Genomic DNA, 71,939 nt, shown 5'->3' on the forward strand with positions numbered 1-71,939 from the left:
TCACGCATAAGTGGCGGATTCCTTGGGCCTCACGCGGTGAGTAACATATTAAAAGATGGGAAACATGCTAGGTAGCAACACTAAGAGCGAGGGTGGTTGTGGAGAAAGCTCTCAAGAGCTTACAAAAGTACGCAGGGTATTTGAGCAGGCCCAGTCAGGGAGCTCCCGAGAGGGGCCCGTCAAGGGGAACAAAGATGCTAAGGAGAAGGACGGGGCTCTAGCCTCGGAGTCGTCTGACTCCGAGGACGAGGGAAAGTTGAATGGCAAGGAGGCCAAAGAGACCAGCTGTCAGGAGCCTAAGTCGCTCGATAAGGAGTCGCAGGGTTCTTTCCCAGCGTTGCGCCGCGAATTGCGCTCCGCTCAACTTGGTCTGCGGAGGAGTGGAGAGCTCCTGAGCGCTCCCCGGCGCGAGAGGGAGGCGAAGCCTTCCGCCCCACCTTGGGGGCTGTTCCCGGAGGCGATCCCTCGCCGCGAGGCGGCCGCCCGGGAGCTCCCTTCCCCTTCGCCAGAACAGGAAGTGATGCACGGGCCCCCATTTTCCGCCCAATCATGGCCGCCGTCTTATGCTCCGCCGCCGGCGGGTCGGTATTTTTACAGGCGGCTTTGGCAGGGGGGACGTTTGTCTCATGAGGTACATCCACCACCTGGGATAGATAGTGGCCCCTACGGGATATTTCCTGTACAAGTAGCTATGGGCCAGGGACGTAATGCATGGGAGCCTTTTGAGATAAAGCAGATTAGAGAACTTAAAAATGCAGTTACAACCTTTGGGCCGACTGCGCCTTACACCATTGCCATGCTGGAGAACCTGTCTTCTGGGCCCCTCACCCCCGCGGACTGGATTCAGCTGGCAAAGGCGTGTCTGCCCTCGGGTAGTTACCTGGATTGGCGAGCCTGGTACGCAGAGTTCTCTGCAGAGCAGGCTGAGAGAAACGCCAGTCGGGGAAACCGGGGGTGGAACAAGGAAATGCTTATGGGAGAAGGTCGGCACGCTGATGATCAGACTCAGTTCCCCGGTGCTGTCTATGAACAAATCAATGCCATAGGGCTCCGCGCCTGGAAGCAGGTAAGTGGTGCCGGAACAGCCTCCTTGTGTCTTTCAAAAATAATTCAGGGTACCACAGAGCCATTTGTTGACTTTGTGGCCCGAATGCAAGATGCTGCCGATAAGATATTTTCTGATCCGGGAGTGGCTCGACCGCTGGTAAGGCAGCTGATTTTCGAGCAATGTACAAAGGAGTGCAAGGCAGCGATAGCTCCTCATAAGAACAAGGACCTCAACGCCTGGATTAGGATATGTAGAGAGATAGGGGGGCCGCTCTCCAACTCGGGAGTGGCTGCTCTCCTGGCCGCGGCTGTACAGCAGAGGGGACCTCGCGGGTTAGAAGGGGAATGTAAGGCTAAAGGGTGTTTTGCCTGCGGGGAGCCAGGACACATTAAACGTCATTGCCCAAACAATGCAGATGCTAGGCCTCGCCCTAGGAATGAAGAACCATATGTTTGTGGGCGATGCAAGAGGGGATCACACAAAGCTGAGGAGTGTAGGTCGGTCTTTGATGCTCAGGGCAACCGTATTTGTGGACGAGATGCTAGAGAGCCAAAAAACGGCCAGAGGGGGCCCCCTTCACAGGCGGGCCCCCGCCCCAGAGACAGGACAGCTCAGGATGGCAGCCTTCAACAAGGGCCACCCCTGGGTCAGCAGGTGTGGACCTCAGTGTCGCCTCCAGACTTATATTAGTGCCTGATATGGGTGTTCAAGTGGTTGAAACCACCTTTGAGGGACCGTTACCCGAAAATTCCGTGGGTCTGGTGATCGGGAGATCCTCCACGGCCCTTCGGGGTCTCATAGTAGTCCCGGGGGTCATAGACTCAGACTACACAGGACACATTAAAATTATGGTTCAATCTCTTGTGGGTACTATGGTAATCAATAAAGGAGACAAGATAGCGCAGCTCTTGCTGCTCCCCAGTCTCCACAAGAGATTCCCCTCAAAGCAGAAAATTAGAGAAAGTCAAGGTTTCGGTTCCTCAGGGGAAGTCTTCGAGGGACTCCATATAATACTTGATAAAAGGCCCATGCTCTCACTTAAGGTCAATGGCAAGAATATAACAGGGCTCCTAGACACAGGAGCTGACCGTTCCATTATCTCTAGAAAGGATTGGCCCTCCAACTGGCCCACCAACACTGCAGATAACACGCTGCAGGGCCTGGGGATGGTGTCAGCTCCTCAGGTTAGTGCTTCAACCCTGCTCTGGTGCGATGAGGAGGGTCATCAGGGCCATTTCCAACCATTTGTGTTGCAGTTGCCAGTGTCTCTATGGGGAAGGGACATCCTCACTCAGATGGATGTCACGCTTACATCAAACTGCTCCCCCCAGGCTAAGGATATACTCAGGAACCAGGGATATACCCCCGGCAAAGGCTTGGGCAATGCCCTACAGGGTCGGACATCCCCAATACCAGTAGAGAACAAAAAAGGTAGGCAAGGGCTGGGTTTTTCTTAGGGGCCGCTGAAGAAGCTCTCCTACCCACTTCGATCAAAATCACCTGGAGGTCAAATGATCCGGTTTGGGTACCTCAGTGGCCCCTGCCTAAGGAGAAGCTATTAGCCTTGTCAAAAATAGTCAGTACACAACTTAGATTAGGACACATTAAGCCGTCAACCTCCCCATGGAACACCCCCATTTTTATAATTAAGAAAAAGTCTGGCAAGTGGAGGCTGCTCCATGATCTAAGGGCGGTCAACGCGCAGATGCAGTCCCTGGGGGCGGTCCAGAGGGGGCTGCCAGCTCTCTCAGCCATCCCTCAGTCCTGGCCAGTTTATGTTATAGATCTTAGAGACTGTTTCTTCTCAATCCCCCTGCATCCAGAGGACACTCATAGGTTCGCCTTTACTTTACCCACCATTAACCAAGAAAGCCCTGATCTCAGATATGAGTGGATAACGCTGCCCCAAGGTATGGCCAACAGTCCCACTATGTGTCAGATTTACCTTGATTCCCTACTGGCCCCCCTACGGAAATCCTTTCCCAAGATAAGATGTGTGCATTACATGGACGACCTTTTGCTCAGCGGCAGGGACCCAGACATGCTAAATAATATGCTCGGCCAGTTGGTCGAGGCCCTGAGACAAGCTAATCTGCATGTTGCCCCCGACAAGATTCAGGGAGGAGAAATGGTGACCTACTTAGGCGCGAAAATCTCCCCTATGCTAGTCTCTCCACAGAAGGTCACCATTAGGACGGATGGCGTTAGGACCCTAAATGACATGCAAAAGCTATTGGGAGACATTAATTGGATTAGGCCATATTTACATATACCAAATTCAGATCTCAAACCCCTGTTCGACCTTCTAAAGGGAGACCCAGATATAGCCTCCCACAGGAGGCTCACTCCTGAGGCAAGAGCTGCCTTACAGAGAGTGGAAAAAGCCTTAGGTGGGGCTACCTTACACAGAATTGAACCAGGGTGACCCTTTGATGTCTGTTTGCTACAGACTAGTCTACAGCCCACAGCGGTGATTTGGCAAAAAGGACCATTACTGTGGATACACCCTAAGGTCTCACCTGCAAAAGTCATAGAGCATTACCCGGAGGCAGTCGCTTCATTGGCCCTTGAAGCGCATGATAGAGCTGTCCAACATTTTGGCTCAGGACCACAAGCCATCCGAGTACCCTATACTGCCAGCCAGATCAAGACCCTGGCTGCCTGCATAGATACATGGGCCATTCTGAGATGTGTTTTCCATGGGGATATAAACAATCAATACCCTAAAGACCCTATCTTGTCATTTGTCACTCAGCACCCTATAATTTTTCCAAAGGTTACTGCCTCTGAGCCATTAGTCCCAGCAACTACAATATACACAGATGGCTCCAAGACGGGGATAGGCGCCTATGTGATCCTAGGCAAGCCCCCGGTTACCATACAATTTGAACCTGATCAGCCTCAGGTGGTGGAACTGCAGATCGTTAAAATGATTCTTAAACGGTTCTCAGAAGCCATTAATATTGTCTCCAATTCTAGGTATGTGGTCAATGCTATGCAGGTGCTTGAGACTGCCGGTTTAATTAGATCCACTTCCACAGTGGCTGGGCTGTTCCTGTCTATCCAGACATTGCTTCAGAACAGACACCATAAGGTCTTCACCACCCACATAAGAGCACATACATCCCTGCCGGGGCCCATGGCACAGGGGAATGCGGCTGCTGATACTGCCACTCGCCCGTTATGGATTTTTACCTTACTAACACCAATCGAGCGAGCCCGTGCCTTCCATGATAAGTTTCATGTCAATGCCAGGACACTAGCAAACCATTTCCATGTTTCCAGAGCAGATGCACGAGATATCGTGCGACTATGTGACTCCTGTGCCACATACAAACCTGCCATACCGATGGGAGTAAACCCTCGAGGTTTGATCCCTGGTGATGTTTGGCAGATGGACATCACACATATACAGGAGTTTGGGACTCTTAAATATGTTCATGTTTCCACAGACACCTGTTCTCACGTCATATTTGCAACAGCAGAAACAGGTGAAAAAGTGTCTAATGTGATCAATCATTGCCTGGCGGCTTGGGCCGCATGGGGCAAACCAAAAATATTAAAAACTGATAATGGACCAGCCTATATAGGCAAAGCCTTCAATGAGTTCTGCAAAATGATGGAGGTTCAATTAAAACATGGTATCCCATACAATCCCCAAGGTCAAGGAATCATTGAGAGGGCTCATAGAAGCCTCAAAGAAATTTTACAAAAACAAAAAGGGGGAGTAGGCCAAGGCCTGGCCCCAAAGGCACGATTATCCATGGCACTATTCACACACAATTTTTTAAATTTAAATAATGATAATTGCTCCCCAGCCGTGGAGCACTGCAACCCTTCCCCCAACCATAAAGGGTGGGTGAAGTGGAAAGATGTCCTGACAGGACAATGGATGGGCCCGGATCCAGTGGTCAGCTGGAACCGAGGCGCGGTTTGTGTTTTCCCACAGGAATCGGGACGAGAACCACTGTGGGTACCGGAGAGACTGACACGGGCGACAAAGCCCTCGACTGAAGATCAGACCTGCCCTACCGGAGATCCATCACAGACCAACCAACAAGATGAATAGAAATAGCGGTAGCCCGAAATGGACAAGAAGATCCTCAGGCATATGCATGGCTCGCTCGCCTAGCCTACGACCGAGTCTAGGGACGGCGAGCTTCCCACACTCCTCCTCTAAAAAATTATGATATAGCTGGGTAGGAGAGTCAATGACGGGTAATAGCGTACTCCCCCGGTGCGACTCAACCTAAGCCAGGCCCTACCCCATTCTGCACGTAAGCCGCTGGACTGTTAGATGCTGCCCAGGTCTAAATTTCTCTCCGAGGGGATTTCTTTACGGAGAGGAAATGAGTGCAAGCTTGTGTGCATCCAGGTTCCGTCCAGTTTGTGCCTGGCCCTAGAAAAAGGACGAGGGCCTCAGGGCCTTGGCAGACCATGGGACGGCCGACCAGGGTCTAAGCCAAGGACCTACGGTGGGCCTACGCATAGGGCATAAGCCTCTGCACCCAGTCCAGGAAGGGCTACGATGCGCACATTTATAAAAAAAAAAAAATAATAAAAAAGGGGGAGATGTTGGGAGCCGCAGCCCCGAGCCCGGTCGCCTCACTTGGCGGACGTGAGGCCTGTAGTAAAGAGTAAAGCCTGAGATAGATTACCCCTCCCATCGAGCACGTTAGTTTCCTGCTTACCGCGTAAGCAACCCGCTCAACAATATAGTCTGCCTGGCAACTGATGATGTTAGCCAATCAGCTTGCCTTGCTTACTTTAACATGATTGGACACTGTATCCGTATATATACTGGTGCCACCCCTGGGGGGGAAGGAGAAGCCCGGAAGTAGAAGCCCAGAAGGAGCCGCGGGGAGCGGACCAAAGGAGGCTTCGGCTGGGAGCGATCCCAGGGCAGGCTGTACGGAGAAGGAAAATAAAAGAAAAGGTTGTCCACTGCCAGACTTTGTCGTGTGTCCTTCCTGCCGGCCAGGAGCGACATCGACAACTTGCTTTCCCATTTGTCCCTAATATAATCAGTTTTTTACCAGAACTATTAATCTTATTGGCTAACTATAGTTATGTCCCACCTTATGCCCATCTGCCTTGTGAGTTCCCAGTTTTTCCACCTTAAACCCAGCTCACCCCATGATTTTACTCTATAAAAGTCCCTGGAAAAGAAGTCTTTGGCAACCCGCTCAGGACCCCTTCTGTCTTTCTCTTGGAAAGCAGCTTTCTTTCAATAAATACATTCTACTCTTAACCTCCGTTGTTCCTAAAATTCATTCTTCGATTTTAGAGAACACGAACTTGCAGACAAAGTAGGTCAGGAGTTTCATTCCCCTATATCAATGTTACATAATTTGTCACATGCATGGGGAGATACATTGATTGTGGGCTAGTCTTGAACAGATCTGTTGAAACAAAGGAATTGTTTGTCATAATATAGAAACACTCTGGAAACAAAGGGAGGGGGCCCTTACAGGGTGATCAGAGTTGAAGATATCCTTGACTCACCCAGGGTGCCCTAAGTTGCAGACAATTACTCTGATTCAGAGTTTATCAGAAGTGTGCAGCTGGGCTTAGACACCATCAAGGTCAAATGAATTCAGGAGCAGAAACTTGGTCAGAGTCCTCTAATTTGTGTCATGAATACCCACATGTCTGCTATCCCATAAGTGTGTTCTTACATCATAATTGTGCCCCCACAATGTGAGGTTCTGCCTTTCCTGGAATGCAGGTGGTCACAGGCTTAGGAGAGTCTTAGGAGAGAACTTACAAATCACTTTTCTTGGTGTCTTCAGTCTTGCAGAGGGTGGCATTATATGAATTCAGAGCTGATCGACCTTGTTTTGCCAATTTTTAGACAAATACTCCCTAAATGATTAACATACCTGTCTGCTGAGCTAAGAAGAAATTTGACCCAAAGTTTTTGTGATAGTTCGGACCCCAGAATAAAACCCAAGGGGAAGTGAATCACATAGAAAGCAGGCATTCTTAGCAGTGATTCTTCCCTAGGGGAATGGGACAGTAACTCCTGACTTTCTCAGGGTGACGGGGGGGGGGGGGGGGATGGATTATTTAGAAAATCAATCCTCAGGATATGGGTGCATTTGTTTGTTCTTTTGTCTTGAGGCCTGGCCCACAGCAGGAGGTGTCTGTCTCCCCACAGTTGTAAGGTGTCCCTAAACCACTGGCTCCTTTGAGGACCTAGCCCTGTCTCACTGCCTATAATATTTCTAACTCAGCTGCCTGCAATATTAAGACCCAACCCAAGGCAGTTACTGATAGCAGAACTAATGGGGGTAGACTGCTTAGCTACGTTAACCTCTAAAGTTCGTGACAAAAGCCAGTAACAGCAGGGGACACATGAGGTTTTACTCGGTTATCTCTCGGTTTTGATATAGAGGAAATCTGTGATTCCTAACCTGCTAAATGTCAGATGCGCTGAGTTTTGTGTTCTCTGAAGTAAAAGAATGAATTTAAGGAACAATGCAGATTGAAAGTGGGAAAACTTATTGGAGAATAAGAATGGGGAAAAGGAACAGGGACCAGGAACAGCCCCTGAGAAACAGGAGAGGCCCCAATGGCTTGCCAAGGAGCTTACTCCTCTGAGGAAGTTTTGCAGAGCAAAATCACGGGGTGAGTACAACATGGGTCAAAACTATAATTGATTAGTAAGAGTTGAAGTGTAGTCACTGGGCTAACCTTGACCCAGTAGTGATACAGGGAAATGAAACTCCCCACCTACTATGTCCACAAGTTCATGTTCTCTAAAATCCAATGAATTTTAGGAACAACAGAGTAGAATATATTTATTAAGAGAAAGAAAGCTTCTGCCTGAAGAGAGACAGATGGGGTCCCAAGTGGGTTACCAAGGACTCTGCCTTTTCTAGGGACTTCTATAGAGTAAAACCATGGATTCAAGGTGGGGGGAAGACTGGGAATTCACAAAGCAGATGGGCATAAGGTGGGACATAACTATACTTAGCCAATCAGATCAATAGTTCAGGTAAAACTGATTACATTAGGAACAAATGGGAAAGCGAGTCATGTAGGAAGTGGGCATTCTCAGAGAGCAGTGACTCTTCCCTAGGGGGATGGGAACTATTTAGGGTAGCAATCCCAGGATATGGGTGCATTTGTGTGGTCTTCTGTCTTGAGGCCTGGCCCACAGCAGGAGGCGTCAGCTTCCCAGGCAGCTGCCAGGTATCTGCCCTGACTCCATTGAGGACCCAGCCCTATCTCACTGCCTATAATATTTTTAACTAACTCAGCTGCCTGCAACAATAGTAGGAAGGCTACTGCGTCATTAACCTTGGTCAATAATCTATATTCTTGGTCTTGTGTTTAGTCTTAGTCTTTGTAGACTTACAGTTAGTAGTTTTAGTCTTAGTTTTAGGGATGGCAAAGGATTGCTCACTCCTAATGATTACTTACCTATATGGAAAATCTCAGAAGGGTGGTACCCATAGTCTTGAGCTTCTATTTATCCCTTAGGGAAATATGCAAATCTGGTCACCAGCGACTTTACTCTTCAATTGCAGTTCCAGCCACAGCTCCCATCTTCTGCCTGGACTCCCACAAGGCCCAGCCTGTCTGACCGCCTAGGCTATTTCTACTTCACTGAGCTGTCTATAATAGTGTCACCAGGAATGACCTGGTGGCCAGGTGTTGATGAGATTTCTTTTTGCCTCATAATCAACCAACTATGGTTTAATGTCTGGATGTCTCCAAACTTAATATATTCTGTTACTGGATTTCTTCCAAGAAGTGCCTGTCTTTGTTTAGGATCCCCCAGGGTCAGGTCAATTGTTAGCAGTTTCTGACCCCAAACTGGGGCTGGAATTATTCCTTTTTGGAATTGTGGAACCAGTAATGAGACTTCGAGCTGACCTGGTGGGGAAGGAGTCTTATTCTTGGCCAAGGTCAGATGAAGTGGGGGAGAACCTCCAGATAGGTTAGAAAAAATAAAGATAGATGAAAGGAGATGAGAAAAATCATAATTTTAAAATTGTGCTTTTAATAAGAGCTACCTGTTCAAGACATAAACCCAGCCAAAAATTCTAAAGTTCCACAAAGTCTCAGTAAGCCTGGGCCTTTCCCTTTCACCCGGCAATGGGTTTGGCCATTCATTTCTACTGTAAATGGCCTTTCTCTTACCCCTGGGGCACTTCTCTTTCACCTCTGATGACTATCATCTAGGAATGGTCACCAGTTTTCATCTGTAAATTAATCTCCTCTTCCGACAGATTCACAAGACCTGCAGGCTTCCATACCCAATCCCTTGTAAGAACACTCATCTCCATGCCCAAGGCACATCTCTCCTGCCTGAGGGCCCACACTCTGTGTGTCTGTGTGTATGTAGTCTGTCCCTAAAACCTCTTCTTTCTCTTACTGACATGTTCTGATAATTCCTTTTCTGTGATGGAAGACAGTGAAAATGCAGGGTAAATTCAGGTTGCCTAACTCCACTTTGGGGCCCTGGTCCAGTAACAAACTCACCAATCATCTTCTCTACCGGGGGTGAGGTGGGATGGGGTGCGTGTCAGGCAGTTGTAACTAGGAGATAAAAGATGCGAGGGTTAGGGAGAATCTAGCTGAAAGGTTTCTGCCCTAGTATAAATTACTCAATATTATGGTAGTGGTCTAACATGGCCGAAGGCCAAAGCAAAAAAAAAAAAAAAAAAAACCAAAAAACAAACAAACAAACAAAAAAAACGACACTTACCCTTATGACCACTTCCTCCTCCCTCCCCTTCAGCTCTGATTACAACTTGCTCTTTCCTTTCTCAAGCACACAAAGAAAAACTCCAATCAGTTCCCCCCATGTCATCAGTGCCCAACCCAAGCGCTGCTTCCGACCAGAGGAAAAAGCCCAGCCTTCACCTAACTTTCAGCTCGCTCTGTATCCTGCAGAGGAAAAAACCCAACCCCACAAGCTGTGCGCTCCTGTCCACATCCTGGATAAAGGCATCCTTTTTCTTTCTTTTTGCTTCTCTATTGCACTGGAAAACCCTAACACTTATAACAGAAAAAGAGTTCATGTGTTTTCTGGGAACATGCAGAGATTTTCTGGGAATTCAAACCCCGCTTCTTTTTACTGCTTTTGGTGTTCTTTCCGGCGGTTGTCACTGCATTGTCAAATGTCTCGGTGCTAGCGAGTACGATTAGCACTTAGATGGAACCATACTGGAGTAGAGGTGATCTGGAAGTCGCTCTCCCAGTCATTCTAAATCTGAAAATTTTGGCTAGGCCACCTGGAGATGGACCTCTGACCTCCAGGCATCCTGTCCTTCAAAATGAGTTAGATCAAGGGCTGAGGATACAGCTCCGTCACAGGGCCTTCCACTAGCTCACCAGGTAGGACAGCATGGGGTAAAGCATCAGAATATGACTGGCACTAATACTATACAAAGATGTCTTCCTGCAAATCATTTATAACCTAGTCAGAGAGAGGTATATGTCTTATTTTTATTTTCAGGGCTCAGGATTGAAATTAGGGTTTTCTGTATGCTGGGTACAAGCTCTGCCTGGGGATCCACCACTGGTTTCCTATGTAATATCTTCAAGTGCTGTGCATTGAGGGAGATTTTGAGGTTCAGTAGGGTCAGTGGATCCAGAGGTGACTAAATGAACAGATAGTTTATTGCCACAAAGGAAGAACATTTTCTTATTGTTATGCTCTATGCTTATTGCCCTAGTAACCATGAATCTGGAGCACTGACCACATTGTTATAAATTAACTGACTGCATCATCATGCTCTTCTGTATGTGTTGATCCCCCCCACCTTAGTAACCTGTTTGCTGTGTCAACTTTTGTTCCCCTTGTAAGAGACAAATGATGCTGTGTCAACCATTGTTCCCTTTATGAGACACAAATGTTCCTGGAATTGGCAGACCAAGGGCTATGAATTGGCTAACCACCCACTGTGAAATGCCTCTGACCTCAAGCAAAAGGGAACAAAGGCCCACCTTGTTTCTGTTTCTCACCGCTATGTACTTAATGATCAATGAGCTAATCATAAATGAACTATAAAAAGTCAAAATTCTAGCTCAGTTGCGCAGCTTTGCAAATTCCATCTGCACTGTGTTGCTGGGCCACACTAAAATAAAAGCGCTTCTTTTAAAAAGACGTCATCTTGCCCTGTTTTTCATCTTGAGGGCCCTTTTTTTTTGGGTTGCAACAGTTAGCTAGTGCTGCTCCATCACCTAATTAGTGTAACACAGATTGAAAGGGGTTCACAAAGGACAAAGACATTCATCACTCTGGAAATGAGGTAGGGAAGTAGGGTTGGCAAAGCTGCCTGGGAAGCAGGTGTGATCTGTTCATTACCAAGATCCTGGAACACACACACAGATACTTCCCAGAACCCTGTTGGTTTTCATTGTCCCTTTGGTTAACAGCTTTAATAATGGCAGCTTTAAGACCTTTGCTAATCCTACTATTGGGCCTTGTATTATAAACAAATTGGTAAACTATGTCAAAGTTCGAGTTCAAGCTATAAAGCTTATGATTTTAAAGACACAAGGTTATAAACAGGTATCTATGTCTAAAAACCCCATGAGCCAATGATTTGGTTCACTGACTAAAATCAGTGGGGAATGTTATACACTAACAAAAAGAGCTTCATAATGTTTGTATTATGTTTACCAATGCCCGAGTTATATGACCAAATTACCTGTAGTGCTGTCATACTGTTCTGTGTGCACCATCTCCCTGGGTGACCTGATTGATATGTTCACCATTGTTCCCCTCTGCAAAGGACAGATGTTATCTAAAATTGAGTACTAAAGTTAATTGACAGAGGATTGTAAATTCCTGTGAGACCTCTCTCCTCTGCAAAGGGAAAAAAAGGTCTTCCTCATTCCTTAGCAGATCAAGGATTTTCTTATTTCCTGATCCACGCCCATAACCCCTTAGTTGTTAAATTGTGCTTTCTACAAAAAGTCTGGAAAGTTTTGAGCGAGTTACACAGCTTTTGCAAACTTCAACTGCACTGTGTCACTGGGCCCAGGATAAAATAAATCAGTGCTGCTTTTTGCTCCATTTTTGGGCACCAAGTTGGGGGGCTCATTTTTGGGCTACAAGACCACTGTTTCTCTCTCTCTGTCTCTCTGTCTCTCTGTCTCTCTGTCTCTCTCTCTCTCTCTCTCTCTCTCTCTCTCTCTCTCTCTCTCTCTCTTATTTTGGTCAATTCTTTGTTCAAGATGAAAAGAATCTGGAATATAACTCCAGATAGAGAGGTTAGCAGCCCAGAGCCAGGTAAAATTTAGTGGGAGAGCCACTATTACAAGCTGGTTTCCCAGTAACATTTTTTACAAACCAGCAAGGAGAAAAATTCAGGTGCTAGAGATGAAGTTAAGAGCCAAAGCTGGGCAAATTTTTGTTTCTCTCTGATATTTTGCTTCTTCTCCACTATCCTCTATCCCCTGGGCTGGGAATATAGGGGATTGTTCCCTGCTGCTTTTCTGGTCATGGGGAATGGGGGAAGGCAATACAGGCCTTTGTTTTCCTTTGTAGCCACTTGTATTCACCTTGCCTTGTGGTCTGTGTATTTATTGTGAACTTTGCTAAATTACCAAAGCAACAGAGTATCCTGGATGATCCATCCTGAGGTCCCCACTTGTCTCTTAGGGGGTGTGGCATTTCTCTCATCTGTGTGATGACTCTGGGAGGTCTCCTTGACCTCCCCACAGTCATTAAATCAAGTCCACTTCCTCCAGGAACCCAGTGCCCCGGGGAACCCATTCCCTTATTATGCATCTCAGACTTTAAGACTCACAGGTCAAGCCCAGAGGGATGCTCCTCACTGTTGTACTTCAGAATCTGTCCTGCCCCAGGAGAAATCCCAAGGGTGAGAGAAAACACTCAAGATCACACCCCTTTCCAGTTGCAGATGTGTGCTTCTGAGATGAAGTGGAAGCAAAGGCCGAAGTTTAATCCACACTACCACCTTCCAATAAAACCACCACACATTGACTAGATTCTGTCTCTGATGGGGCTCAGGACGTTACCCCCAAAGCCTCCAGCTTAGCCCAGGAAATAGCAGCAGAAGCTGAAATTCCCCTATCACCTTCTCTTCACTCTTCTGTCCTAAGGTGGGCACAAACCTTTTATTCCTTATCTGGAGGAAAAGAGCACAGGGACACAGAAAAATCTAAGCAGGCAAACGTTGCTAAATGTGCCCCGGGTGCTACCACTGTCTCAGCCCCTTGTCCAATCTCTCTTCTCTATGGGTTTCCACTCTTTGTCAATTTCAGAATCAAAACACTGTACTTCTTTTTCTGAGGTCTGTCACCTCTGCTCAACTATGGTCCAAAAATAATCAGTGAAAAATTCTAGGAAGAAACAATGTGAAAGTTTAAATTTTCATTTTGTTCCAAGTGGTGCAGTGGGATCTCTTGTCCAGGGCATTCACATGACGTGGCCAACACCCACTGGCCAATTAATTACTGGCTTAGTCACTTTCTCAGGGCTGGGATGCAATATCCAACACACACAGGGTTTATTTTTGGTTCAGGTCCTTAGCCTTCAGTTGGCCAGTTCCAAGGTAGGAAGTGTTATGGTTGATACACTGTGTCAATTTGAGAAGTTGAAGAGACTCAGCAGGGAACCAAGGCCTTTACTTTGTAAACATCCTAAGCCTGTGCAAGAGGAGGCCACAGAGATGATGTGACTCTCCCTGGGCTAGGGTGGTGGTGGTGGTGGTGGCCTCATACAGTATAAGGTAGGAGAAGAGGCTTGTTCTCCCCTCCTTTTTGCTCTTGCTACTTTTGCTGTCTTCTGCTGCCTTGAAATGTTGCCCCTCTGTCAAGCCACCCTGCCTTGGAGCCAGCTGATTATGGACTGAAACCTCCACAACTGTGAGCTAAATAAACCTTTCCTTCCTGCATTTTGAGTGTTGGGTATCTTGTCTCAGCAATGCTGTACTTCAGAATCTGTTGTACTTCAGAATCTGCTGCCCCAGGAGAAATCCCATGGGTGAGAGAAAACACTCAAGATCGGATCCCTTTTCAGTTGCAGATGACAGAAGGCATAGCAGGAGGGCCCGGCAGAGGAAAGCTACTATCCTCCTTCCTGGAAGCTAGGAAGCACAGAGTGAAGGGAGGAGCCAAAGAGGAGAGTCACCTCCTGTGACTTGCCCCTGTGGACCAGATCTTTCCTCCCAGCAGTAAGTCAGCTATAATTCCATCACCTTCCAAAAGCCCCACCTATGAGTGCTTGAGGCTTGTGGGGCACATTCAGAGGTGAACCACAGCAGCTGGCTATTAGCTCAGCTACGGTGATATCACATAGCAGAGTTCAGGGTGCCTCTACTGAGTTTAATCAACGGCCCCACATGACAGCAGAGTGAGCCTTCATTGCTATCATGCTCTATTTTGTTATCTTGATTATTTAGTTGTTATAATTGCTCAGTCTTGAAAGTTATACTTGTACTATTTCAGCATTAGTTATTATTGTTAATCTCTTACTGTGCTTCATTTAGAGATTAAACTTCATCCGAGGCATGTATGTATTTATGGAAAAGCACAGTACATCCAGGACTCGGTACTGTGGACAGGTTCAGGCAGCCATGGGAATACGTGCCCTGTAGCCCCTGTACATGTTTCCCTGTCCTGTTCCTTTGGATCTTTGTTTTGAAAGACTTCTGTGTTACCCCAAACTTACATAAGATAATTTTATATGGTAAAAACTTTTGGTCCAACTTTTGTTATAGGAATCTTAGCTAGAACCAGTTTTGAGAAGGAAAAGACACTGTTTTTTCTGACATCTCCAAGACTCTGGACGTTGGTCTCCACTTCTGTGACACTGAGAATCAGGTCTGATTCAGACTGACTAGTTAAGTCACGGACAAAAGGATGGATTTTGAGATGGAAGAAGTTGGTTTTGCTTTGCTGGTGTGGAAACATTTTTCTTGAGGACAGCAGGACACACCTTGGGGTACACTTGGAGGTTTTCTGCAGGTCTTACCAACTCCAAATATAGGAAGAAAAATCCTGTCTGCTCTTACCAAAGTCTGAGTGGGAGATGTCCATTGCACAAACCAGGACTTCTTGGTAAGGAAGAATACTCAAAAGTGCCTGGAGAAATAAGAACACCCCAAAGTACTCCTGTAAGCTATTAAAATACCCTCTGTGCACACCTGGCATAGTAGTGTGTGCCTAATACAGAAGGACCCCAAAGTTTGGGCCCAGCCTGGTAAATTAGTGAGAATTTATCTCAAAATTAACAAAAAAAAGATAAGCTGGTATAGAGAACTCCTTCTCATCCTCATTGTGGATCAGGAAGATTTATAATTGTAACCCCAAGGAGAAGTTATTGGAATTCTAGTAAGTTAATTCCAGTCTACCACTTCCAGTGCAACCCAAGCTATGAATAAAGACATTAAGACATCTGCACAGTTGTGGGGAGCCAAAGACTCCTAGGTCCAGCCAAGATGGTGGTTCACTGGAACAAAGACTACAATCCAGAGCCCAATCTGGAATTTATTGATTCTCCATGAGGGGAGTGGCTTGGGGATGAGTGACAGTGAGAGTGGCGGGCTAGAAATACTGTGAGCTGGGCTGGGTAGGAGGTCTGAGATCCCCTCTGCATATACAGAGGGCAAGAAATGCAGGGAGAGCAATCTGAATAATACAACTGAGGTAGACTCTAATAATCTGGGGTCAGTGCTTCAGCTCTGATGTACAACTTTTTTGCCCTGGGAAGTCACAGCTTTCAGCATAAAGCACTATCCCGCCCAGCTCAACCATTTGTTTGGGGAGTCACTGGGCGGGGTAACACTGACCTGTCACCTTGATTCAGAGATTACGCCTCAGCCAGCCCAATTTACATTGCTTAAGGCCAATTGAAGGGACAAAGAAATAACCCAGCCAGCTCTGTACTTATCAGTACATGGAGATAGGGCCAGGTTTATCCAAAATGGAGACAAATGCTCTTGTTTTCAAGGAGAGTCAGGGAAAGTTGTCTGGGTGGTTCCCCACAAGCTGGGTGTGGTAGTGTATTCCTGTTATCCTAGCACTGGGGAGACTGAGGAAGGAGGATCACAAGTTCAAGGCCAAATACCAAAAAGTACATTTTAAAAAATTGAAGAAGGGTTGAACTATAGTTCAGTGTAAAGCCCTGGGTTCAATATCTAAGACTGAAAAAAAAAAAAGATACAGAGAGATCGGGAGAGAGAAACAGAGAGAAGAGGAAGGAATAGGGAGAAGAGGAAGGAAGAAAGAAAGGAGGGAAGGGAAGAAACAGACAGATGAATTATCTTTATGGATGAAAGGGTTTTGGCCCAGACAGGACTCTCTAGCCAGGAAAGACTCAACTGGAAGCAGGAAGCCCCATCTCCCCTGCCCCTAGGAAGTTACGTGTGACGCCATCTTCCCGCCCCTGGAAATTTACATATGGCGCCAAACCTAGGACCAATGGGCTACCTGTGCATCCCTAATGCCCGCCTTAGGTTCCACCCCAAACCGAGGCTATTTACAGGCCCCCACGCCACGTGTCCACCGGAGAGATCGCCGGACGCCAGCGGTGGGGGTGCCGGTCATCTCTCTCCGTTTTCTCAGAATAAAGGCCGCTTTTTATTTTATATTTCTCATCTTTTGGAAATATTTTTCATCTTTTGGAAATAATCCTAGCAATGGAAAATAAGAGAAGAAGAAGGAGGAGGAGGAGGAGGAGGAGAAGAAAAGAAACCAAAAATCCAACATCAGCAAAGAACAAACTTCTCTCCCTTTCTCATAGAATCTCTCTCTGTAAATGTGTCTTCAGTGGGTATAAAAGCCTCTTTCAGCCTCTCAGAATTCTGGACTCTGTCTTTTGTGGTCTGTGACACTCATCTTTGAAATACCAACACCAGGAAGAGAAGGTCCTGGGTGGAGGCTGTGCACCCTTGTCCCGACTCCAAGTTGCAGGTGTTCCTGCTACAATGGGCTGAGGCACATGGCTGTACAGAGGGGCACCTTTCTCCCTGTCTTCGCAGTCCCTCCAGGAGATGGCCTGTGATGCAGTGCCTTCAGTTTAATGCCTACTCCATCATGGAGCTGGGTCTCACTGTGTTGCGAGGCTGGCCTCAAACGACCTTCCCGCCTCAGCCTCCTGAGGAGCTGGCACACAAAGACACAGCTCTGTCCAGTTTGAAAACTGTTTTCTTTCTTTTCTGCCTTCAAGAAGAGGTCATGGGGCTTGAGAAGAAATTCTGAGTTTAATTCTATTCTCCCAGCTCTGGTCCGGAGCAGCTCCCAGGTGCCCACAGTGGGTCTGACGCAGGAGGAGACCTCAGGCAGAGAGACCACAGGCACATTCAACACTGATAAACCTCCCCGGGTGGTTCCAGAGTGCAGTGTGGCCCAAGGATGTGCTAGCAGCTGTACTAAGCTCTGAGGAAGACCTTGTGCCTGGGGCATCAAGATGGGCCACTGTGGACGAGAGAGGAAGGGCTCACACGGTAAGACAGGAGGGTGGGGAGGGATCTGTCTGGATCTTTTATAACAACTCTCCCGAGAAGGAGCCGTGATCCTGGTCAGACATGGTAACACATGCTGACCGTCCCAGCACCCTGGGAGGCTGAGGCGGGAAGATCACAAGTTCGAAATCAGTCTGGACAAATTGACAATTTAATGAATGTTTGCCTTAATAACGTTAAAAGTAAGGGGTTGAGAATGTAATTTAGCACTAGGTCCTAGGTTCAATCCTCAGTTGAGAGAAAGACAGGAAGAGAACTGCCAAACATGATAGTACACAACTATTTTTTTTTTAATTTTATGTAAGGAGAAAAAAAGAAAAAAAAAAGGGTACAAGTTATACAGAATTTCAGAAAAAATAAACTAGGAAATCACTAGTTAATTGCATACTGTCATCTTAGAAATAGTTGTTAATTAAAGCATATAGAGGGGACTTTCAAACAGTGAGACTGCAAACAGTTTGTTCAATAATCCAACAAAACTCAGTAATATGGTTATCTATCTTATACACTTAAATATACATGCAGTTATATCTTTTAGAGAACTTTCTTTTCTTTTGTACAATGACAATTAAACATTTTGGGTTTTATTACTCCCACAGTTCTTATTACTTTTTTTTGAAGAAAGTAAAACCAAATGTGACATACCAGGACAGAGTCAGTCAAATCAAAAGGATGGACATAATACATAATGTAAAAACAAAATACAAGGTGATCAACAATGGTTACTATAATGCCTCGTTATCGTAAAAAGAATTGCCTATATCATCAGTTATAATAAAATTGAACAAAACAGTAAAGAATAAGACCAATAAAACCAAAACATTGGAGACATTAGAGGACTTCAAAAGAAGATATTAGTCAACCAGAATGGGCGTCACAATGAATCTTATTGTCTTCATAGTTGTTGCCTAGACTTTCAAACTTGGTGATAGTATACAACTGTAATTCCCACCCAGGAGGCTGAGGCCAGCCTGGAGTTATGTAGTGAGTTCAAGGCCAGCCTGAAATACAGTGAGTCCTTGTCTTAACAACAAACAAAAACCAAACAGCTCTAAGTTCCTGTGGGAAAAACCTGAACTCCTGGGGGCCGTGCCCTTGACCCTCAGTGATCAACTAAGGCCAGGGATATAACCTTGGTGCCTTGGTGGCTAAATGCCTATCTGGCAAGAGCAAGGCTCTGAGTTTGAGTCCCGGGATCAAAAATAAAAACAGAAAACAAACACCGAGATTCTCAGTCTCAGTGACCGACTACTTCTCCTGGGCCCTGCTTCTGGAAGGTTCTATACCATCTCACACTTCCACACTGAGGACCAGGCCCCCCACACCTGACCACATCCAAACCATAGCAGTGCCTTTACAAGTGAGTCTGGTGGACGTTCGAGGGCCATAGGCCTTACTCAGGAGGGTAAGGTAGGAGGATCACTTGAGCCCAGAAATGTAAGACCTGACAATGGGAAATAGAAAAATCCTGCTTCAAAAAGAGCTGCAGGTGTGGAGAGCCTGGGGAATCAATTCAGCTAGAATCACTCTACTCTTGGTATCTAATCATCCTTGACACCTGCTCAAGGTACTCATCTTCTACCCTAGCTGAAGCAGTCCTAAACTCTTGGCCTGCCATTTGAAAGAATGCTGTTGGGCCCATGTTGGTTTCCTGTTACTGTGATAAAATAACAGAGGCAATCAGCTTACAAAGAGGAAAGCTCTACTTCAGCTCATGGTTCAGCGCTTTCTGTTCATAGTCTCCTGGCGCTGGCCTTTGGGTTGATGGGGAAACCAGTATAGCCCAGGAAGCGCCTCCCCTCATGCCATCTTGGAAGCAGAAAGAGAGGGAGAAAGAAATGGGCTGGGGCCCCCAAATCCCTTTCAAAAGTACCTAAGCCAGTGACCTAACCCCCACACAGGCTCCACATCTGCCAGGAGCACCACAGGCAGAGGCAGAACCTATGCAAACTCCTCCTGTGACCCTGAGGAGAAAGCTGTCAGGTTCTTTGTTTCCTAAGTGGGCTGTGCACACATATACCCGTCGCTCTTGACTCCCTGGTCACACAGGAAGGAGCACAGACAGGGCCCACAGGAAAGTGTGAAGGGGAACAAGTTGAGGGTTTACCCTTCTTTGTCCTAAGAGTTCAAGGAGCTTGGCTGTGCAGGGGAGGGACTCAGAAGGTGGGGGAAGGCCTGGAGCGGCCTGCATAGCATGCCCCCAAGTCTGCATGGCAGGAATGCGGGTGCCATGGGGCCCTCCCCCACCTCAGCTGCTTTCACCTTTAGGACTTAATGCTCAAGGAAGAGTTTTCCATTTGCTCCCCATTTGAATTTCTTTCTATCTTCCCATCTTTCTTTTCTTTCTTTCTCTCTCTCTTTCTTTCTGTTAAGATTTTGGCGGGATAGACTGACAAAGAAAAGAGAAAAAAAGGCCTTTATTGCGGGCACAGAAGGGCTCCAGAAGAGAAAACACATACTCTTGGGTGAGAACAAAGAAGTGGGGCTACTTTGATCAGGTCTGGCTGGGGAGGAGTTTGGGAGCCGGGCAAAATGACAGTCAGCTGCTGATTCGGAGGAGCATCTGCCTGTGTAAAGCAGGAGACAGATTTACTGGGGGCTGCAGGGAGGCTTGGGATTGCAGAGGGCTCAACACGTGGGCAAAAAGGGAGCGGAAGGGTTATCTCTGAAGCTAGAAAGAGAACACAGAAGTTACTCGAGGAGAGATCAGTTGCTTTTCTGGGCCAGGTACCAAGTTGGGCAGGTGTGATGTTAGAGATAGCAAAGCCCCATGCTAGCAGAATCTGTCTGTCTGTCTTTCTTCTTGTCTTAGTCTTTGTCTTCATAAATCATTCACAAGGTGAAAAGGAGAAGGGCAAGAAAAGCTAGATGATTCCTGAACAAACACAAGTCAGGCATGACTATGTTGTGATACTGATGTAACTCACCATCTGAAATGTTGCCCAGGCCTGGGAACAACTCCATCAGGCAAGGTGGGGTGTATTTGTGCAACTCGTACAAATATTGACACACTGTTTTCACCCTCCACCTGTGCAGAGTCACTGAGTGCAGAGACTCAGTGCTTGTCATAAAAGGAAATCGATTGGCTAGATAAGCAAAAGGGGCCACTGAATGCTCCGGAGTGGTTCTTCCCTGGGAGGTTTCTGGCCCGCATATTTGACTTGCAGAATGTCCACCACTGGCAAAGAGTGGATAGAGTCACTTTATAAACACAGAGAGATCTTTGAAATGTAGATACCACCGGTGCTGTTTCGAAGGGAAGCAGCTGCAGCAGGGTTAGAGGAGCCAGGTGCAGACCCTCTCCACAGCTGGAAAACTAGAGATCCGGGAGAAAATACCTTCTAAGTATCAAATTCAATTTCTGGGGAAAGCAATTAATCCAAGTGGTCATCTATCCCAACAGCACTTGCACTATTGCTTTAAAAATTCTATATAAAACCCAGAGTGAGGTGGGCATAGCCCTTACCATGCATGTGCAAGGCCCTGGGTCTAGCACTTATGCCTGCAAAATAGCGGGTGAAGGCCAGGCTGAGTGGTGCATGCCTTGTGATGCCGAGGCAGGGGGGCCTGAGCTCGAGGCCAGTCTGGACTACACAGTGAGACCGTTGTGTCAAAAAGAAAAAAACGAGTGTAAAATGTTGCGTTAACTTGGGGGAAGGGCAGGGGTAGGCCCCACAGCCCTGCGTATGCGGGGCAAGCGCTGTGCCCTCTGACCTACACCTGTAGCCCCCCAACGGGCATTTTAAATCATCTCACCCTTGTGCAGTTTCTTCCTAACCTGGAGCCTTGGAGAAGAGAGACCAACAGTCAGCAGAAGGAGAAAGGGAAATGGTGGCAGCCCTGGTAGGACACGGACCTCCCTACAAACCACAGGCTCCTGAGGCAAAGACAGAGCTATAAATACCAGTCGGTGAAAAGCAGAACAGGGTGAGTTACCCATGGAGGTGGTTTCTCCTGCACGATATGTGTATGGGTAGTTGGTTATTTGGGAAAAACACCAAGGTCATCCGATTTTCTTCCTTTTGCCAAACAGGGATCTGAGTTCCCAAATTAGTGATACATATTTAGCTTTTCTGTTCCCAAGTGTTTCTTTTTGTTTTGTTTTGGCTGCGCTGAGGAGGGAACCCAGGACTGTGCACCTGCGTGCAGGGGCCAGTGATCTGCGCTGAGGCCACCCTGGCCTTCTGCCTAGGTTCCCATCACGGGCCGAGATGCCCTGCTGCAGGGCGTGTGTGCAGCCACCACAGCCAAACGAGGCTGCCCAAGGGTTCTTTCACTCCATGTCCATTGTACAAGGGATATGAGACAAGGCAAGGGACTCGTGTATCTCCCCGACAGCCGAGACCCCAGGGCTTCTTCTGTCATCTGCTCCTGGCACTGGGGCCCCAACCGGCTGCTGTCAGGCACTTGACTTTAGGAGACTGAGGAGCATCAGTCTGTGAGGGGTGTTGTTCTGTCCCCTCCTCTGTCAGGCACCGTCCCACCCCTTCCTCCTCGGACAAGCACTGGCTTGTCAGTCTTTGGAGCCTCTTGGCGGGGAAGGTTTCTGTTCCTCTTCCTACTGTGCCCTTCCTACTGTCTTCCAGGCAGTAGTGGCTTTGGAGGTGCCATTCTCACGTGGGTGTAAATTTTGTGGAGTTCCAGCATTCGACAAGTGCCTGTAGGAGACAGCTCAGCCAAGATTTCTGCAGGGGGCTGCCCAGAACCCCAAGGGGCAATGAGGGGTAAGCCTGCATCTAAAGAGCACTGAGTTCAGCAGAACACAGGGCAGCCAGCTCAAAACAATAGTACCAAACCAAAGCAAACCAAACCAAACAAAAAAGGCAGTAGCTTGTGCTCAGAGTGGGATTATGGAGGCAGCTGGGGGAGACCTGCAGTTTGATGCGCTGGTTGGACCTTTCTGCCTCTTGCCTGCCTTCCCTGTGGCCCAGGGTAGCTGTGGGAGCTGCGACCCCTCAGCCACAGGCAGGAGGAGGAGGAGGAGGGGTGCGGAGGCCGCCTCCGTTTACTGGAGGATCGGATTCTGTGTAATGAAGAGAGAAAGCAACAAGGGTGCTGCGCATCGGAGCAAACTCGGGGACCTGAGCTCCCTGCAGACTCCCAGTGAGTCAAGGCTGGGACTGGCTGGAAAGCTGAGGAGTCTTGGAGGGCCCTAGAGAAGTACGACCCAAGGCCACGGCAAAGGCTGGAGCTCCTCCGAAGGGGCAGAAGTGAGACTCTCTTCTTCTTTCTTTTAATTTTTTCCTCCAGGTGACAAGCCTGCTGGTCGCTGGCCCTGGGGCTGCATCCTCCCTCCCTCAAAGCCCACCATCTGGACTGACCCAGACCTGTGCTGAGCCCCTCAGCCAGGTCCACACGCAGTTAGCTCTGTCCCAGAGAGACGTCGTGCCTGGGTGTGCTTCCTCTTCAAGGCTCTTTGTGCGAAGTCAAACCAAAGGACTATGGTTCATACATCCTCTACTATCAGGCGCTACAAATACCTGCATCCAGTCAGGAGCCCTTTCCTTGTTTTTGGTCGTTCACTTTTCACACTGTGTTTCCCCAAAAACAAGATCTATCCAGAAAAAAGTCAGCTTTGAAAACTAGAGATCAAAGTGCCCTAGCCTCAGCTGCTGCTCTAAAGCAGATAAGGAAGGACGGCCAATTGGGGCTGGTGCTTTTGATCCCTAGTTCTTTGTTTTCTTTCTTTCTTTCTTTCTTTCTTTCTTTCTTTCTTTCTTTCTTTCAGGTAGTAAAATACAATAAAACAAGACAGAACAAAGCCAATTGAGATAATGCAGTGAAATTGAACTTCACTGCAAGAACTTCACTGCAAGAAACCGGGATAACAGTAATAGGTACCATAGTACATCTCGTTATCTTCACAATAGTTGTCCAGTCAATCAGGTATAGCTAAATCATACCAAAACCAGAACACTATAAAACCAATCGAAAGAGAATATTGAATAGAGCAAAAACAATTAGAGCAAAGCATAGCAGTGACATTTGCCTTCAAACAGAAGATAGAAGGAAGTTCCCCACATTTGCTATATTGCAAATGGTCATCCTTGCAAAAGATGCTCAGACCTCTGCCCCCAGGTGCTATGAGGGGGAGGGAAGACGGGATGTTTGATTTTTAGGCCGCTGGCCGGTAGGCTCAGGGCTGCTTACCAGAAAGGGAGGCCTATTGCTGTCTTGCTCAGTGTGCCAAATTCCAACATGGGTGGATCAACCCCTGGTTTTCAAGGCTGATTATTTTCCAGGTAGGTCTTAGTTTTGGGGAAACACAGTAGCAACTTGCATGTATGCATGTGTGCATGCATGTATGTTTTTATGTATGTAAGTATTTTTTTTGTACTGGAAATCAAACACAACCTTGTGCTTGCCAGGCAGATACTTGTACCACTGAACTAAATCCCTAGCCCCTCAGTATGATTTTTAATCTCTTGGATTTCTGATTGAAAGCTTTTTATGGACTCTAATTTTCTTGGTAAACTGGTCATTCATGTTTTATAATACTTTGTTTAGCTCGTCTAGCATTTTATTAGTGTCTTCTGAAAGTTTCAGCATCTTTTGTAGGGAGCCACGCGACAGCCCCATTGCTGCTTCCCTGCCTCGCTCTCTCCTATGGGCACAATGTGTCTGCCTACATTAACCATAATCCTCTCCTGCTTACGTCACATACCCAGATGTGACGATGACCCTGTTGTATTCATCCCCATAGCTTCTTCCTGTCCCACCAGCCCACCCTTGGCCTATAAAAGATGTAATCACTTCTGGAATAAAGGGGGCTTGATCAAATTCTCTCTCAACTTACTTCCATCTCTGTCTCCCCTATGTCTTTATTTAATCCCCGTTCCTCCTCCAGGTACACCCCATGGATTGATCCGCAGGCCAGATCAAGTGGCACCCAGCGTGGGGGCTCCTAGCACGGGGGAGTCAACGGAGTCAACGAGGGAGCCGTTCGAGATAGCTGGCTTAAAGTGAAAGCAAATTAAACCAGAGACCAAGGTGAGAACTGAGCAAACTAAATCAGGGATTAAAGCTAAAAGCAAAAGGACATTAAATCAAGTACCGAGGCCTGCGCAGACGACTACCCAATGTACCTGCCCGAGTCACGGTGAGTGAACGGCGACCCCATTCCCTTTCCCGGACATGGATCAAGCATTGAGCGAACACAAATTGTTCGTGGGAGACCTTATAAAGGCATTAAAGACAAGAGGAGTAAGGGTTAGAACAAAAGAATTATTGCAGTATTTTCAATTTATTCATAAGGTTTGCCCCTGGTTCCCCCTAGAGGTTCTATAGATACCAAGAGGTGGAAAAGAGTAAGAGATGCTTTAAAAGATTATTATAGGGTTTTTGGTCTGGAAAAGGTTCCAGTGACCACCTTTGCATATTGGAATTTAATCTCTGAGCTGCTTGCCCAGTGGCGTGCAGATCCTCAGATTGAGGAGATGGTCGCACAAGGCCCTCCGAGCTACACAGCCTTATAGTGCTCCTAAGATGGCGCCTGCCTCTGGCAAGCCTCATGGCACTCTTAAAATGGCGCTTGCCTCACTTCCGCCACATCAGCATGGGTCCCTCCCCGAAATGGTATTTCTGGTGACGGAAACAAACGTACTTCCCCAAGATGGCACCACACAGCCGCAAGACGGCGTGAGCACCACGCCGCTAGCTCCACAAGACATTAAGACTCATACGCCATTCACAGTGGCAACTTTAAAAGAATTAAAGACAGCGGTTGCCCAATATGGCCTTACAGCTGCTTTCATTCTTGCTGTTTTAAATTCTCTGGCTGATGGCTGGCTCACACCTACAGATTGACAAAGATTGGCTTGAGTGACTTTATTGGGTGGGGATAATCTTTTGTAAAAATCAGAATACACAAAAAATTGCAAAGAGACGGCCAGGCACAATACACAGGCTGGCAATAGGTGGGACCTTAATATGTTAATAGTGGAAGATGCCTATGCATACAGAAAGGCTCGTAAAGAGTTTAATCCAACACTTTTCGCTCAAATTCAAACAGCAGCTACTCAAGCATGGAGAAAGCTGCCTGCAAAAGATAATATAAGCTCCTCTCTCACTAGCAGTAAGTAAGGCCCAGATCAACCCTTTTCAGAGTTTGTTGATTGTTTGATTGTTGCTGTTAGCGGAGTCTTTGGCCGTGCTGATGCAGGCACTGATTTTGTTGAACAGCTGGCTTTTAAAGGCACCGGCACCGTCTGCTGGGCCACTATCAGACCTCATAAAAACAGAACAAGCCTAACAGGATATATACACCTTTGCTGTCACTGCTGGCTTGCAGGGGTTTACAGTTAAACAGTTCTTATCTCAAAAGCATAAACAAAACTGTTTTACCTGTAGAGAAACTGGTCATTTTACAAAAAGACTCCAGAGATAGAGATTACAATGTCAATTACTTTGACTCATTTAACTGATCAGAATGATATTGGTCTAGTCTCTTAAGTTTAATTTCAGCATATGTAAGGATGGGGACAGCTGCTAAAAGGAGAATGAGAGACACTGTGGTAGTTATTATTGTCTTCCCCAATGTCAGATCTTAAAACCCTGAGAAACCTTCATCATCCTGTAACGATTCGATTAGTTCTATAATATGCAGCGTGTATTTAATGTGCGTAAAGATGGGCACTGTTTGGAGGAAACTAGAGACAAGTAGATGAACAGTGAAGATCTCCAGTGCACTTGCTTTCAAATCTGTATTTCTTTAAATCTTTTTTTTAAACTGTTTTGTTCTGTTTTGGTATGTTTGTTCTTGCCCTCTTTGAGATAGAGGACAGGTGTGTGGGACTGATAAGCATGTTACGAAGTTTTTGTTGGATCATTGAGCAGAAGTGTTGGCAGTGTCACTGTTTGGATGTCACTTTATGTGCTTTGATTTTGTGACCTGGGTGACTATTTCTGAGATGACAATATGTAACTTATCAACTGTTGATTTCTTACCATTTATTTTTCTGTAATTCTGTATTAAGATCACTATAAAACAAGCCAGACAGATAGTAAAAAATTGCCTTTCTTGTGCCATGCACCTCCCAGTTCCACACTTTGGGGTTAATCTTATGAGGATTTATCCCTAGTGCATTATGGCAAATGGATGTCACCCACATTCCTGACTTTGGCAGTCTTAAATATGTTCATGTAACTATGGATGCCTTTGGTGGTTTTGTTTGTGCCTCTCCCCAGACTGGCAAAGCTACCAAGCATGTCATTAGCCATATGTTAACTACCTTATCAGTTCTGAGATGCCCACAACAATTAAAGACTGATAATGGTCCAGGCTATGCTAGTTCTGCCTTTGCTTGTTTATATCAACATCTTTTTTTTTTTTGTCTTTTTTGTTTTTTTATCGGTACCAGGGATTGAACTCACAACTGCCTGCTTGCAAGGCAGGCACTTATGCCACTGAGCTAAATCCCCAGCCCCTCTGTCAACATCTTAATATTGATCATATAAAAGGCATACCTTATAACCCTCAAGGTCAAGGCATAGTTAAAAGGACACATCTCTCCCTAAAACTCACTGTTGATAAAATAAAAAAGGGGAAATGGTACTCCACAAGGAGGACACCTAAAAATGTTCTATCTCATACCTTATTCATCCTTAATTTTTTAAATTTGGATGCTGCTGGACAGTCAGCAGCCATGCATTTTTGGCATTCTGAAACACAAAAGCAATTTGCTTCTGTACTATGGAGAGACCCCCTGACTAATTCATGCATGTCCCTGACCCCGTTCTCATCTGGGGACGAGGTTCAGTGTGTGTTTACTCTCAACAAGATAGAGAGGCTAGATGGCTACCTGAATGCCTCGTAAAACAAGTAGACAGTTCTTCAAAGACCCCATGCAACGCCCAGGAATAATGTCATTTCCGGAGGCACAATCCCCTGTGTTCTCTTACAGGTGACACAACTCTCCGGAGCCCTATGCTGCCTACTCAGCCTTCTCCTTGAGCCGTACCACACCCATGGTGGATTTAGACCCCTGCCAAACAGACTACAACTGCTGACAGCCATGCACAGAACCCCCTGTGACGGCGGAGGAGGCTCTTCTCGGTCTGGAGGAACATAAACCAGCCAAATAGACTGCGTCCGGTGTTATGCGAGGCAAGCTCCACAAAATTAAGAACGACTTCAACAGTGACAACAACAAATGGCTGCCAACCCCTTCTCCTCGATGTGTGTGTGTGTGTGTGTGTGTGTGTGTGTGTGAGCTTTTCCCTTACCTAGCGCCTCTTTTGGGTCCCCTAGCTGCCCTATTGCTTCTTCTTTCTGTGAGTCCTTGTATTTTTCAGAGGATTATGACGCTCATTAATAACCGGATAGACGCATTTATGGCAAAGCCCATTCAGGTACACTGTCATCAGCTGGAGATGGCAGATCAACAAACCTACCGGGAAGGAATTCCCATGAGTGGCCCATATGATGATGCAGCCTAACTGCCCTGGGGCAATGGACAGGCAGTCAGAGACGGGCAACTAGGACAGACAGGTTAATTCCATCAGCAACCTAAGACAGGCACAGGACCAACTGCTGTCCTGCAGCCCATGATGGGTAAGGCTTGGTTGGATTCATGTAATGAGGTCCTTGACCTAAGATAGACGCTGTCTGGCAGGGCCTGCCATACTCCTGATTAAATAATATAGAAAGGGAGGAGATGTAGGGAGCCGCGCAACAGCCCCATTGCTGCCTCCCTGCCTCGCTCTCTCCTATGAGCACAATGCATCTGCCTACATTAACCATAACCCTCTCCTGCTTACGTCACATACCCGGACATGATGATGACCCTGTTGTATTCATCCCCGTAGCTTCTTCCTGTCCCGCCAGCCCGCCCTTGGCCTATAAAAGATGTAATCACTTCTGGAATAAATGGGGCTTGATTGGACTCTCTCAACTTGCCTCAGTCTCTCTGTCTCCCCCATGTTTTTATTTTAATCCCCGTTCCTCTTCCAGGTACATCCCACAGATTGATCCACAGGCCGGATCAATCTTTTGTTATTACTTCCATTATCTGCTTCATTATAGCTTCTTTAACCCACTACATGCTTCTTTGAGCTACTTTTTCATCTCTGCCATCCTTTCAATAAATTCAGGTGTATATCTTATCCAATTCTGTCCTTCAGGGCCACCTGGATTGGAAATTGTGGGAGGCATTTTGTTGCTTTTTCTTCTGAGTTGTCTGTTTTATTTCATGCTAAGATTTGTGGTAGTAGTAGGCTAGAGTTTATTACCAGTACAGCGTCTCTTGCATTGCTCTTCAATGATGCACTCTGGGTATGTTTGACTATGATTGTTTGCCACAGCCCCAACCTGATGAGTTGGTCAGTTTTCGAGGCAAGGATGCAGCATCCATGTTCTCTGGGAATGTGCTCTGGAATTATTGTTATGAAGATACTGAGCTGTGGATTATAGAAAGCTAGCTACAAGTGCGTGACTGTTAATATCAAGCAAATCGCATGCACTATTGGGTCCTGATCTAGTTGCTCAACCTCCCAAATGAGTGTACAGAGGAGGTTAAATAAAAAGAGACAAACTGAATGAATTTTTAGGGCTCCAGGAGGGTCAAAACCTTTTAATTAAGCCCCAGACTCCGAGGGTTAAGACAAAGTCTCCTCTGGACCGCACACCTTATTTATTAGGTCCAACAACAAGGAGTGGGGGAACTGAGGAAAGTGCAGGCAGTGAGCAGGACTTTGAGAGTCACTTCAAGAAGGTCTCTAAGTAATAAATCAAGTCAATTCAGTAGCACTGTCTTATCATGAAGACATGATACAAGTGAGACTATAGGGGTAATTTCTGCAGCTGTAGTCTCTGTCTTGTTAATTGGGATTGGAGCCAAGTGTCTGCAAATGTGGCCTTATCTTGCCCTTTGAGGTATCTCTGGCCTCACAGGCCACTACAGGCCTCAGCCAGGACCAGTGATTCATAGAGGTTCACTTACTATGAATCAGTTCCCGTCACCAGGCAAGGGGCTGAGGCCTAGGACAGACTCACAGATAAACACAGAAAGCCAATTAATAAAGTTTAAATCATGCTCAGAGCCGCTTCGTAGTGATCTCCCAATAGCCCATAGTAATACTGCCTAAGACAACAGATATGAACATGCCAAAGCCAAATTATGTTTGCTTGTTTCTTTGTATTTGTGGTACTGAGGATTGAACTCAGAGCCTTGTGCATGCTAGGCAAGTACTCTACCACTGAGCTACAGCCCAGCCCCCAAAACTCAATTATGTTATCACTCTTAATCCTAGAGAACAAGTAAGTTTATGATGAAAATGTTAAGGCAAGCCAGGTATTAACTTACAACTAATTTTCACTAAATGTGGAAACTATATCTTTGCTAATGATAGAAATTCTTTTTTTTTTTTTTTTTTTTTTTTTGTCTTTTTGAGACAGGGTCTGACTATGCAGTTCAGGCTGGCCTTGAGCTCACTTTGTAGCCCAGGCTGGTCTCGAACTCCCAACAATCCTGCCTCAGCCTCCCGAGTGCTGGGATTACAGGCATGAGTCACCATGCCCGGCTCTAATGATAGAAATTCTAACAATGGTAATTTTAGAATTACATATGAAAAGGTTACTAAAGCTTTTAATTATACCCTTAAAGATATATGGGTAGGGAATGAGTGAGTGCAGCAGAGAAACTTTGAGACCTTATGACAGAAGGAGAGAAAAGTGACACAAGGGATCTTATATCTATGGAATTAGATAAAGGTATGACAAGAGACTAGCAAGAAAAAAGAAGAAAAGGGGGGCTAAAAGTGAAAGAAATTATGTAGAGACTAAAAATCCACATCAGAGGGAAAACGTTAAAAGGAAAGAGAGAAAAATAAAAAACAAACAGAAAAAGCCATTAGAAGCAAGGTAGGGGACAAAGAAAGGTTTTTCTTTCAGGAAACTGGTGATAAAGGAAGAAAAGAGGGAATGAAGATGGAAGAGAAAGTGAAAACAATGCTCACACTTAGAAACATAAACAACAAACAACAAAGGAAAGGATAAAAACCAACCAAATGAACAACAGCAACAAAAAAGGAGGTTCTTCTTTGTATGTATCCCACGACCCCACCTTTCCTACTAACTAAGAATGAGGTGTGAGTTTCTTTTTGGCTCAGTCCGTAGGACTTTGGTGCTGGGGTGTGGTGAGCTTATTACCCCAGACTTCCCAGCATGGTTACACAAGGGAGAAGAACTGATTAAAGCAGGTGTGACATCCTAGCTTAAGGCAGTATAATTAGCAATGACAGTAGCATCAAGCACAGTTTCGAGACTAACAAACTGTGGTAACTCTTTAATTTTGTACCTTTGACCATAGAAGCAAAATCTACAGTTATATAACAGAACCGGTCATGAACTGGGAGCTTGTATGTAAAGTGTCTCCCCTTGGTGGGATGTTTTACCTTGTAGTGAGGAAATTTAAGAAGGATGGTGGATAGAACGAGATAACTTTAAAGAAGTAAAGTAAAAGCCAGGCTGGAGGACCAAGGATTCAGGCTTTGGGAAATTAGAGAAGAGGGAAACAGAAACAAACAGAATGAAGGAGTAAGCAAGGAGTTATTGACATTGACAGAAAGATTAGAGAAACAATTCGCTCATATGAAAATGTAACAGTGTAGAGAATTAAATTGAGGAAAAGGGGGAAAAAGACGAATAGATTAGAACAAAGATATAGGTAAAAGATGGGGAAAGGGAAAAGAATGGGAAACCACAAACTGGCCAAAACAACAAACAAACAAACTAAAAACAAAAAAGAAGAAGAAAAGAAAAACCAAAATCCCCCTAGTGTGCACTGAGGGTCTAGAACTACAGGATAACATTTCCAGGCTTGCAGTGAGTGGAGTTCCTGCTGGGTTTGAGGATGCCCTTGGCCTCCAGGTGTGGGTGTCTGGGGCCGGAGTCTTCAGCCAGTCTTTTCTGTCTGTCCCTTAGTGGCCTCTCACTCCTTACTGTGTTTCTCCTGGTGGCATCTCTCTCTCGGTTGCTATTCTGTTTTCAGATAGAGATAAGGCACCGTTCCAGTCCCATGGTCCTTGCTGAGCCTTCTGTGTTCCTCTTCCACTGGCAGGCTCTGTCCTCTCTGGTCATCTTTTGCAGGATGGGGTGGGATGCTGTGATATGGTCTAGTCCTCTGTTCCTGTTCCTCCAGTCCAAGGCCACTCACCCCAATTCGAACTCCTCTCCTGAAGTGGGGTGCTAACTTCCCAGTCATTGCTTTACAAGTTCATGGCCACCATCAACCCACCTTACTGTAGTCTGTAACTCCCTTGGGCGAGATGGGGGTGTGATGGGGAATGCCTTTCTGCTCCTGCACCCAGAAGCATGGGGACAGCCCAGGAGTGCACAGTCCTGAGGTCCAAAGCTGTTTAATTCCCCAGGCCTCTCTAACCACAGGTCACGAGAAACATGATCTGCTCCATTTACCATGCATTAATCTTGTTCCTGGAAGTTTCAGTTGGCGCTCTGGTGCACAAAAGGAATGAGAAGAAAAGAAAAAAGAAAAGAAAAAACTGGCTGATGGTCACTCCTTTGTGTGAGCAGACTGTACTGCTGGACTGCAATGTGTTCTGTTTGGAGGAAGGTGGGAGAGGCAGGAGACCTTGCATTCCAAGTCTGTCCTGTGTGGCTGGATTTAGCTGCATTTTTTAGTGTGTCACTTATTTCAGATTCCAAGTGTAGCAAGCAGTTGTCCAGATCTGGCAACGCACCAGGAGTCAGGTTTGCTGGCTGAATGTTTTATTAAATCCTTTATCTATGTTTTGCTTGATCTGTGAGTCTCCTATTTCAGATCAATTTTAGTTTCACCTTGTTTGTCCCTCTCTTTTTTCCAATTATTTGTGTTTTAGTTGAATTTCTCTTAGTGGCTCTGAGTGAGACTTCCCCTGCCATTTTTTAAAAACTGTAGCTCTGCAGTAAAACTTGAAGTCCAGGATGTGATGCCCCTGCCCCTGTCCTTGCTGCAAAGAATTACTTTTGCTATTCTTGACCTTTCCTGATCCCATATGAATTTTACAATGTTATTCTCCAGTTTTGTGAGTAGTGCCATTGTTATTTTGATTGGAGTTGCTCTAGATTTGTGTAACAGTTTTGGAAGTAAGGTAATTTTAAATATATTTTTTCTACCTAACCAGGAACAGGGGATGTCTTTTCATTTTCTGATATCCTCTTCAATATCCTTTTTTAGAGTACTATAATTTTCATTGTAGAGGTCTTTCACTTTTTTGATTAGTTTGAATTACCTAGATGTTCATTATTCTTTATGCTATTGTGAAATTGTGGTTTCTCTAATTTCTCTGTCAGTGAGTTTATTATTATTTTACAGGAATGCTGTTGATTTTTGAATGTGAATTTGTGTTCTAAGATGCTAATGAATTTGGTTATAAATTCTAGGAGTCTTTTGTAGAGGTTTTGGGGTCCTATATAGAGAGGATGGTGTCATCTGCAAATAATTATAATTTAGCTTCTTCCTTTGTTATTCATATATTCTGTCATTATTTTCCTGCCTAATTGCTCTGGCTAATGTTTCAAGAACGATGTTAAATAGGACTGGTGATACCATCTCTTTGTTTTGTCCCTAATTTTAGAGGGAAAGTTTTCAGCTTATCTCCATTTAGTGTGCTATTAACCATTGGTTTGTTACACTTGGTTTTTATCAGATCGAGATAGAAACCTTCTGCACCTATTTTTTCAGGGGTTTTGTCATGAATAGATGCTTTGTGTGATGTTTTTTCCAAGTCTAGTTAATTGATTTTTGTCCTTACTTTTGTTTATGTGATGTATTACATCTTTTTTTTTATTTAAGGAGAAAAAGAAAAAAAAATAGAAAAAGGGTACAAGTTATACAGAATTTCAGAAAACAAACAGTAGGAAATTGCTAGTTAATAGATTACATATTGTTATCTTAGAAATAGTTGTTCAAGTTACAAAATTAAAGCATATCAAGTGGACTTTCAAACAGTGAGACTGGAAACAGTTTTGTTCAATGATCCAACAAAACTCAGTAATATGGTTATCTATCTTATACACTTAAACATATATGCAGTTATAACCTTTAAAGCGCTTTCTTTTCTTTTCTTTTGTACAATGACAATTACACATTTTGGGTTTTAATACTCCCACAGTTCTTATTACTTTTTTTTGAACAGAGTAAAACCAAATGTGCCATAACAGAACAGAGTCAGTCAAATCAAAAGGATGGGCATAATAGATAATGTAAAAACAAAATACTAGGTGATCAACAATGGTTACCATACTGCCTCTTGCTATCTTAAAAAGAATTGCCTATGCCATCAGTTATAATAAAATTGAACAAAACAGTAAAGAATAAAACCAAAACATTGGAGACATTACAGAACTTTAAAAGAAGATAATAGTCAACCGAGATGGGCGTCATAATGAATCTTATTGCCTTCACAGTTTTGCCTATACTTTCGAACTTGGTACAATCAAGCAAAGCAAAATAGAGGAAAATCAGTCAAAGCAAGATGGTGAGGGCTATACAGGGTTTCAAATCAAATTAATAGGAAATCAAAGTGGGTTACTATAATGTATCTTACTTTTTTTTCTTTTTCCCTTAATTAAAAAGATAAAAAAGTAAATAATTTTTTTAAAAAAGGAGATTGAGATAAAAGAGGGCATAAGAACAAACCAGCACAGGTCAAAGCATAACCATTTAAGCAAAATAGTGTTTCACCACAAGATATCCTGACATAAAAGTAGTTACCATAATGTCTCTTTCCTTGAAATCTTTGAGTATAATTTCGTATACTATAGCACCAAACATATCAAGACAATGTAAAACCATTCAAGAGAATGACATTATTACAGGGTATTTAGAACCAACTATCAGAAAATAAACAATGGTTTCTGTACAATCTACTTGTCTATAAAAGTTTTTGCTTATATTATCACATATAATAAAATCCAATAAGATACAACCTGTTAAGACCGATGGAGACAGAAGAATAAAAGCTTGATGGGACTTCAAAGCAAGATGATACTAAATCAGCACTAGCTATTATGATATCTTGTTTTCTCCAAAATAGCTGCTCCTACCATCCAATCTTCTCTGCCTCATTTCTGTTGAGCTCTTTTTCTGTCGTTTGTTGTCAGTTTGTCTTCTTCATTGCGCTTTCTGCTCCATTCATTGTGGCCTCTCTGCCACTGTTCCTGAAGTTTTGGTATTTTCCTTTTTTAGAATATCCTGCAGTATTCTCTGTAGAGTTGAATTGGTGGTTGCAAATTCCCTTAGTTCCTCTTTATCCTGGAAGCACCTTGTTTTTCCACTAATTTTTAGGGACAATTGTGCAGGATATATCAATCTTGGCTGGAGGTTGTTATCTTTCAAAGCTTGAGTTGTTTCCCCCCATGCTCTTCGTGATTTGGTTTGTGCCAAGAAGTCTGCTGTAATGCTGATGGGTGTTCCCTTGTAAGTGATCTGTTTCTTGTCTCTGATGGCTTTTAGTATTCTGTTCTTATACTGAATTTCTGGAATTTTGATAATTATATGCCTGGGTGTAGTTCTGCTTGAGTTGTAGGTGGCTAGGGTCCTGTATGCCTCATATATCTGAGTATCTTTACCTTTTGCTAAATTAAGGAAATTCTCCTGGATTATTTCTGTGAATAGCTTTTGTAGTCCATTTGTTTGTGTCCCTACTTCTTCTTTTATGTTCTTAATTTTCTTTTGTCTTTTTCCTTTTTATCGGTACCCGGGATTGAACTCACAACTGCCTGCTTGCAAGGCAGGCACTTATGCCACTAAGCTAAATCCCCAGGCCCTATGTTCTTAATTCTCAAGTTATAGATCCTCTTATCATCTTCTAGCCTTTGTATTATTGCTGTTTGTTTTCTTGTTATTTTTAAGAAGTTTTTCATTTCATGCTCCCGCATTACAAATCTGCCCTCCAATTCAGATAATCTATCCTTAGTTTCTTTCAAGCTGTTATGCCAGCTTTCGATAGTTTTTAGTTTCCTGGTAAACTCTTTGAACCTGCTTCACGTATTCTGTGGTTTCTCTATTTTCTCCATCAAACAATTCCCCCCCTTTTTTCTGTTTTTCCATTCTTTTTTTTGGTCTTTTTCCTTTTTATTGGTACCGTGGATCAAACTCAAGACTGCCTGCTTCCAAAGCAGGTGCTGATGCCGCTGAGCTAAATCCCCAGCCCCCTGTTCTTCCATTCTACCATCTGTTTTTTCTTGGGCGGTGCTTAGCATTTCTCTAACTGTTCTACTTATATCTTCCTTTATTTTGTTAAATACTTCAGTTTTAAACTCATCTATGAGGCTCTGGAGATATCGCTTTATGTCTATTGGTGCCGTGTCTGATATTGCATGTTTTCTGTCTTGCTTTGTATTTCCCTTTCCTGGATCAGTGTTCTCAGGATTGGGGACTGAGGACCCTTTTTTGTTGCTTCCTCTTCCCATACTTTTTGTTCCTTCCATACAAGCGAATGTAGGAGGTCCAATTTTTTTCTCTTTGTCAGTTACAGTTTGTTTGAATTGTGCCAGCTAGGTGTTCCCTCCCACTGCAGCGTAGTAGGGAGACGCAGACCTCAGCAGCCTCTGCTGGGCACCCCCCTCCAGGTCAGCCTACCTCAGGCTTCACCGCTAGGGTGCACCTCCAGGTGCTGGCACCTGGTTTGGGCTAGCCTACTGGGTCTTAGTCAGCAGAGTCACCCAGCCAGGCACTCCCCACCAATCCTGCTTGAGAGGGGATGTGGCTAATGTCACTGCAGCATCCTGTTCTGGTAAGTCTGCTTGGTCCCAGTATGTCCTTTGCTGGAGCCTCCTACTCTATGAAAGGGTCCCCATTCCACTCACTCACCATAAGTCAATGTAGGGCTCCCTGCTAGTCCTGCTCTCAACTCCGTTTGCAGATTCCCACTCTCAGAGCCTTCGCGCTTCTCTCTCCCTGCCGTGCCGATTTGGACGCAGCAGCAGCAGCAGAAAATTCAAATTGTGGCTTCCAGTGGCGCGGGTTCTAGCTTCCCACACTGATATTTTATCTGTTCCTGTTATAGCACCAGGATTGGATTTCCAGTTGGTTTCTCTTAGCTTATTTCATTCCTGGGTCAGCAGGGTGTATCTCCCCTTGCTTAGGACTCCTCGTACCGCACCATTCTTAGATTTTAAGTGCGATATCTCAGAGAGCCTCCATAGCTGCTGCTATCTATCCACCATGTTCTCCTGGACTGATGTATTACATCTTTAGTGTGCATATGTTGAACCATCCCTGCATCCCTGGAGTGAAAATTCCAACTAGTCATGATGTATGACATTTTCAATTATTTCCTGTATCTGTTTGCTAGTATCTTATTGAGGATTTAAAAATTTATGTTCATTAAGAAAATTGGCCTGTAGTTCTCTTTTATAGTTGGATCATATTTTGCTTTTGGCATCAGTATAATGCTAGCTTCCAGGAATCACTTTGAGAGTACTTCTTCCCTTTCAATTTCATTAATGATTTGGCATTATATTGTCTCTAAAGTTCTTGTGAAATTAGGAAAGCAAATTGGTTGAGACCTGAGGTTTTTGTAGTTGGTAATTTTTTGTTCTTAGTTTCATTGAAATTGGATTATTTTGAGTATGTATATCTCCTCATATCAGCTTCTGTTGTCTGTGTGTATCTAGGAATCTATCTATTTCCCCTCAATGTTTCATTTTCTTGGAGTACACATTCTCATGGTCACCAGTGATCTTCTGGACTTCAGCCAAACTCTTTGCTACTTTATTTTTTTCATTTCTAATTACATAGATATAATTTTGTCTTTTCTTAATCTGGTGATATTAGCCAAGAGTTTGCCTATATTACTTATTTTCAAATAAATCATTCTTGGTTCATTGATTTTTTTGTCTTTACTTCATTAATTTTGTTGATATGTATAATTCCTCATACTAGCTCTTCATATTAACTCTGGATTGAATTGTTCCTATTTTTCTAGGATGAGGTGCATCATTAGATTTTTTATTGGAGTTCATTCTGTTTTTCTGATGTGGAAATTCATTACTGTAAACTTCCCTTTTAAGACTACTTCCATTTGTCCCATATGTTCTGATATGTTGTACTGGCATTATTGTTTGGTTTTAGGAACTAATTTTGTCCTTAATTTCAACTGTGATCATTAATTATTCAAGAGGGTATCACTTAATTTTTATGTGTTTATATATTTTCTGTAGTTTCTTTTGTCATTGATTTTTAGTTTTATCCCAGGAGAATCTGATAATATGTCTGAGACAATTCAATTCTTTTGCATTTACTTAAGCATGATTTGTGAATTAGTTTGTGGTCTGGCAAAAATGTGCATTCTTTTGTTATTGGGTGGAATGCTCTGTAAATATCTTTGTTTGAAGGTTTGGTACAGTGCTGACATTTCTTTGTTGATTCTTTTGTCTAGTCACTCTGCCTATATGTGACAGTGGGGTACACTGAAATCCCACATGATAACTATATTAGTTTTTATCTGAGTTTTCATGTGCATTAATATTTGTTTCATGAAGCTGAATGCACCACTATTTCATTCATATATGCTTGTATTGGTTATCTTTTCCTGTTTAATTGTTCCCTTACCAATATGTAATAATCATTTTTGTCTCTTTAGTTCACTTTTGGTTTGAAATCCACTTCATCTAAAATCAGGACAGCTATTTCTGCGTTTTTCTTGGTTCTCATTGCATGGAATGCTGTCTTACATCCCTTGACTTTTAATCTGTGAATTTCGTTCTGAATTACACGTTTTTTGTATCCTGCACCTTGTTGAGTCTTGTTGATTGATCTGTTCTGCCAGCCCATGTCTTTTGATAGAAGAGTTGAGACTAGTTGCATTGAGAGTTGTTACTCAACAGTGCTGACTTATTCTTGTCATTGAATTATTGTCCTACTGCTAGTTTCCTTATTTTTTCTTTTGCTCAGTTTCACATCCCACTAGATTTATTATTATTACTATTGTTTTTATTATTATTGTCTTACTGTCATTGTTGGTGTTTCTTTCTAGGTTATCCCTGAGAATTTTTTTGTAATGCTGGTTTAGTGATCACAAATTCCTTTAAGTGCTCCTTGTGGTGGAATTACCTTAATTTTCTATCAGTTTTTGAAGGCGAGTTTTGCAGGACACACAAAGTTGGAGGTTGTTATCTTTTAGGATTTGAAACACTTCACTGAAAGTCCTCCTGACCATTAGATTTTGTATTTAGATATCTGCTATAATTCTAATTGATTTACCTTTATATATGACTCATTGTCTTATTAACTTCTTTAAAGATCTTTTTTCTCTATGTGGGATGGAGTTCTCTTTTGGTGACAATTTGGGGTTCTGTATGCCTCACTGATTTGTATGTTTATTCTATCTTCTGTATGGGGAAGTTTTCTGCTATTATTTCTATGAATTTTTCTGACATTTGTGTTGCCTTCTGACTTTTCACTTATTCCAATTACTCTCAAATCAGTCTTCTTTGTATCATCCAGCAGCTACTGGATCCATTTTTCATATTCTGTTGCTACTTTTAAAGTGTTCTGAGCAGCTGGTCTTTGAAGGCATCACTCACTGTCTCCTGGTTCTGAAATTGTGTACTGACATTGGTCACTTCTGCTGCTCATACTTTCACCATAATTTTTAGTCTCTTGGATTTCTGATTGAAACCTTTTATGGTCTCTAATTCTTTGCTAACCTGATTATTCATGTTTTGTACTGCTTTTAGTTTATATCAGGTTTTTGTTTGTTTATTTTGTTTTGTTTGAGGCAGGATCTCAATCTATAGTCCAGGCTAGTATTTAACACGCTATGTAGCCCAGGCTGGCCTCAATCTCATGGCAGTTTTCCTGCCTCAGCCTTCTGAGTGCTGGGATTACAGGCAGGAGATATCACACCTGGCCACAAATTGAATTCTTTACACTGAATTGGACCAAATAAAAATTCAATAGTTAGGCTCAGTGTTGACCTTAAGGGGAAGTCTGATTTGGTTCTCATCCCATTCATGTGTGTGACCAGAATCATAGAAAGAATTAAGTTTGTGAACTGAGGTTCCACTGTAATAAAGATATGGGTCTTGAAAATGGGGAGATTCAAAAGGAAAACCTTGAAACCTTAAACTGTACGATATGAAAAGGAGTGAGAAAAGATTGTATTGTGTGTGGGAAGCCCTGTAATTGGCTGCCATCTTATATATGCAGGCCGCACCACCCTAAACTCCCTCTAAGGGTTAAGTTTGGTAGTTAAGCAGCACCTTGCCTAGCTTGTTTGGCCTATTCAGGGATTATGCTTATGAGCCTGCGTGCAGGACATTTGAAAATTTGATTTAATTTATAACCCTCAGTCTTGCCACTGTTGTTAAGTTACCTGGTGACATCTCAGAACCCAACTCCCTCCTCCCCAGTACCCTATATATTTGTTACTTTTTCCTTGAATAAATGAGACTTGATTGGACTTCTGTCTTGTCTCCATTCTTTGTGTCTCTTGTCCCCTTTCATCCCCACTCCCCCTCTAGGGTCTCCATGGACTTACCCGTAGGCTAGGACAATTGTGGAGTAAGGAAAATGTTTATAGAATAAGGTAAAGGTAAGGAGAAAACTAATGAGAAGTAGAAGATAAAGAAATAGAAAAGACTATATTTGGCATAAAAATAATAGAGAAAAAATTAAAGGGAGAAAAATTAAAAGAGAGATGAGACAAATGAAAAAGAAGTTTAAAAAAGAGAGAGAGACATAAGAGCTGGGGATTTAGCTCAGTGGTGTAAGTGCATGCCTGGTAAGCATGAGATCATGAGTTCAACCCCTGGTACCCCCCCCCAAAAAAAAAAGAGAGAGAGAGAGATAAGACACAAGGAAGAAAGAGAAAGAAAAATTCTGCAAACCCCCATATACTGGCAAGGAATGAGGAAAAGAAAAAAGCAAAAACAAATCAACTGCACACACACACACACACACACACACACACACACATGTGCAGACACAAAACAAAGCACAAATAAAAAAGAAATTTCTCTGTGATTTCGAACGTGTGGTTTTCTTCCAGGACCTACAGTTTTGGGACACTGTCTAAGACATGTGTCCCTGTCCACACTTAGAGATAGGGAAGGCAGTCGGCCCCCAGATCTATGCTGGATGCAGGGCCCAGCAGGCAGTAGGATCAGGGAAGGGCACCAATGGATGCCACAGCCTTCAAACCCAGAACAACTCAGGCTGAGTCTGGCCTCCAGCTGTGTGGGTGGGGCCTGTGTCCTTTAGCTCAAACTTCTCAGAGAGTTACCTTCAAGGCTGACCATGGTGCCCTGAGCAAGGCTGTCTCCCGTGACTGTCACCATGGGGCTGTAACACCAAACTCCTGCCCTCCGACGCCTGCCCTAAGTCCCAGGTTCAATGAACCCTTTGCCAGAGTGACGTCAGGCCAAGCCTTCCTCCAGGAGCACGGCAGATGCTTGGACTGGAGTCACTCTCCAGCTGCTGCCTATTGAAGCATTCACGTGGAAGCAGAATCCTGCACTCTCTCTGCAGCTCAGCACACCCACCAGGCCATGCCAGCCCTGCGTTTCCCCCTGCAGTCCTCTGGGATCCCTAGCGTTTACCTAGTCTCTGTGCACTTGTCCCCCACCCCTTTCCTGTGAACCGTGAACCCTGAGCCAGGGAGACACTCAGACTGTCCCTTCCTTCTCTGTATTGGGTTCCATATCTTCAATTTCTCTGTAGGTTTTAATTTTCCTGTTAGATCCTTCTGGGTTCCCAAGGGTCTACTTCTTTCCTCCTCCTCCTCCTCCTCCTCCTCCTCCTCCTCCTCTTCCTCCTCCTCCTCCTCCTCACCTCCTCCTCCTCCTCCTCTTTCCTTTTCTTCTCCAAGTTGTTATTTTCCAAAGTCTGGACTCTGAAACTTGGAGAGATTGAGTTGTTGTTGCTTCTAATCTGCCATTTTCTCAGAAGTCCTGCACCCCACATGTTTTAAGGGCAGGGAATGAGGGGCTGAACATGATCAAAACACATGGTACCCTTTGAAGCCCTCTACCCTCCAAAAAGTGTGACACTAGGGGAGGTTTAGAAAGGAGTTTAATGGGAAAAGAATGATTAAAGTATGTTCGTTATGTGAAGCTTCTGATTTAGAAAGTGAAAACAAGCCAGGCACTGTGGCCATGCCTGCAATCCCAGCACTCAGGAGGCAGAGCCAGGAGGATCAACATAAGTTCAAGGCCAGCCTGGGCTACACAGTGAGTTCAAGGCCAGCCTGCACTACATAGTGAGATCCTGCCTAAAAAACAAAAAAAAAAAAACAAAAAACATGCAAACAAAAAATAAACACAAACCCCCAAAGCTGTAAATTTTGTTACTAAGGCTTCTCATCACTTCCAAACCTTAGAGATTCTCACTGTAGCACTAAGGCTTGAGTACAGTTGGTCCCTTCTGAAGTGCACTGAAGCCCCACATGAGATCCTAAGAGGTGGGAGCTTTAAAAAGCAACCTGGCTCTGCCTCATGAATGGGTAAAGTGATGAGTGAGTTCACAGGCTGTCCCCAGGGTGGTTCTGATCTGCCATCAGAGCCTGCGCACTGCCCTTCCGAGCTGCTCGCCCTCATGTAAGTGCCTGGTACTGCCTCAGGACCTCACCAGCCATCATCAGATATGGCCCACTGACTGTGGGCCGTGAGCTGAGACAACACCGTTTTCTTTTCATCTTACCCAGTCTGTGGTGTGGTGTGACTGCTACAGAAAAACTAGTATCAAACCGCACGGAAGACTGCACCGAGGAGTCTAGAAGGCGACTTGGGAATCTCGGTTCCAAGTCATCAGCACTGAGGCAGTTTTGGTTCAGTTTAAATACAGTTTGCAAGTAGGAAGTACAGGGCCTTACATGACTGATTCCATGGATTGAATTAAGTCATACGCTGTCAGGTAAACTGACTTGAGATACACTGGCTTAAAAGGAATTGTTAATCATAACAGGAACATCCCGGAGACAAGCGGAGGGGGTTAACGTGGAGCTGAGTTAAAAAGTATCCTTAGCTGGGAGTGGTGGCTCACGTCTGTAATCCCAGCACTGGGGAGGCTGAGGTGGGAGGATCACTGGGAGTTCCAGAGCAGCCTGGACTACAAAGTGAGCTCAAGGCCAGCCTGAACTGCTCCTCAAAAAAGACAAAAAAAAAAAAAAAAAAAAGTATCCTTGACTGGGTTACTTCACCCCCACCAAAGTCCTTGAAGCCACTTAGAAGCAATATATTTTCCTAACTGAGCGAAACACAAGCTGGGAATCGTCATGTTGGCCCAGTGCATTACAAGAAGAAAAGCAGCTGGCCCAGACAGCCAGTGAGCACAGGCAGAGGCTACTGTTCAGTTTTAACTTGCTGTAGCATGTCTATGAGTTTGTCATTCTACAACTGTGTCTGTACAAATCATTTAGGGGTGCCCCAGCGTCCTCGGCAACAGGAACTGGACTTGGTCTGTGTTAGCGCTCTGCAGCAGCTGTGACGCAGCGCTGCAGACCTGGCTGGAAAGAGCAGAAGTTTATCCCCCACTCCTCGGAGGCTATGTAGGGAAAGAAGACCCTAGGTAGAGTCGGAATAGGGACATGGTCTTGTAAAAAGAGGGAGAAGAGCACCCTCTGTAATAAGCCTAAATCGTGACCAGCTGGCAGTGTTGTGGTTTTGCCTCTAACGCGGGAAATCTGTGCCATCACCTCTGCTTCTGACAGGCAGCGCTGTGTACCCTGGTATTCTCGTGCAGGTTGCCACACTTACCCAGGTTTCTGCATTAGACCACAAAATCCAAACCCCTAGCAACAAGCCCACCACTGAGTCAGGTATATCTGCCCACAGAGGGAAAGGTCCCCCGACCCCGACCCCATGAAACATTGCTTCCGTGTATTCAGCGGTCACCACCTCTGGGGCTCCCATGCCTTGGAGTGGCTTTGTGCCACTTTCTTTGCAAATGAGTTTACTGTCACTTGGCATCATGTTCTGACTCCTTGTCCTCTTTCTGGTGTTGGAGAGAGAGAGAGAGAGAGAGAGAGAGAGAGAGAGAGAGAGAGAGAGAGAGAGAGAGAAGCCCAGGAAAGTTCAAGGACAGTGGGACACCAGCACCATGGGACGTTATATGTGGAAGGCCAAAAGCAAGGTGTGGGCAGGGTTGGAGCCTCTGCGGGGGGACCTTCCTGGTCTGTCAGCTTCTGGTGGCCCGCAGGTTTTCCCAGTGGCCGTGCCCTTCCTACCTGCTGTAAATGACGCTGGTGTAAACACCTGGCATGTCAATGACTTTCCTTCTTTTGAATTATTTCCCTGGAACAGATTTCCAGACCTGGGAGGGATTCCTGGCCAGAAGGAGCTGTACTTTTTTTTAAAAGTTAATTTTACTTTGAGATTTTAAAAACCAGCCAAATTAAACACAGTGTGAGTTCAGCAACATCATTTCGAATTTAACATTTTATCTTCTGGTCTGTGTGGCTGAGATAAGGCTTTGAAAGGTCTAAAACGTCACACTTTCCCACTTTCTCTTCGTGCAGATAGAGGAGTCCAAGAAGGCCAGGCTGGCCGTATCTGAGTCAAAACCAACATTACTCACCCTTGTCTTGTTAGGACTTCCCTGGAGAGGGAACTAAAAACACGTTTTCTTCCCATCTCATATTTATTGATATCCAAATCAGACTGACAGGAGACCGACAGGACTGGGCAAGCAGAGGCTGTTAACGTGTGCATGAGATGAAGTGAGCGGTGGATAGACCTTGGGCTCTCCTGCCCTGTGCTTCGAATTTTGAATTTTGATCTGTTCCCTGGCCAGCAAAATGCCACACCGTGCTCCTGCAGTCTGGGCAGGGGCTAGGAGCTGAGCTCCCGGTCAGTTCCCCATCCCCAGGGGACCCTGGCCTGAGGCCACCACTGAAGTGAGCAGTGAGCAGAGGCGTCTACTTTCCATCCTGTAATAAGGGACAGCGCTTGTGAAGAAAGCAGATTCAAGTCTTCGAGACCACTGCTACAGTGTTAGTATTTCTCCATGGCCTTCAGAGCCCACGTCCACAACCTCAGGTTGGATGGTAATGAAATTGGGCTCTGAGCCAAGACAAACTTAGAAACCACTGGAGCAATAACGGGCTGATGATTGTATAGGCACATTAATCAAGACTGCACTTTTCCCTAAGTGCAAAGACCCCATAGGATCAATTAACTAATATTTATTGATGATTTGAATGCAAGGCCAAGTGATCCCTGCCTTAATGGAAGTAAGGATGTTGCTGAGCTGGCGAGGTCAGAGCCCCTGAGCGCGGAGGAGCCTGGGAAGTGTTTAATTCAGGGTAAATATGTGCCGGGACATTTGGAAAGGCCAGCGGTCAAGGGAGGCTGGGGTTGGAAGAGGGGGGAACAGTCTGAGCTGGAGAGTTATGATGTGTCAGAGAGGAACTAAAAAATGACCGCAGGTCTGTCTTCTAGGCTAGGAATTCCTGAGTCTTTGAAATGCTGGTCCTGAGAGATGACTTGAGAAAAGGAAGGGAAGAAGGGGGAAAGAAATATCAGTTTCAATGGGTAAAATGCCGATTCACAAAGAATTCCCATTAATAAGACTAAAGGTTGATTCCGTCCCTGGCAACCAAAGACTCCATAAAAACAAGTTAAAATTTAAAATGGAAATAATTTAGTGATTACAATTTGAATATCTCCTCTACAGAGAATTGAAACAGTATGGTACCCGAGATATGGATGAGTTCCATTCCGGGAAGGCAGGTTCCGTCAGAAGCCCACAGAGTGAGTCTTACACAGTACACCTATAATGTTTGCAACTGGAATATTCCTAAGGCAGGGATGTACTGTCCAGCCTGTACATAAGGATGAAATGGCCACAGGGTTTTTGGAGGGTTGTGGCTCAGAGCTGTCAACAGAGACCTGGGGAGGAGCATCAGGTAAAAGCTGAGTTTCCCTCACCCAAAATGCTTGGATCAGTTTAGAAATCTTAGGATTTGGGAATATATGTGGAGACCTAATGAGATCCTTGAGAAGAAGACCCAAGTTTAGCCGTAACATTCATCTATGTTTCGTCTCCATCTCCTAAGTACAGCCAAGAGGTAGTTTCATACTTTGGTTTTTTAAATAATTTTGTGCATGAAACAAAATTTGTGTACACTGAACAACCAAACTTGTGGTATCACATCAACCTTTCAAAACGATTTAAATTTTGGAGCATTTTGGATTTAAGATTTTCAGATTAGAGATATTCAACTCATATGGAAGAGGGGCAGGAAGGGCATCCGCTGGTGCCTTATGGGCAGCCACCCCTCTACTTAGTGGGATAAAGATGCTGAGTCCAGGGTCTTCTCTCCAAGCAGGGGATTCTAAGGTGCCTGGTTTTTTTTTTTTTTTTTTTTTCTTCAGAGCTCTGTATGCACACAAGAATAAATCATATAATAAAGTGTATTATACTGAGCCTTGTACTCACATACAGTGGCTGGTGGCTGGGGATTTAGAATACTGGATAGAGAAAAGGAGAAAGGTTCTTTGTTTTATTGGTCAGTCCAGGTGAAGCTTCCTCGTGGCATGTGGACGTCGTGTTTGTGCATAGGCCCAGGAATCCCTGCTGTGTGTTCTGTGCTGCTAAACTGGTCCTGGCTCACTATCTGCACCTCCTCTGTGTTGTGGTTTTTCTGTAAAATGTCTCCCTAGAGTTCCATGTGTTTAGAGGTGGGGCCTTGGGAAGCTGATTGGATCATGCAGGTGTGACCTTGGGGTGTATATCTGATCCTTGCTCTTGTCCTCTTTTTTTTTTTTTTTTAATTGGTACTGGGGATCGAACTCATGACCACATGCTTGCAAGGCTGGCGCTTATGTGGCTTAGCTAAATCCCCAGACCCCAGCAGCTTAGCTCTTGTGCCCCTCAGCCACATTTCTGCCATGAAGCCAGCCAACAGTCACGGACTGAATCTCTCAAAACATAAGCCAAATGAAAACTCTCCTCCTCCACACTGTGGGCATGGGACATTGGGTCCTGGTGGCAGGAAGCTGTGTGACACAAGTAGCAGAGAAACCTTTGTCTCTGAGAAAGTGAAGCTTATGGGATGGCAAAACAAAGCAAAACAGAACAAAACAACAGGCAAAAGGTGGATTGTGCTTAATGTAAATAATTACCTCATTAGTATTTGTGTCCCAAACACTACACTATTTTCATAGTGTTTGTTTAGAACAAACAGACTTTTTCTATTTTAAAGGGAGTAAAGCAGAAGTGTAAAATGAAACAGAACAGTGATAGGACAGTAGGAATCCACTGTCGTTACCATAATGCATATTGTTGTCCTCTAAATAGCTGCCCAGACCACTGGCCCCGCGCTTGCACAGCCAATCAAACAGCACAAATGTCGGGTTGCTCCCTACTTCAGTTATTGTCCTCTCAGCTTGTGTTGTGTCCAGCTGCTTAGTGGGGGCGGAGGCGGCTTTCTTGCTGGTTCTCCCCTGTCAGCAGGGCCTCCGCCAGCACTTGAGGGGAGAACATACAGACTTGTACCTGAAGTTATTACTAAGATTTGTGAATGTGTGGCTTGGAGTGGAGCTCAGTGTGACCCTTGGTTTGATCCCCAGGACTCTAAAACAATTCTCCTGAATGCATATGTGCTGTAGTCTGAATGTGTCCCCCAAAAGTCCGTGTGTTGGAAACAAGCCCTAAAAGTAGAACATGTGCTAATGGTGTTTGGGTGTGAGGACGTTGGGGGGTAATTAGAATTAGGGAGCCCCTGAGGGTGGGCTCCCATGATGGCATTATTGGGGGGGTTGCCTTGATTTTTAATTGGATCATATGTTTATTAGAACAAGAGCTTAGATTTGTTAAACATCTGGATTACGGTGATTAAGAGGACTTTTGTACAACTTGTAGGCACTATACACACTGTTTACAATAGCGTTGGTATTTGGGTTGGGAAAAAGGTACAGATCTGACATATTTAATGTCTTGATCCATTTGTGACATTCAAAATAACTCCACTGTTTTAGAAACACTAATCCAAATGAAAGCAATGTACAACGTTAATACCCACACAATGTATTTAAAAGTAAATATAGACACACAGTCAGAAGCCTCCAGGTCACCAGGTGGATGGGGGAGGAGCTGTTTTCATGGCAGTGCGGGGCTCTGGCTAGACGTGAATGGAAATTTGAACTCCATGTTAAACACAAAAAGATTCAAACGATGTCCGCTTTCTGATGCTTGTGTCACAGCGCCACAGCACTTCCAGGGAGAGAGCGTGTTCCTGGCAAGAGGAGGAGCCACCAGGTGTCCCCAAACCTGGGACACAGGATGTGGTCACCCACATGGAGCAGGAGCAGCCACAGCCACCGTCACCAAACACCACTGCGTTCAGCCCGGCATGGGTCTCATCATCAATACACGAATGGTCCCACGCACAAAGCCGCTGATAAAGACTGTGCTGAGGCGAGGCAAGGAACAGCTCGGCCCATGCTGCAGCTCAGACGCTGGCCATGCGGACTGGGTTCTGGCTGGTGAAGCTGTGGTGGGAACGTGAAGCCCGTCCTTTGGGACCCCTTGGTGAAAGCATGAGCTACGAGCTGTGTCCAGTCTGCTCTCTCTACAGGATTCTACAATGAAGCACTTATTTACAAAATCCTGAAATTCCAGATTGGTCACTCCGCTGGGCAGTTTTGGAGGTGACTCATTAACTTTGTAACCCAGCAGCTCAAAAACTGACGTGAGAGGCCAGTTGTCCACCCCATAGGAACTGAGAGGTCTCCCCAGGTTCCTGGACCTGGGAGGGGTCTCTGCCGCAGTTCCCTCCATCTGCCACTCACACATCAGCTCCAGCTCCTTGGTGTCCAGATGAGAGTGGGGTGCTTACTGACTGCCATCTCCACTAGAGACAGCCCCGTGCTCCAGATGCCTGGCTGCACCCAGTGATAGGAGCTGTGGAGTCGTTCTGGCAACATGTAGGACCTGGCGCCCACAAAGGAGTAGGCCATGGAGTGGATGAGCTGCACGCTGACCCTGAGGTCACACAGCCTGAGCGCTCCCCAGGAGCTGACCAGGGTGCTGGAGGACTTGACTTCTCCGCGTATCTTGTGCCTTTCCCTCGGACATGTCAGGCCCTGTATTATAGCAATGCTAACGTCTCCTAAAATGTATTCAGGAATTCATCCAGAGATCCTCAAGACTTAATCCAGAGAACCCCTATCAGTGTGCTCCATGCTGGTACTGACCTCCCCGTCACTGCAGGGACCCCCGTGGAGGTTCATAACGGGCAGCGAGTTGCATGCATGCAGCACCTTCAGCTAGACGGTGATCTGGTTGCAGTGGCTGCTCGATCTCCAGGTAGATGGCCATTTGGGCCATGACCAGGCAGACAGCTGTGGGAAGCCTTGGTGCTTGGGGTGGGGGGACATTGAAGATGCGTGAGGAACTGCCTGGAATTCTCTTCCCACACATGGGAAAGGAAAGAGGAAGTTGTAATCAAGGCTGAAGGGGAGGGAGGAGGAAGTGGTGGTCAGGGTGAGTGTCATTTTTGTTTTGGCCATGTTAGACCATCACCATAATGTCCAGTAATTTATAGTAGGGAAGAAACCTTTCAGCTGGCAAGGAACTGGCAACTCAGGAGGATGGTAGAGTGTAACCAAAGATACTATAGGCAGCTGAGTTAGGTAGGAAAATTATAGGCGGCCAGGTTAGGGCAGGGCCCTCACAGGAGCTGATGGAAGCCATGAAAACTCGTTAGAACTGTGGCTGGAGGTGCATCTGTGGGAGGTCAGGCCTCAAGAGAAGAGCAAAATGACCAGGCCTAAGGTAAGTGGTCTAATAAAGTCTGGATGGACATCAGATGCTTTGGTGGGTGACCAAGACTCCCAGACTCCTCCCTGCCTGAGAAGCTCTTTGCTCCTTCCATGTATGCTTGCTGTGTGACTTGGTTCCCCACCGTGTCAGTCACCTAAGTGACTGTACTTATAATCTTATTGGTTGGTCATAGCTGTAACCCACCTTGTACCCACGTGGTTGTGCTCTATAAAACTTCCCATGAGAAGTGAGGTCCCCTTCTGTCTTTCTTAGACGAAAGCTACCTTTCCTTCAATAAATACTTCCTGCTCTTAGCCTCCTTTGTTTGGAATTCATTCTTTGATTTTGAGGAACACAAACTCAGCATATTGAACATCTAGCATGTATATCATTATTTCCTATATCAAAGGTACTTATTTAACTAAGAGTCTTCCATACCACTGGATGTGGGACTCACACAAGTTGCGGTTCTTGGTCCCAGGCTGGGGGGCTGGAGAAGGGGCTAATGCCTCTGGCAGTCTTACCCTGTGGGTCTCTGTTCCAGGGTTGCTCAAGATGGTAAGAGATTAAGGTCAATCCAAGGCCTGGCTCAGTAAAGACTCTTGGAAGGAGGGGGAGAAAGATTTGCCCTGGGGGCAATGTTGAGATAGACTGCTATCGTGGACACTCAGACACAGACACAGACACACACACACACACACATGCGCGTTCATTTCCTTTCTGGAAATGAACTGTGACACTGACTGAGGCATGACACTTCCAACATGAGAGAAACTCAAAATCTTTTCTTTACTTACTTTTTATCATGGCTGCAAGGGTTCAAAAATGAAAAGTTGATTTTCTCTGATATTTTGCAGAACGGTTTAAAGGAAAATTATTTGTCGCCAGCAAATGAATACAATGGAGCTTTACTTTGCTGCCTTTGAGAGCAATTTAACACAATTTATCATATGACCATCACGGACTTAGATGACACTGGGACTTAGGGCAGAACAACACAGAGATGCCTCCATGTACTGGTGTTGGGGGTGTCGGGGGCTCAGAGCAGCTGGGTGGGAGGTGCCTTCTAGCTGCTTGCCTGGTGTTACTGGATGGAGACTCCTGTGGGGCTTTGCTCCAGGTACTTGGTCCACCAAGGGAAGAATTGGATGGGGCACACGGGAAATGCAGCTGAAGGGTCTGTGTACAGAAGGTGGAAAAGAAGTAGGCTTCACAGAGTGAGAGCATTCTGGTGAAAAGGCTCACAGCAGCCCAGGATAAAGCAAAAGGGTCTTTTGTTTCCCAGATTCCCAGGTTTTCTCTCTTTCATGCAAATAAAGCACCGGGAGCTTGTCCCATCAAAAGCCACTGTGTCTCAGCCACTTCTAAACCAACTTCTTGAAAAGCTCGCTTGGTTTCCAGATGCATGAAGCTGAAGGCTCAGGAACTGCGTCCTTTGCTTGGCTGTGCCCTCATGCAAAGGAAGGGTTGTAAGGAGCTGTGAAAGGTGCAAAGTTCAAAGGAAGGATCTAACACCTGCCTGGTTGGTTCTGTGTACAGTGACATGGTATCATTGTGTGGGGCGTGTCCCTTACCCTGTTGCCCTGTCTTACTGGGGTGCAGCAAGGAGGGGCGGGCATCCATTTGGGCCATCACAAGGCAGCTCACAGTGGATAAAGGTACTTGTGCACTGGTCTGTCAACCCCTTGATTTCTGTGTGGCAGGTTCCATTTCCTCAGACTGGCTGCAGGCACACTTGTTCCTACAGGCCCTCCTGGAGCCTTCTCACACCCCACCCAGAGGCTGCATCTGCCTTCTCTGCTCCTTAACCAGAGGGAACTTTTGTGATTGAAGCAGAAAGAAGACCCCATGTGGCCACCAGCCAGGTTAGATGAAGTGACCCAGCTTCCCACGGGCCCTCTCTTGGGACACCTGTCCGAGAGCCCTGAACCACTGTCTGAGGAACCTGGCAACTCTGAAGCAGTTGTCCCAGTGTTGGGGAAGCCCGGTACTGAACCTCCAGGAAGACACTTTGCACCCAGGAGTTGGAAGGCAAACTGTTTATTATGCCTGTGGGCTGGCAGGAAGGTCAGTTGCAAATCACCAGCCTTGAGTCAGCTTTTGGGTTTGCAAACAGAAAGTACAGAAGCTGATAGCAAATCCATTACAGACTACATCATGTGTTGTTAGGCAAATTGTTTATTGTAAGAAGGGAGAGTCTTGGGAGGGAATTGGGATGAGGAGGTGAATGAAATCATTTATGTCCTTGTCCTTGACTTGGCTGAACAGTCCTTGGGACAGGTTAGTAAGACAGGATCATGATAGCTGGACTAGGTCAAGTTGATCTGGACCAGACTATGAAAAGCAGCCGGATGCTGCCAGTCAAGGCTACCGGGGTTTGGAGGTCTTGTCACAGGGCAGGCCAGGTGAGCATATCCTGTCTCAATATGGTGTTAAGCTGAGCACTAGTTTCTAAGTTTTTGAATTTGCTGTTACACCAGGTACCCATGAGGAGCCACTGCCTGGTGGTTCCAGCCTTAGACCGTCCTCATACCCACGGAGTCCCAGCCCAGGCCTGGTTCTGTGAGCTCCAGCAGAATTGTGGTTGTCGTTTGGGGCTGGTATATTATTTGCCCGTTGGGTGCTGTCATTTTGAGTTGTTTAGAGACTGCAAGACAGTGCCCAGAGAAAAAGGATTTTCACAGCTTTCCTGTCATAGCTGCAGGGCGTCTGCTTTCCAGGCCTCAAAGTCCCAGGCAGATACCTGGAACTGAGAAGCTAAAATGGATTTTTATTTTTTTTTATTTATTCATTTATGTCTTTTTGAGAGAGGGTTTCACTGTGCAGTTCAGGCTGCCCTTGGACTCACTTGGTAGCCCAGGCTGGCCTTGAACTGGAACCAACCCTTCTGCCTCAGCCTCCTGAGTATTGAGATTACAATCCTGTACCACCACGCCCAGCTAAAATGGGTTGTAGAAATTGGGATTCTTTTATCCCTAGTACTGCGGAAAGGATTCATTCTTCAATCCTTCATTCGTTTGCCTGAGAGATGAGCGGTTTTCCCTTTGGTTGAGAGCCTAAGCACCGGCCCCAGGCCTGACTTCAAGGAGAAGCCAGCTCCCAGCCTGCCCAAAGCTTCACCACACCTGTGCTGGGCTTCTCCTTCCCGGGGTGCTTCTAAACCCAGTCTGGGGAGGGCAGACCAGGTATCCTCCCCTTTTCCATTTGATGGGTTTTTCTCACACCAAAGACAGTGAGACCCAGAGCCCAGGTCTAGGCCTTTGCCTGAGCCCAGCTAACAACACTCTCGGTGCTGTGGGTCAGGTCATGTTGTTTCAGGGTTTCTAAATATATGCACGTGTGTAAATGTGTGGGGGCCCCTCAGCCCCCGGGGCTGTGATTAAGCCCAGGACCTTGTCCTGCCAGCCAGGGGCTCTACACCCGAGCTACGCCACCGCCCAGCGTTTGTTCCTTGTCAGAAAAACGCAAATCATATCCAGGAATCAAAAATGTAGAGGAAAAAAATATCCGCTCTCTGTGTCATCACTCACAAGGCATTTAATGAAAATTCCTTACAAAACTGGGTAAAGGAAACAACTGGAAACTGGGGAGACCCAGGAGCTAGCTGAGTGGGAAGTGGTCCCACACCCCAGCCCCGGGGCCAAGAAGGGCTTGAGCAGGTGTCATAGGCTTGCAGAGTTGGAGTCCAGGGAGGAGCAGCCGGCGGAGCACCTCCTCAGCCCCCCACTCTCCATCGCTGCTCCCCCGCAGAGGCTGAGCCCAGCTGCTGGAGGGAGCGGGGGAGCTGGTGTGGGGGAGGGGCCATAGCCCAGAGTCTGGGGTGAGAGGAGCAGAGCCATCCTGCTCTGCCTCTGAGGCTCTCGCCCAGGGCTCAGGTCTGCGTGGAGGTGCCCTAATTTTAGGGATGTAGGTTTAATTAGGATGTAAATGAAAGGAAGGTTTTGAGTGAAAAGACAAGACATTACAGCAGTCCTTAAATAATGAGTAGCATCCAGCTCTAGGGAAACCATTTACTCTGCAGATGAAAAATTCCTTCAAGGCCCCATCTTTCTTCAGGGCTGTCATTGTTATCTGGCTGTTTACAAGTTAAGCATCTCTAATCCAGATAGCCAAGGTCCGAAACTTCTTGAGCAATGGCATGATGCAACAAACAGAAAATTGCACACCATAAAACTGTTCCATGCATAAAATTGCTTAAAATACTGTATAAAATCACCTTGTGTACACGATGGATGTGAGACAGTAAACGGATTATGCCCTGCGATTGGGTCTCCTCCCCGAAGCATCTCGTGATATACACACCAATATCCACAATTCAAAGACCAGAAATCCTAGCCCAGTTCCATGCATTTCCGATAAGGAACAGTCAACCTGTACCCTAGATGTTTCTGTGGTGGATGAAATTCTGAGACGCCCACCAAGATTACAGGCCCCAAGTGGACACACACCTCCTCTCAGGTGCAGCCTGACACTGACTGAGGACTGGTGTCCGTAGGGGTTGTCCAGTGGGACAGCTATCTTAGGGGTCTGGGTAGCTCCAGGTGGCAGTGCGGGGATAGAATTAACACCTAGCCAGAATCAGAGAGGGCCCTATGGGGGCACGAGGCAGAGAGGCCCCTCAGTGTGGGTGGGAAGGGACGGGGCCACCGCAGGAGGCACCAGTGATAAGCAGAGGGTGTGGCCTGCCCTTGCCCACCACCCTGGGCACCCACCAGCTCCCTGTGACCTGTGGGACTGCAGAGATGGTATCACTGACTATGTGGGTTCCAGATTTCAGGATGACGAGGAATCCATTCCTTTACGGTAAGTGCCTGTGAGATGGGCAGTGATCCAAAGTCTAACAAACTAGCATTTGTTTCTGCAGTGGCACATGTAAATATGTTTATCAGGGTTCGGTAGAATGTAAAAAACCGCAGGTCTGTTGCTTTGCTGTGAAATGGATTTGCTCCAGACCCAGGGAAAGAGGTGTCTGGATTTCAGAACCGCAGGAAAGATGTGCACCTTGTTCCCGGCAGAGGCAGGACTGAGTCCCTCCTGGGGACAAGGCTGGCCTGCTGAGGCTGGGGTTGCCTGCAGGGCCAGGGGCCCCTTCCCAGAGCAGAGCATCCAGGAGCGCCAGGCATGGTTGCTGAGGAGCCCGGGGCAAGGGCAGCCTCTGCAGCTGCGTGGATCATGTGGACTGGGCGGGCACTGAGCGATTCTGCTTTGCTTCATTGTGGTGATTCTGGTTCATTTTGTTTCTTTCCTGCTCCTCTCCACAAAGCAGGCTTGCTTGGAGCTGAGAGGAAATCAGGTTTAGCACAGAGCTCTTGGGGGGGGGGGGTTCTGTTTGCTGCAGTGTTAATTAGAGATGCGCTGTCTGGATTGCCGCTGGGATCCGCACTGTTTCATGGGGTTGTGCTCAACACCTTACATATTCACAATGTGGAGGGACAGCCTTGTCTGGGTGTTGTTTTCACCGGAACAATATGAGTCCAGTTTGGTTAGGAAAAGTAAAATTCTACATTCCCAGCTAGCGCACTGACACATGTGAACAATTTCCCTCCCCTCCCCTCTCCCCTCACCCCTTTTCCCTTCCCTTCCCCTTCTCTTCCTTCTCTCTCTCTCTCTCTGTCTCTCTGTCTGTCTGTCTGTCTCTCTCTCTCTCTCTCTCTCTCTCTCTCTCTCTCTCTCTCTCTCTCTCTCTCCTCTCTCCTTTCTTGTTGGGCTAGAACCTAACACAAGCTAGACAAGTGCTATAACCCTAAACTACATCCCCAGCCCTGTTTTTATTTTATACTGAGACAAGATTTCTCCAAGTGGGCTAAGGTGGTCTTGAACTTGGCTATCCTCCTGCCTGAGCTTTCCAAGTAGCTGGGATCACGGACATGCACCACTGTGCCTAGTAATAGTTACAGTTTGTGAACTTCGAGCGTGAAAATAAATTACTGCTCTAGACAGGACAGGTTTAAAGAATGTGTGAGTCAGGCTTTGAACTGACTGTGTGGCCCAAACTTACCTCAAAATTAAGGTGATCCTTCTGCCTCACCCTCGAAAGTGCTGGGGTTACAGGTATGTGGTACCACACCTGGCTTCTGTACTAACACCTTCATAAAATCTAAATAAGATGAGGACTTTCTGGGGAAAAATGAATGACCCAGACTGACTAAAAAACCAACCAGCCAGAGACAAACAAAAAAGCAAACACAACTGAATACACTAAGTGATAGGAATAATTAATGAAAACTTCTTATAAAAGTAAGGTATTCTATGGAAAGCACTGTACCACAGCAATATATGCACGCCCACGTTTACAGTGGCCCAGTTACAGTGTTTAGTGTGTCACTGACTCTGCAGGTCTAGAGCCTAGATCTGATCAACTGTTCACAGGATAACAACATCTACGTACAGTATCTACGGGGGATCTCCTTCTGAGGGTGGTAGGCACTGTTAATTCCTGATCACTTTGTTTTAAAGTCTTTTATCATTTTCATTGTTTTGTTTGGTTTGGTTTTATTCTATTTTGTCTTGTTTGATTTTATTATATCTGATGGCACAGTCAGCTATTTTAAGATAAGATTTATTATGGTAACCATTTTGGATTTACTCTTACCTTGTTTTGAAGTTCTATACTGCATTGATTTGTTTTTATTGATTCTATTCTGTCTGTTTTGTTTGATTTTCCCAAGTCTGATGATATAGGCAGCTGGTTGAAGACAACAAAAGGCATTATGGTAGCCATTGTTGATTTCCTATGATCTTGTTTTGAAAGCCTGTATCACTTATACTGTTTTATTTTGCTTGGTTTATTCTCTTTAAAATAAAAACTTAAAAGTAGGATGGGACTTGAACATGTGATCCTCCTTGCTCAGGCTCCCAGTGCTGGCCTTACGGTATGCACCTCTGTACCCAGCTATGCTCAGGATATTTTCTGTTGTCCTGGGTCAGTTTTCCCAGGAGTGGTTACTTTGGTTCTCTCCTGCTTTTTTATCCCTCTTGCTTCAGCCAAGGTCAAGATCAAGGTCACAGTGATAGTTGAGCAGAAGGCCAGGGGAATGCACATTCTTAGGACTCAGATTTTCTTTCTCAGATCAGCAAATCCACTTGTCTTCCTGGGGAAGAAACAGGGCGGGCAGAATCTCCAGTGTGGAGAAGCCCAGCTGGGAGAAGGGACTCCATTTCCAGTCAGCTCCTTGTCCTGGTAGCCCTGCCCAGGGCCCACAGGGCTGTCATTCCTGACAAGAAAGTATTCAAAGTGTCTGTCACAGTTGGGCCAAACTCTAGCGATATCTGACCATTGCCATTGTGACTTACTGAACCAGAAGCAAAATGGGAATCAAAACAAAATTATCATCACCTGAAGTCATACTGAAAATTGGGAACAAAATTAAAAATAAGTCAATAGTAAATTAGAGTATGATAGATTATATATTTAATAATCAGTAAGTTTCTGATATATTTTCAATAACTGGTCATGAAATATGAGCCAAAATACACATAATTCATAAAGAAATACATAACATAGAAGCCAGGATGAAAGAAAAAAAAATCCTCATAAAGTACACATGAACAATGACCTCTCTCTCTCACCGTTCATTGAATTAGCAAGCACAGGAAATCTGTACAGTCACGTTTGGAGCTGCTGTGAAAACAGACATTACTTAAAACTGATTTGAGGAGCAAAATCCAAATAGAGGAAAGATGTTTGTTACCACTATAAAATCTTTATTGTGGAGGGATCCCACTATTGCCCCAGGAGAGTGAGCCACGGCTTTGGACTGGAGTTTGTTGGAGCAAGGGGTCACACAGTGTCGCCCGTGTTAGGCAGAGCTGCTCTGGTAGGTGAGCTGTGGGGAGGCCTCAAGGAAGCCTGGGGGGCTGTGGCCCGAAGAAGCTGGGGACAATGAGCCTGAAGGGTCCCCATGGCACAGGTCCAGGAGGCGGATTTCAAGCTCTCGTGGACGTGGATGGCAAGCAGGAGTTGCAAGCACACACCCCACGGTGAAAGGAAAGCCACTACTTCTGTGACAATCACAGGACAGTGTGCCCAGAGCAGATCTATGCCGGCTAAAGACAAAAAACATGGCACAAATAGAAGGGGGCTTATGCCACTGAGCTAAATCCCCAGCCCCGGGGTGAGGCTTTCAGCAACAGCCCCGGGGTGAGGCTTTCAGTAACAGCGCTGGATCCAAAACAATTGCAAGGCAGAGTCAAGAGAGCAATTACAATGCAAATGCATTGCAAGAGCATTGTTTGGAGAGTGAAAGGTTTCTGCTTTCTGCTTGCAGTCCCATGAAGGGACCCAAGCAGCAACCATCTAGGCGTTATTACAGAAAACTGACTATATCTCAGGCCACCCCGGGCCAAGCTGAGGTCAGCCTGTGGCACAGTAAGAGGAAGGTTTGACTGGAATTGGGCCTAGCAACTTGGGGTGTGGAGCAGCCATACTCTTGCAAGCACCCTTGATTTTTCCTTTCTAAAATTATCAGCACAAGCAGAGCAAAGGCACTGTTCAGAGGGGTGTCCATGGAGTACTGGTTACCTATCACTTGGTTTTTGTCACATTCCTGGCAGGAGGGTCCCACTAGTGTAACATGGGAGCCTTGTTCACTGGGCTCTGGAGGCCTGGCCTTGGCCGCTGTGTCCCCATCCTGGGGCCCGGGCTTTTGCTAGCTCTCAGTCCCAGATTCCTCTTATCTTGTCCTTCCCTGGGTCGTCCTGACTCCCTCTGGGCTGGCTTTCCTCTGGCTGCCTGTCTTCCCTGCTGAGCTCCTTCTGCCTAGAACACCCCTCCTAGGCTGCCACCACTCTGGAGAGCCTTCTCCCCTCCCCACAAGACCCTGCTCATCCTCAGCATTTGCCTTTGTGGAACTGATTTTCTAAATCACTGCTGTCAGCCTCTTTCCAGGGCAACCCTAGCCAAATACTCGGCCCCAAGGAATAATAAATAATCTAAAGGTGGTTTAAGTATCTGGGAGAATTATATAGGTTTAAATATCTGAGAGAACTGCATAGGTTATACACAAACACAGCACCTTTTCTGATACAGGACTTAAATATCCATGGCTTTTGGCATCTATGGGGAAGATTATGCTCCACAGGACCCTAAGAAGAGGCATCTTTCTGTTTAGTGGTTCATCCTCAGTGCATGCAGTCACGTTTCCATAGCTAGGGTACACTTGGGGCAATTCCACTGTGGCCCACACAAGGCTCTGTGACCTGTGTCTGGCTGTACACCCCGGGGAGGTGCACCGGCTTCAGGGTCCCTGGGTGGCGGTTACTGCAGGAGTAGCTCTACCGCCCCTGTGTGGTGGGCTGGGACTGCAAAGGAACTCGCAGAGTCCTGCTCTAGTTGGGGCTCCTGGCTGGAGATCCCCGAGTGCTTTAGTGTGTTGTGACCCCTAAACCACAGAAGCACTTGTTTTGATCCTCAGAAGGCTGGAGGGGATCACTGTGGTGGTCCCCCACTTCCTGAGGTATGAAGGAGCCAGAGAAAATAATTTGGAAACAAAAAAATTATTTATTAAAGCACAGGCCTGGCGACACAACCTCCAGTAGCCAATATGGAAGACTGTGTGCCTAACAACTAAAGGACAGGGTTTTTATCCTGTAAAACTGCAAACAGCTGCTGGTCTTCACAATGCAGAGGGGTGGAGTTTGCGGCGCACTACAGAACAGGAACGCGGTGGTTACATTTCTTAGGAAGAACAAGATTCAGATGGGCTATCAAGCAAGTTTAGATTAGGCAAACATCTGCTTTTAGAGTTACCTTTGATAGGTTACAACATTCCCCACTGATTTTATGTCTACTTCTCCAAATCTTTGGGGAAGACTTGAGAACTAATCTTGATGGTGAACCAGTAACATTTCATAACCTTGGTGGCGTAACACCATCAGCCTCACATCTTGTATTTGCTGCCTGATAAAGGTAGTTAGCTATTGACTATACAGGGGCCTAGTAAAACCAAGCAATCCTAGCAACAGTCCAAGCAAGGGCAGAAGATAAGGCAGGATTCCATTCCGGACACTACAACGGAGGTTTTCAAATAGCTCTCTTCTTCTTTTTACCAGGTTTTAGGAGGTCTAGCCCTCTTCTATTTTGAAGGACCACTTCACCTAAGGAATCTCTCTGATTCTGAACGTCCTGAATGGTAACGATCTGGTTGGAAAGTTGAACAGAGACCCCCATTCCTGCTGCCCCCATACCCAGGGTTCCTGATATTCCTAGACCTACCAATAATCCATGCTAGGAATGGGGACAGGCTCATACCCGGGTAAAACCTCTATGTCAGGCAACAGGACAGCTGTTCTTTGCTTACAGAAGGTTCAAACTCACTGTGTGAGGTTGGTAACAGTGCCTTTAAAGTCCCAGTGCTTAGTCAATTTGAACTTTAAGGAGTTACCAGTCTGCTGCACAGTCCATTAGTCCTGGGAAGGTTGGTCTACTTGGGTGTCCAGAACCTTCACATGAGAGTGGTGGATCCAAGGTGCTTTTCCAGCCACCTTCACTGCAGTGGGGGAGCTGAGGACCCCGGTGTAGGGTCCCTCCCAGCGAGGCTCAAGGGTGTCTTGTTGGTGATGCTTGACTAGGACCAGAGTACCGGGTTCCACCAGCAGGCTGGACTCAGAGTGAGAGTCTACCGGAGGATGCTTCAGCCTAAATAACCGATGTATAGAGGTCAAGATGGGCTGAAGAGCCTGTAGGGACTTAATGAGATCTTGGTTAGTCAATTCTGCCAATTTTTCCTCAAAGAGTTTTGGAATGAGAGAAAGGGGCCTCCAGTACATTACTTCAAAAGGGGATATACCAAAAACATAAGGAGTACATCGGGTCCACAGGAGGGCAAAAGGAAGGAGACTTACCCAATTATCACCGGTTTCTACAGATAGCTTTGTAATCATATTTTTAAATGTCTGATTCATCCGCTCTACTTGCCCTGAGCTTTGAGGCCCCTTAAGGATAAGAGGAAGAGGTCTACCATACAAAGCTTCGAAAGGGGAAATACCTGCAACATAGAGGGTACATCACACACACACAAAAGCAAAAGGAAAGAGACTCACCCAGTTTTCGCCAGTTTTTAAGGCCATTAGTAATTATTGTTTTAAAAATCTGACTTGTCAGGGCTGGGGATTTAGCTCAGTGGTATAAGCACCTGCCTTGCAAGCAGGCTGTCGTGAGTTCAATCCCCGGTACTGATAAAAAGAGAAAAGAGAAAAAAAATCTGACTTGTCTTTTATAATTGTCTTGAACTTTGAGGCTGGTAAGCACAATGGAGTTTCCAATTGATCTGCAAAGCTTAGGTTAATTTTTGAGTTATCTGGGCTATAAAAGCCAGGCTATTGTCGGACCCCATAGATAAAAGGGAGGCCAAATCAGGGAAACTGTTATCAGGGCTAACTCAGACTTAGTAGGCAATGCTTTAACTCATCTAGTAAAAAATATCTATCATTACTAATAAGTACTTTTTTTTTTGAAGTCCAGGCCTTCCCATTTTTGTAGTCTATTTCTCAGTGTTTTTTAAGGCATAGTCCCATGTAGCGAGCGGTTTCTATTTGTTGCAGTTGTTTTGGGTTCACCAGTTGGCACTGAGGGCATCTGAGGCTTACAGACTGGGCTAGCTTTGATATTAGCCCCCAGGGATAGCTCGGAAGTTGAGCTGACAGATGTAAGTCTTTTTAAGTGCAAGTAGGCTCTGACAAAGCAGGTGGGATCAGCAGTAATGTTAGGACTATCTCAATCCTCACTGACTTTATGGCTGCCTTTTGGGTGGCGGTGTCTGCCAAATTATTTTGTATAACAAGGTCATCTCCTGCCTAATGGGCTCTACAGCGGATAATAGCCACTCTCCTTGGCATCTAGATGGCAGCCAACAAGTTCAAAATTTTGGGGGCATTTTTAATCTTTTGACCCCAGAAGTCAATAAGCACCATTCTTGATAAATGGCCCCATGAACATGGGCAGTAACAAATGCATACTTTCACAACTTGAGGCCTCAGTGAGGGCAATGAGTTTAGCCCATTGGGCTGATGTTTCTGGCTTCAGTGTTGGTTCTCATAGAATCTGAGAGTGTGTGGTAATGGCAGCTCCCGCGACTTGCTTGCCTTGATAGATGTAACTGCTTTCACCAGAGAAATATAAAGGAACTCTGAATAGTGGCTCATCTGTCAAGTCTGGTCCCCAATACAGTCGTGGAGGGGCAAGAAGAGGCATCATCAGGCAGCAGAGTAGCAGGGTTTGAAGCCACTGTCCTCTTGAAACTGATGGTAGTCAGATCTAGAAGTAATGCCTGATAATGCATGACTTGGGAGTTGGGCAGCCATCGGTTTGGCAGAGCCTTGATGAGAGTCTCCAGGGAATAGGATTGGAGAATTAAGAGTTTCTGTCCAAAAGTCAATTTTTAAGCCTCTTTTACCAGGAGGGCCACTGAGGAGATTACCCACAGACAGGGTGGCCATTCGGTTGTCACATAATCAAGTCTCTTGGAAAGATAGGCAACAGGTCTCTGCCAGGGTCCCAGATTCTGGATCAGTCCTATGGCTCCTAGAAATTTTTGCACTTGCCTTTAGTCACAGTGACTGGAATCTGTTGGATGGCTTGCATCCACTGGGAGGAAAGAGTCTTATTTTTGTTTATGGAGAGTCTAACAACCAATGTAGTCTTTCTGCCCAGCAGAAACTTCTTAAGCCTGGTCTTTAAGGTCCTCCCAGTTGCTTAAATATATTTTAAGCAAACTCTAATAACTGACTGAAATGCATTTTCTTAAATCTCTCAAACTTTTGCAATTTTTGTCTAATGTCTGGGACTGACTGAGTTACAAAGGCAATATTAATGACCCTTGCAATTTTAGGTGCTACTGGTGTATAAATGTGATAGGCCTTTTGCAATCTTTTCAGAAAACCATGAGGGAGACTTATTAGCCAATTATCTCATCTCTGCTATCTTGGGCAAATTGGTGGGTTTTCTGGGGTGCCCTAATGGCTACCGAGAACAACTGGCGATACTGGGGAACCTCCTCACCTCTGGCTGTTCACTTGGGGTGGGACAAAAGAAAAACATGGTTCTGGCATTCCGGATCAGAGGGCAGGCTTCATCTGGATGGCACACTGCTTTTTGTCCCAGGGTGCCACATGGCAGGCCATTGTTTTATTGAAATTACATACTTAACAAAAAGGGCTTTTTCATAGGTAACAAAATTAATTGTGCTGCATAATCTCCCAGATGTTCATAGCACATGTAAAAACTTGTATTTTATCTCTATAATCACCAATCACATTAGGTACAATAGTTATTTCTTTTAAATTTAGATCGACTTTTTTCAGTGCAAGACGAATTGTTCTTTTTTTTTTAGCAATCAAAATCTCAACTGTCTTTATAATCTATAGCATTTTTGGAAATTTCCCTCCCCCAAACTCACAGTATGGTAAATTATCCTGTTGGGCTCTTTGCTCTTGATAGCCATGCCACAGAAAGAAAGCATTTTACTTTTTTTTGCTTTTTAGACAACATTAAAACCTTTAACAAAATCTTTGAAGTGACCTTTTTAGTAGTCTAAAACATATTTAAACAAGGCGCCACAAAAGACAGGACCAACATTAAAGACACAAACAAAGGTTGTTTTGTGCACAGTTTGGTGAGCTAAAGGAAATAATTTTCCTGCAACAGAAATGGGCAACGAGCTCCCAAGTTAGTAACAAATTCAAACAGGCAGACAATTCCAAAGTACAAAAACACCGAACATAAATACACACAGGCAAAAGGCCCCAAAGTTACGGACGGGCTGAAGCCCCAAACGGGCCAAAGACCCACACACATGGGCTGAAGCCCCACATTACAAATGGGCGATAGCCCCTAGATTCAAGTGCAGAAGGAGCCCTAGCTCATCTGCAGTCATTGCATGCATCCAATTACAAATGGGCAAAAACCCCCACATGGGCCAAAGCCCAAACAAAGTTACAAATGGGCCCCAAAAGCCCTAAAATACAAAAGAGGGGAAAAGGCACCCAGAAGTTGTAGAGAACAAAAGACATGAGACAAGACAGGACTACACAAAGACACAAAAAAAACCACCAGTACTGGTAAAAATTAAAACAACCTTTCTCTGGCAAAATAAATGAATTTAGGCTGGCTTCCCTTCACCTTCCAATATCTAATTGGAGAGCAGCCCTGCTGGGGTCCAAGATCCAAATGAGTCAAGAGACTCCAAAACAAATGATCTAGGATTCCCAACAAGGATCCAACCTCCCAAGTTTGAGGGCGTCCCCTCCTAAACAAAATTAAGACTTCGTGGTACCACTTTACTTTAAATGGGAGCCTCCAATACTTTCTCTTAGTGAATCAGTCCTCAGAAATTGAGTTGGTGGGCTGTTATTCCATCCCGGATGAGCCCCCAAATGTAGTGGTCCCCTGCTTCCTGAGGTATGAAGGAGCTGGAGAAAATAATTTGGAAACAAAAAAATTATTAAAGCACACGCCTGGCGACATAGCCTCCAGTAGCCAATATGGAAGACTGCATGCCTAACAACTAAAGGGCAGGGTTTTTAATCCTGTAAAACCACAAACAGCTGCTGGTCTTCACAATGCAGGGGGGTGGAGTTTGCGGCGCACTACAGAACAGGAACGCTGTGGTTACATTTCTTGGGAAGAAAAAGGTTCAGGTGGGCTAACAAGCAAGTTTAGATTAGGCAAACATCTGCTTTTAGAGTTACCTCTGATAGGTTACAACAATCACCATGTGACGTAAGTAGTGTTTCTGATGGAGAGAAAAAGGCTTTAAAGTTTTCCTTTTGGGGTTGGGGATGTAACTCAATGACAGAACTCTCCCCATGCATGTGGAAGTCTCTGGGTTCGAGCTTCATCACCACAAAAATAAAAGAATAAATAAATAATAAATAAACAAATCAGAAGTATTTCTTTTTGTGGTGAAGGAAGATATAAACAGGAGAAAACAATGAACAGAATTAGAACTATTACTAGTAAAACTTCCCAGAAAAAATAGAAAAGAATTTCTTCTTCCCCTGGAAGTAAAATAATAACAATTAGAAAAATAACACAAAGGTAGAGTGGGGGGAAATGAAGAGAGTGGTCTACAGTCTCCCTTATCCTTGTGGGGAGTCATAGTCTCCACTGATGTGACTTTAGAGCTCTTGTTGCTATTGGCAACTTGGCAGGATCACTTTACAAAGCAATCCGCAGTAAATATCCTTTACAGTATAGCTGTGTGCTCTAATCTAAGATAAGCATTTTAATGCGTATCATTTCACTCAGTTTCACACTGATGCCATAGGAGGGGCACCCTGAGGTGTCCCCTTTTACAGATGGTGTTCTGAGAGATTAAGTTAAGAGCCCAAGAGCACACAATTAAGGGAGGTGGTACTGGGATTTGAACCCATGGAGGATTGGGAGACTCTTGTCCTTTAACTCTGATAACTGTATTCATATTTATCTACGTTGGAGACTTTAAGAGCAAGACTAACAAAAAAAACCGACATGGTTTGATTGTTCGATTATTGGCATGTGTGAAAAAGAAAACATAAAGAATGAATAGGAGGCAGAGGCCGCCTACAGGGAGTGTAAAACAACCTGCTTCCATTTGGAAGTCAAAAGAAGAGGAAAATAAAACCGAACAGCTAGAGACGGATGTTACAAAACGCACAGGTATGGAGATACTGACTAACCTGACCGGCAGCTCTCTGTGCCCCTGCTCCCTGTTGCTCTCAGTTTCGGGAAAATTTAAATTACCTTGTGTGATGGGCAGGACTGGGTGTCCCTAACGTTTCTGTGTTGAAGTCGGAAGCATCAGGACTTCTGCTTGGCTAGGCTTTACGAAGGTCATCATTACGATGGCCCAGAGTGAAAAGCAATCAGGAAGAGAAAAGCACGAGTGGGAGTGGATGCCACCTACGAGCTGAGCAGGGAAGGCTCGGGTGAGCCAGCCCTGCTGAGCACTTGACCTTGGGCGAGAGTGTCCAGAGCTGTGAGAAGGGGAATGTCTACAGCTGCAGCCACTGCCCGTGGAGCTGCCACGGCGGTGCTCGGACACTCAAGCACCTTGCATCTGCGTGTACTGGTGAGGCCCAGGGCCACCAGAGGGCAGTCCCTGAATCTCCGCATCCTCTGCCACCCTCACCTTGCCCTTTGCCACACCACTGGGTCTCACAGCTCTGTGAAAGGGCTCATACTCACGCACTCCTGAGCACCAGCACCTTGTAGGAGGCGGGCTGTGACCACAGTGATGGCCACCGCTTAGTCTACGGTAATAATCAGGAGCCAGCAAGAACATGTCCTCGAGGTGCGGTGATGGCTCCATGCTCCTGTCATCCATCGGAGCCAGGCAGCTGCAGGCTCTCTGAATTCATATCACGCTGAATTCATATCATGCCTCGTCATCGAAAAGACAATTTGAGATGTTGTCATGAGCTCCTGGGCACGCCGGGGGCCTCGCGCTGTGGAGCTGGCCACTCTGCACAGCCTCCACAATGCTGAGGAGGAATCAGCAGGGACCCTGGCTGTGCCTGCTTGTCCTGCGAGCTGTGTTGTTTGAGAAAGCACTGAAGCACAGGGGTCCTTGGCAGTCCTGGAAACAAACAAAAACCCTCTTTCCTTTTCCTGCTCCAGCTGCGTGACATGAGAGCCTTGCTCTTCAGTGGGGCTGCGTCGTGGGTCAACACCTGCAGCTCATGAGTTCCTCAGTCAGCAGACGCTCTGCTGTCACCCTCTGGAAAGTCTTAACAAGTTCGATCAAAGAGTCGGGGTTCTCGCCTAGCAGTGGGTCACACAAGTTAGGTGGCTACCTAAGAGACAAGTATGTCTCAGCAAAGAAGGGAATACACCTCTGATCATTCCCTGAAAGAAGCCAGTCTGCCAAGGCTATGCTTTATGTGGTTCCCATTCTCTGACTTTTGAGAAATTGGTGATGGTAGAAAGGTCAGTGACTGCCAGGGCATGGTGGGCAGGAAAGGATGAACAGACAGAGTTCTGGGGTGTTCTGGGCAGTGACACCGTTCTGTAGGGTCCTGCGGTAGCAGAGAGGTCATTTGTCCAAACGCACAGGGTGTGCAGTTCCAAGAGTGAACCCTCAGGGAAGCTGTGGGCTCTGCATGACCGTGATGTGGGGGAACTCCTGGGGGAACTCTGAGGGTGGGGGCTGTGTATGAGATGGGAGAGATTTGGGGGGCATGTAGGAAGTCTCTGTACTTCCTATTCAATTTTGCCATGAACACAAAAAATGCTCTAAAGATACAGTCCGAAAGAGAATTTTAAAAGAATAAATAAAAAATGCATCCATTTTAAAATTGCAGGAGCGCACACACCAGTGAGGGCCCGGAAAGCAGTGTGAGGCTTGCTGGGCCCGGTGTGTACATGCTTGACTCTGATGCCCTTCTCCTTGGTTCTCTTGGCCTCGGGGAATCAGTGCTGTTCCCTCAGATGGGGCCATGCTGGCGGGGAAGCCCGAGGCCTGTGCCTATCACATCTCACCTTGCTGCCCACTCTGCCCTCCAGGTGGACCAGAGCCTTTCCAAAGGATGAGATGCACCTTCCCGAGGACTATTGTTTTGTATTAAATGTGAGTTTGCCAGAATAAACATGAGATGTCTTGTTTGTTTTTAACAGACATTTTTTCCTTTGTGTGGCTCCTGTTGCTAAGAAGGAGTTTACGCTGCCTCCAGCGCTGGCTTTGCAGGGTGTTGTCTGCAACAGGGAAATGTGTGCTTCACATTTGAGAAGAAATCCAGACACACTGCCTTGCAAATTTCCTGGTCTCCAGCCACCAGTGATTTATTTACGTCCTTGATTAAAGCTTGGCTTCCACGTTGGTTTCTCATGAGACAAATGCTTGCTCTCAGCTTCTAGAAGCCTGGGCTTCTCCACCATTCAATCATGTGTGATGACCTCATCCTGTCGTCTGCTCAGGGAGGGAAACCAATCCTGTGTGCAGAGACATGCGGGGGAGCCTGGCTCCCATTTCCTGATGTGCAGGGAATCGGGCGGGCTGATGCTGTAGCTGGGAGCTGGGAGCCGCTCAGAGCTGGGAGCTCCGTTTCAGCAGGAAGTGCCGAATCAGCACAAAGAATGCAAATGTCTCCTGAATCTTAACCAAAGGACGAGTTTCAAATGCTGTGGAATCATGCAGTAGCCTTTGGACAGAAAAGCAAGCAAGCCGTAAATGCACTGGCAGCAGGGGAGCCTGTTTTCCAGGCTGGGTGGTTTGTATTGCCAGGAGCAGAGAAAGCGCAAGGTTATGCTGGTGAGTTGGGGGATAGCTGTGGGTAAGTCGCTATATCTGGCTGTGTGTGCAGAGGGTCTTGGCCTTTGTAGTCAGCCAGGCCTTGATGGTATCACGTGGGCACTTCGGGGGGGAAAAAAGGTAAATCTGACCTTGACTTCTCCCTGTCTTATTGTCCCCAACACGCCGAGAAGAGACCATTCACACAGAAATGTCTGGGGTTGAGAGCCTCAAAGTTTGTGAACAGCCAGCTGTCTCGTCTGATGCCCAGGGGCTGCCTCCTGGTGAGCGCAGTGTTTTCCAGATCTTGCTGGGAGGCTCTACTGCTTCCCACTGACCATGTGACAATGGAGAAACACCTGTCCCCAGGGCTCACCTTCCCCATCTGCATAGCAAGAAGGTAGCTTCTACAGCACCTGCCTGATCGAACACTTGAAGACACTGAGATGCTTGGGACCAGTGGGTTACAGCCACAGCAATTCCAGGGTCCCTGCCGTGCTAGAGGAGCTGAGTCAGGAGAGCTCGTGGGACTGAAGATCTGGGGCAGCTCTGAACACTCCATGGGCAGTGGACTTTCCTTGTTTTTATTTTCTCAGCCTTGCAGCCCTCATTACTCTTCTGAACAGATTGATACCTGTTATCTGTTCAGTGCTTTAAATTCCATTCCCTAGGGTTCTAAATACTATTAATAAAGCTACTCACCACAGGAACTTTATAAGCATCAACCCAGGAATTAAGCTAAAAAAAAAAAAAAAAGAAAAGAAAAGAAGACATTTAAATAAGATGTAACCCCAGACATCCAGGCACCAAAGATAAACCCAGGGGGCCATGAGGTGGGACAATTCAAAAGCCCCCTCCTGGCCTCTCTGAGGTGGTAACAACAAAGCAATTGGATAGGCTCCAGAAAAAGTCAAATCAGAAATAATCTCTCAGGTAACAGAGATGGTGACCACAGTGAAAACCATGCTTGGTGACTCTATAGCAGACACAAATAAAAAAAAAAAATAGAGGAGCTCAGGGGAATGAAGGAAACCATGAATGCTCAACACAGGAAAGAAATGGAACCCATAAAACAGACTCAAGCAAATGTCGAGGAATTTACAAATTCCACTGAAAGTATCCACAGTACTATAAACCGATGTTAGGACAGAATCTCAGATGTACAGGACAGCCTGTGGTTAGTGATCATGAAAAGAAAGATTTCTTAAAAATAACAAGGAACCATGAGAAATAAAAAAAAAAAGAATCAATCCAGCAGCTGATGGATAATGCAAAGAAGAATAACATAAGATCAGAGCCAAGGAAAAAGCAGGAGATAGCACAAATGATATGAAAAACCTGTTAACAGACATCATGGCAGAAAACTGTCCTGGTAGAAAAAAGAATTTGATATAAAGATAAGTGAGGCATACAGAACTCCAGATAGCCATGATAAAAAAAGATCTACAGCAAGGTATACCATAGTCAGGATTCTAGAAATTCGACACAAGAGCCATATAGTAAAAGCTGTTAGAGAAAAGAAACAAATCACCCACCAAGGAAAGCCCATCACAGCAGACTTCTCAGCAGAATCCTCAAGCCAAGGAGAGCTTGGTGCGAAGTGTGTCAGTCCCTAAAAGAAAACACTGAATGGTGACAGTACTGTAATAAAATTGCCATCATCTCTGCTCTTACACATGAGGTTCAAACTGTATCTGGGCCTGAGTGGCTTTGGCAGACTTGAGGGAAATAAAGCTAAGAAGATTTGTTTTGATAGCTTCTAATCGATGACTATAGCAATGGAGAACCAGGCAGGGGACACAGGAAAATGACTTTCTCCCATGACTTCAGAGCATGGTCCCAGGACTCAGGTCCCTGCAGTGTTCCTCTTCCTCCGCTGCTTCTTTCCTGACGTCTTTTTTCCTTGCCATTCAAGTTAAGATAGTTACACTTCTAATTTCTCTGAGTTTGCTGAAGAGAAAGATCTGTGCTGGTATTGTTTGGGCAGTTGAATGGGTGACTGGGTGTCATGGTTTATGTCTGTGTCCGCCAGCCCTCAAGAGTTTGAATTGTGCATTTGTTATTCATTCATTGTCTAGTGCTTGGGTTGTGTCAGTGCTCCACCCACAGAGGGGTGGAGCCAGGATGTGATGTAATGGCAGGAAGAAGATGTGCCTTTCTCTTTGCTGGTTCGAGCTTGCCGTTTGCAGCTGCCATGAACGGCGGTCCAGCCATGCCTGCCTGTCTTGGAGCCAACTGAGTGTGGACTGAAACCTCCAAAAACTATAAGAAATAAACCTTTCCTTTCCCAACATTGGGCTTCAGGTATTTTGCCTCAGCAATGAGTAAAAAGTAACTGAGACACTGGGTGACAATGCGCAGTGTAGGTACCATTGTTGCCCCCTGATTGACGTGCTTTGAAATTTTGGTGTAGTTTTTTTCTTCTTTTTTTCTCTTTCCTTTAATCTTCAAACAAAAAGGATTTTTAAAAAATGATTTCACAGCTCTCAAAGTAGCAAAACCTCGTAAACATCAGGCTCTGTCTTCAGTGGACCCATGTAGCCACACCCAGAACTATGCTAATTCCAGGTAGTGACTAAATTATTGCCATACTCCCTTAATCCCAGTATCAGACTCTAGATCCAGCCATTTTCCAAAAGTCCCACTGATGGGTGCACTAGGCTTTGGAGGGGACATTCAGACAGAATCTGTAAGAGGACCCCCTGCTGCCAGGCACCAGCACATAGTGGCCAGAACTCGCTCCTTACAGAGAGCTTGCCTGGAAGGATTTGCTGTAACAGTGCTTTACCTCCTGGTTTTGGAAATCAAGACCTCTAGTTCTCAAAGGCAGGCGAAGCCTCCCTTTTGAAAGGAGACACAGGGCTCCCTTCGGAAGGCTCTGTCTCTGGAGTGGTCTAGTTTGTCTTTTGTGACCATTTTGATTTGGGAAACAGCCGGAAGTAGCCATATGATGCCAGATGCAGTGACTAAAGGGGACAAGGCGGCATCGTGATGTTTGCACAAGCACCACGCTCTCATCCACCAAGGCAGCTGGTTAGTTACCAGGCTTTTGTCTGACAGACATTGGTGTAAATCTTTTGACTTGGGCCAGAGCATCAAGACAGTCACAAAAAGACACAAAAGAAAGCTCTCAAAACTGCTTCAGAAACTGGCAAGAACAGTAAATGTGTTCAAAACAAGGGAAGGGTCTGAGGGGGGCTCATGGCGATGTGCCTCACACAGTAAAGACTCATTTTTACTTAGACCTTCGCTGTGTTTGGGTCACACCACGTATATATTATCCAAGGCTTGGATGAGGCCTGGTACCGTTCACTCACTAGCTCAAGCCAAGAAAGATAAGTTAATCTCTGAAGCAAAAAGCACTGGACTAATTTCAAATCCTGCTGCTTTGATCCAGGAAGCAACATCAGTGAAGAAGACATCGGGCAGTTCGGGGATGGTATTTATGTTCTGTAGAAGGGACAGTTCACCAGGTTGATAAATAAGACCTAAGATTCGTCCAGCTACAGACACAAGATCCGAGATTATAGGGCCAGTTTGTGATGTATGAAGGGCACAATTACATCTATTAAAAATGTTTAAAAAGCTTGCTTCTGGTGTGCGATAGTTTGATATAGCAGAAAAAGCAGCACTTTGAAGTCAGACATACTGAAGTTCATTCACACTGAGGTGTTCACTAGATAGGTGGGCACACTGGCCTCTGAATGGCTGCATTTACCATTAAATGGGCTGAATAACGGCATCCAGGGACATTGCTGTCGCGAGGATTAAGCGAGCTAATGCATACTGCATACGCCCACCCCACCACCAACCAGCATTTAGCGTCCAATCTCCCAGCCCAGAATCTCAGTGTTGTCTGTGTGATCTCGCACCCACGCTGTCTCCCCTTCCCAGCAGACACCTCTTTAGCTCCTGCAGCAGGAAGTGGCTCAGCTCTGCACCCCTAGTGCCTGGTGCCTCCCTGCCTCCTGACCCAGCTGGGGTGGTCACCTTTCTGTCTCTGAGGAAACACTGAAGGTAACTAACTTACAAAGAGAAAAGGCCTATTTTGGCTCACAGTTTGGAGGATCCAGTCCATGGTTGGTTGCCCTTCTTGTGTTGTACCTGTGTCAGATGCGAGGGAGCACATAGCACAGGGAAAGCATTCACTTCATCATGAGCCAGGGAGCCGAGGAGAGAGGCAGAGATCTGGGTCCCACAGTCCCTGTAAAGGGCACATCTCCAATGACCCAAGGACACCCACGCTTCCAACTCCTGCAGACACCATCTTCTTCCTTTTGGACCTCCCTGGGAAGCAGAGCTTAACGCAGAGGCCACAGGAGGACTCTCAGTACCCAACCCAAGTTTCTAGGGAGAGCTCCACCCAGGATGCCGCCAGTCTGCCTGCCTGGAGCTTCTGTCATCGCTATCAGCTGTGATCTGGAACCTGCAGAAGGTGTCACAGTCCTTTCCATCTCCTCTCACTAACTATCACAGCGCCTGGGCACAGGTCACACATGGGATCCTCACTGTCATAGCCCACTGT

At 45.7% G+C, this 71,939-nt stretch overlaps 1 long non-coding RNA gene and 1 pseudogene across 1 annotated transcript; one reads left to right on the forward strand and one right to left on the reverse strand.

Moving 5' to 3' along the window:
• The first annotated feature begins 20,107 nt into the window (after nucleotides 1–20,107).
• On the forward strand, nucleotides 20,108–27,811 carry LOC134471184 (uncharacterized). Its single transcript, XR_010040494.1, has 4 exons — nucleotides 20,108–20,229; nucleotides 21,269–21,429; nucleotides 24,350–24,492; nucleotides 27,405–27,811. It is a non-coding gene; the product is annotated as an uncharacterized LOC134471184 (long non-coding RNA).
• A 20,001-nt stretch (nucleotides 27,812–47,812) lies between these two features.
• On the reverse strand, nucleotides 47,813–53,016 carry LOC106028591 (dual specificity mitogen-activated protein kinase kinase 1-like; annotated as a pseudogene).
• Nucleotides 53,017–71,939: the final 18,923 nt, after the last annotated feature.

Source organism: Cavia porcellus, unplaced genomic scaffold, assembly GCF_034190915.1.
Source record: "Cavia porcellus strain 051 isolate PalLab524CR breed Dunkin Hartley unplaced genomic scaffold, mCavPor4.1 scaffold_17, whole genome shotgun sequence".
NCBI lineage: Eukaryota > Metazoa > Chordata > Mammalia > Rodentia > Caviidae > Cavia > Cavia porcellus.